The 72,089-nt window shown below is 35.9% G+C and overlaps 2 protein-coding genes across 4 annotated transcripts; one reads left to right on the top strand and one right to left on the bottom strand.

The window, feature by feature from the left end:
• The first annotated feature begins 8,187 nt into the window (after positions 1-8,187).
• LOC110098938 (protein BONZAI 1) lies at positions 8,188-33,001 on the top strand. Of its 3 annotated transcripts, XM_020825897.2 has the most exons (17): positions 8,469-8,607; positions 13,916-14,008; positions 14,369-14,416; positions 14,996-15,144; positions 15,270-15,318; positions 28,075-28,131; positions 28,423-28,602; positions 28,692-28,826; positions 28,908-28,969; positions 29,101-29,203; positions 29,280-29,394; positions 29,491-29,567; positions 29,670-29,807; positions 30,566-30,730; positions 30,796-30,909; positions 31,413-31,509; positions 32,589-33,001. In XM_020825897.2, the coding sequence occupies exons 4-17, from the start codon at positions 15,005-15,007 to the stop codon at positions 32,681-32,683; spliced, it is 1,527 nt and encodes a 508-aa protein (XP_020681556.1). In that variant the 5' UTR covers positions 8,469-8,607; positions 13,916-14,008; positions 14,369-14,416; positions 14,996-15,004; the 3' UTR covers positions 32,684-33,001. The 3 variants fall into 3 exon arrangements, 2 of the variants coding, with proteins under 2 accessions (XP_020681555.1, XP_020681556.1); XM_020825896.2 differs by lacking the exon at positions 13,916-14,008 and having other exon boundaries at positions 8,189-8,607; XR_002303403.2 differs by lacking the exons at positions 13,916-14,008; positions 32,589-33,001 and having other exon boundaries at positions 8,188-8,607; positions 30,812-30,909.
• Positions 33,002-35,256: 2,255 nt separating this feature from the next.
• LOC110098937 (N-alpha-acetyltransferase MAK3) lies at positions 35,257-64,822 on the bottom strand. Its single transcript, XM_020825894.2, has 5 exons — positions 64,631-64,822; positions 64,428-64,548; positions 48,812-48,867; positions 35,617-35,829; positions 35,257-35,501 (listed from the first exon to the last, which is right to left on the bottom strand). Exons 1-4 carry the CDS (start codon positions 64,805-64,807, stop codon positions 35,617-35,619), a joined length of 567 nt encoding a protein of 188 aa, XP_020681553.1. The 5' UTR covers positions 64,808-64,822; the 3' UTR covers positions 35,257-35,501.
• Between the last annotated feature and the right edge of the window lie 7,267 nt (positions 64,823-72,089).

The raw sequence follows: 72,089 nt of genomic DNA, 5'->3' as shown, positions 1-72,089 counted from the left end.
ACCAAATGCTGCCAATTTGCAGCATTGAATACACTGCAAGCTTTTTTGGCAATAAGTTTCGATAGTTTTCCTCAGAAAGTCCAAATGGGTTTTTGTTTTTTCTTAATCCTGTAAGCCTATGAATGCGTAAGTTAAATTATGAAGCATTAATTTACAAATTAGGCTTTGTTTCATATAGTTTTTTTAATACTTCTTAAAGCAGCTTTTAAGTACAAAAATTTTAACATATGGGCATATGATGTCTAGAAAATTGTCATTTGACAAAGGTGGTTAGATGATAATTATTGGGTGATGATAGACGAAGAATTGTAGTCAGTTGATAGCGGTCTAATGATCAAAATCAGATGGCAGTGGTTAGAAGACTACAGTCATGTGAAGGATTAGATGATATAATCTTCAGAACTTATTTTTAGGCTCAATTCTATACTTTTTTGGAGTCTTTAGGATTTTTTTGTTCATTTTTGAATTAATTTTGACATTTTTAGATCTACATGGAGCCTCTACAATCTATTTAGAGAAAATTTAAAAGTTTGGCGCATAAATTTCCAATATTTTTTTCACTCCAACTTCTTGAAATTCTGAAATTATAATTGGAGTATTTTAATTTGTTTACAACTATGAGGGAGGGTCCATGTTCATCCAAGAAGTAGTTGGACCTTGTTATTATTTGAAATTATAATTTTATGCCATAAAATTTATCGAAGAATTAACAAATATTTATGTATGACGTAGACTATAAAGTTAAAAAATAAGAGGGCAATTGGTATATGATTGGAAATCGACTTAAAGCAGGTACAAATCTAGATATACATTTGAATTGGAAACTATTAAAATCAAATTTAGGACCGTTGTAACTCTGATTTTAGTAAGCTTAAAGTCAAACTAAACTTTTTAAAGTGATGAACCTATTAACACCATGAGTGATCTGAGTCAACCCCAAATAAAAATATTTAAAGCATAATTGAGAACTTTGGGACATTAATTATGTGACCAAGTGATCTTTAATTCTCGCATGCCTATCGTCCAATCAAGCATTCGACGAAGCAAATCCAAAGAGGACAAGATCTCTTAAATTAGATATCATTAAGACACTTAAATTTTAAAGAATGTTATGTGATCAATAAAATTATTACATGGCATTCAATGGAGTGTTTCAGATTTCAACTATATTTATAGATCATGCCACACATAGAAGTTATGTTATAATTTATATCTCTATTTTTTAAACATTAGAACTAAGATGTTTAAACTCATCACACCTAGATTTTTTTTTTCTTCTAATAAAATTAAATGATAATTATTAAAATACGAAATCTTTATTCTATATGCCCTCTTATCGGCTTAGCATTCTGAGCATATGAGTCATTGATCCTTCATTTGTGATCATCCTTGCGTGCACTATCAATGCATGCATTTGATCTTATATATGTGCCTCTAATCACTCTCCTCACTCCTCAAATATTCATAAGTATTACAAAGCATAATTTGCCTTTCTATCATGCTTCTACCCATTCTCCCTACCCTTCGAGCATGTCAGATAACACCAATAGCCCTCTATATGTACCCTCACAATAGTCGCTCAAACTACCACTTGCTATTGTTGTACATTGATGTTCTATTAGTCATTCATCACTTATGCCTCTCCCTATTGGTATCTTTTTCGGTGCGACTCACCATCAATATTAGCAACACTTAACATTGGTGAACCCTATTTTATTTTCTTCATGATACCCCGTTCGATAGTTATTGCTTTGATCGCTACTAGTGAGGAGCCACCCCTTCCTATAGATATTTTGAGAGCCATTTTCTTCATCTCCTTCTTAATCCTTTTCTTTTTCAAGTTGTTTTCCACCCTTGACATTTGTGTAGTCAAAAATCATCTCCATTCAATGAAAAGAATGATATAGTGATCAAGAGAATAATAACCATGCTATCACCTTCAGTAGTAATAGATCTAATTTGGTCTCCAATCTAGTCCTACATATGTTATTTACCATTGTTTTAGATGATTTTGGCTTAAAAGATTCTTATTATTGGTGCTTTTAGATTACATCCATGCATGTTCTAATTTGAAAAACAAATGAAAATATCCCTTTTTTGGTGTTCATATTGTTATTTATATCATCATTCAATCAATAAATATTTCAAGCTCCTCCCTTAATTACTTTTACTTGAACGTTAAAAACATAAATCAAACTGCCAATATATAGTTATTTTTTGGGACTTTTGAACCAATTAAGACAAACTCACACATACATCATATATGCAAGCTCAGAATCCAAGACCTCTTGATTTATAGACAAAGCTCTCAACTAACAGATCAACATGAGCTACGTGACCAATATATCGAATTACAAATTATGAATTTTGCTGATGATGAGCCCATTACTAATAACTTTTTATAAATTCTATGCTCCAATCTTGAGGAGATTGTCTCAATAGTGGCATTAATGAAGTTATAATAAATAACAATTATGCAAAATCAGCTAGTATTGATGTTCATAATAGATTGGTTCAAAGCTCCAATCAAATCTCATATATTTGATAGGGTAGATGTTGATAGAGATGAGAATGTTGTTAATCCAGGTAATAATTTATGTTTCTTTAGTTAATGTTAGGATGGATCTCATTGCATCAAGAGTGCGAGCTAATAGACTCAAGGATGTTTCTATTGTTGAATATTTACATTGCAATTTGTTATTGCAATTCATATGCATTCTCCTCATCTCGCATAACTGAGTTCGAGACTTCAAATTCTTACTATTTCTACCAACATAACTTGGGTCTTGAAATTTCTACCAACATAACTTGAGACTTCTCTGGATGGTCCGTGTCTGACTTCGGAGTGGTTGGAAGTCTTTGTCGAATATTGAGCCCGGTGGGCTTTTATGTCTATCTATCTTCTTGGTCTCCCCTATTGTAATCTTTTCTTTGTATTCGGTCTTTATGCTTGTTGTACTTCCCCTTTTTTTGATGGAATAAATTTCTCTTTAAATTTTATATAAAAAAAAACTTGGGTCTTGAAAGTTAGGAAAAACGTTTGTTATAATAAAGATACTTTGTAGCTAGAACCCCTCTTTTAACAAGGAGAAATTATTACGTGCGGAGCTCAGATGTAATTTATGTTTTTTTAATGTTAGGATGGATCTCATTGCATCAAGAGTTCGGATCGTAATTTTACGTCCGGATTGTGAGTGCATGCAATGTGCACACACTGTGTACAAAAATATATAGTCTTTTTGTATACAGTGCATACGTATACTCACATGTCCGAACGTAACTCTATATCGGGACTCCTCATTGCATGTAATAATTTCTCTTTAACAAGAGCTTTCTACTCATTTATTTGTAACTATATATTTATAATGTTTTAATCTAAAAAATTATTAGACTACACAGATAGATCTTTTTAATTCATCCAACTAATACTAAAAAAAAGTCATTATCTTTAATACAAAGCATAATTCATCATTAAAATACTAGAATGGAAATTAAGTCATAATGAAGGAACTTTGATATGCCTAATTGAGATAAGCTTATTTAATTCTTATTGTGCTGGTGGTTGAACTCGAACTCGAGCTAGATGTGATTACTCAAGCTAGTAATCACATCGAGCTTGACTTGAGAAATAATTAAAATATTTAGTCTATATTTTATTAAATTATTCTAAAGTTAATTTTGAAATATATATAAATTTAAGGAGCAACTCGACAAGCATATCGAGCCCAATCATGGTTGAGCTTGAGATTGAGCTCATTATAATATAATATAGACACTTTAGTATAAAGGCTTGAGTTTGAATTCTTTGACTCAATAATTTGTCTCATGACGTTCATTAACCGATCCAAATTTGAGTCAGCTTGTGAGATCTCATGCTCACTTACACTATAAATGTGAATTAGTCAATAAGTTAGTATTTAAAAAAGTTAATTTTATTTGCAGCTTTAAACATGGAGATATAAATCATAAATGTGATATTAAGAATTAAATAGTATTCGTTCTCTTAGCTATTTACAAATTATGAAATAGTAAATTATTATAAACAAATGTATTTTTCTTAAAAGTTAGGGAGAATTATAATTATATATAATTTTTTAAAGTTAGATAAAATAATTTTAATAGTGTTATGAGATAATTGTTTAGCATATGGATTAATTGGTAGAGAAAATATATTTTTTTAATAAAATTTTGATAAATCAATAAAAATTTATAAGTAATTTTAAAAATAAAAATAATGATAAAAATAAATTGTCCTGAGCAGAATTGAGTTGGCGGTGGAATGAGAGTTCCATCCATTCCAATTTTTTTTCTGCTTGATAGGACTGTATTCATTTAATAATTACATAGTTTTTTATTTTTTAATTATATAATAGTGTATGCTTAATTTATTAAATGATCAGCATAGTATTTCTCGTCTTTGTCTTTGTTTGAATGACTAAATTTCTTTGGTGAGAACACTGCACAATGGGGGAAGATTTTTTTTTTTTTGATAGTTCATAAGAAAGATCTCTTTTTGAAACAAGGTGTCTTAAGGGCTCATTTTGTTGCTCATAGATAATAAAACTCTCATCAAATTTTTTTAATTGTTAGTTATATATTTTTTCACTTATTTATTTTAATTATTTTATTTATCAATAGAATTTTACTCTTCCTAAAATTCTTATGAAACTAACAATATTTATTCTTTCTTATTTTTGTGTGCTATTTACTTTACTTTTTTAATATAATGAATGATGAATCATAAATTTATATAGAATATAGACAAATATTGATCTATCAATCAGTGGATAGGAGTGTTTTGAGCTCAAGAGCTACCATCAAAGTATGATTCTTGGGCTCCATCACAACTCTGATTTTCTCCCTAGCCTTTCGCAACATTGATCATAACATTCTTTCCTTTCCTCTATTGATGTTTTATTCTTCCTTTCTACTTTGGCTTTTGTTGATGGGTTCTAATGACCTTCCGCTCTCCCCAACTGACCGCCATAGCCTGACACCACTCCATCACAAATCTTATCTTTCTCATAACATCCCTTTTTCTCCCTTGTCTATGGCCTCTTTACAACTAAATACTATTAACTTCACTGCTTTTGTAATTACCCAAAAATGTGAAATGAATTTATTTAGACAACATGAAGTTCCGAAGCATTGCGCTGTGATGCTAGATCACTAACATTAATTATTATTATTGTCTCACCTAACTGCCTCCTCACTTGTTTGCTTGGCCAAGAAGGAATTAAAGGAAGAGAAGAAGAGAAATGAGAGAGAAAGATTATTGAGTCGTATTTGTCCGTCATTTCTATTACGAATATTATTCAATTCGTTGTAAGTAACTATCTTCTTACTTCTATTTTCGATGATTTTGATTTTAATTATTTATTGACTTTTATGCTCATTTCGTGATTTTACATGATTTTAGGTAAACATTAGGATACTGTGATATGAGGCTCCATATAGCATGCATAATTTTTTCTACTTTTCACAAGAAATTGATAAGATCTAGTTAAATGGCTAAAAAGAAAGACAAAAACAATTCTTCCAATATAGATTTTGGGTCGTTGACAACTTTATCCCCTAGTATAGTATCTTCATCATCAATATCCGGACCTATAATTTCCTATTTAGCATCTACCTCATATACATAACCTATGAAGTAACGATCTATTTTGTTTGATTAAACCCCAACCAAAATAACTTTAATCTGTCATATATGGAAACCGCTATGGAGGTTATCTCATTCTCTAAGGAGGAAATTGATCAAAGAACTAAGGATTGGGATTGAACTTTGGTTGGCTATGTTCTTAAGTGGAGGCCTTTCTATGATATGTTGTTTCGCGATGATAGAACATCTATAATCATGTCATAAGCTCAATTTCTTGATCTATCATGGAGTTTTGAGGTTCTTCACACTCTCATTAGCAAAAATATAATTTATTGGAATGCTATTAATAACTTCTCTATGTTCTCCTCTTCAAATATAGTTCATTGAAGAAAAAAGTTAATTTCTTCTCAAACATGGTAGCCAAAAAGGCCTTTTTTGAAAGTACTAAAAAGTGGAATGCTTTGATTTTATATGGTTCAAGGGATAGTAATCATTAATTTGTTTCAAGCTCATGGTTTGCATATTTCTTCCAACCAAAAACTTTGTGATGATGATTGAAAAAGTCATAGTTATATTTTCTTTGTCATTGATGTTCTATTTGGTTGGTTAGAAATCTATTTCCTTTTGGTAATTTTTTTTTTCATGTATTAACTAAACCTATTTCAAGTACTCCATTCTATGAAAATATTATATTGTCTTATCACTTAAATTATGATATAGTCTATTTGACGGGACACGAATGATATAATACTTAATAATTGAAAAATAACTTTGAATGTACTTATGGTAAAAATAAAAAAAATGTGAATGCCTATCAAATCCAAATGTGCAATTTTAAGAATTTTTGGCCTTATGATATCAAGAACCTGATGAATTCAGGGCGAGTAAGTCAGATTTTGGGTCATTCGTTATTGCTTTCAATCTTTATGTTCATTGTGCTTGTACCATGATTTTTGTGGGATTACTCAAGTTTTCCAGCGCTCCATCCTAGTTTCGATTCTTGATACATTTCCCTACTCTTTTATTCTCTTAATATTTTTGTGGTGTTACTTGGTTGCTAGTGAAGATTTTGCTTCAACTAATTTTCTTCATCTGCAAAACAGAGTTAGCACAAGACAAGAAGCACAGAAGAAGGAACGAGAGGATGAACGAGAGAATGAACAGTGAAACGCATTTTTCCTTCTCTTCTTTTGCGTTGCTGTTACAAGCTATATAATCAAGAGCATGACAGCCCTTGAACGGAAGAGATGAGTCGGTTAAGCATTGATGGTGGAGATTTACAATCAGAGAAAAGTTCTCTGTTACCGTGGCAGAGTAGTGGAAGCATGAGGCGATATGTGGGCTTGCTTATCACATTGTTTATCAGCTAGGAGTTATCTTTGCTCCATGGAGGCTATTTTTGTTTGTAATTTACATGATTATGATAACTGTTTTGCTAGAAATCAATTTTCTCTTCATAGCTTCTATTTTTTTTATCATAGTTAATTTTATCTTTGCGGTTTTTCGCTCACATCTCTAATTTAACGATTTCTTTTCTAGAATATTCTTAGTTAACATACTCTAGGTTTGTCGATTACTCTTTGACTATGCTAGGGCAGCCTAGCAACCTCTTTTGATCTTGACTCCCTTTTCAACTTATAGAATGTCATCATTAGATCAATGATTATGATTGGACAGCTTAAACTAGATTATTGGGGGTTTTGTAACTTTTATTTTGTGAGATCTCTTGTTTGTTGATGCCTAAGAGTTCTCTTATGTTTTGTTTGTCAATTTTGTGAGTCTAAGGGCATCTCCAACCGAAAAACTCATTTTCCACTTCAAAATACAGTACAATTTTAAAATGCAGTCATTCATCTCCAATAGGGATGTCAATTCGGGTGAACGGGTCGAACCCGGAACTGTTCTGGTCAACCTAAAAACGGGTCGGGTTCCCGGACCAGAACCAGACCCGATTCGGGTCCGGGTCAACCTGACCCGACACGAATGACCCGAAGTAAAAAATCGGGTCAATTTTCGATTTCGGGTCAAAATCGGTTCAATCTCGGGTTTCCGAGTTAAATAGGAGTTTTCGTGTCAATTTCGGGTCATTTTCAGGTTGCTGGGTCAACCCGAACAGATTTTTAAAACGGGTTGATTTGTTGAACCTGAACCCGACCCGTTTCAGGTCCGGGATGACCCTAACCCGAATTTTTCCAGGTCGGGTTTGGGTCGTGTCAAAAATTGACACCCCTAATCTCCAATGAAACTCCATTTATTTCTTCTTTCGCGTGCTTCCTGTGAAGGTAACCATATTTGTCTTGTTTCTTACGTCTCTCTTCTTTCGCACGCTTCTTCTGTAAATTATATGGAGTGAATTTTTTGACATAAGTAAATAATCCGTTAAAAATATTGACGTCACATTATTTACCCTCACACCAATAACAATTTTTTTTTTTAACGTTTGGCTGAGACGAACCACGGACGGATCTAATTATAGTTTATTTGCAGCAGTTTATTTTGTGGGCACAACCGCACAATTATAACTACTGAAGACATTGGGCCCTCGTCATTTAAAAAAAAAACAAAAATTACAGCCGTTTTAAGCAATGTCCTCGATACCTTCCCTTTAAGCAATGGCCCGGTCCTTTCACGCGCTGAATCTCCACGCGCTTTCCCTCCTCTCTTTGCCCTGAGTCCCCTCTCCCTTTCTCTCTTTCTGAATCGTAAAAACTCGGTTACGACTCGCCGCCGTGTGCCCTACCGCACTGCTCTCCACTGAGATTAGACTCTCTGTTTCGTTTCTTCTTCTTCATCTACCTGCTCACCCCCGCGCCCCCTTTCTTCATATGGGCAATTGCTGCTCCGACAGCCCCGGTGGCGTGCAGGCCGTCGGAAGTGCCGGGGCCACTGTCGCCGGCGCAGCCTCCGCAGCTGGCGGTGTGGGATCAAATAGTACCGACAGCGCCGAAGCTGTCGAGTTCTTTCTGAAATCCCGCGGTCAGTTCGGCCTCGCTTCCCAGATCGAGGTCCGTCTTCGTTTTCTGTCATGTAAAGTGTCGGATGCAGCAAACAATCCGAGATCTATTTGCTATAATGGCTGCTAGGTTTTCCTTGATTTATAATCCAATTGAGCTTCTTATTTCTTCAAAGAGATTCGGAGAAATAGATGATGATATTTGGAAATCGTTTGCTGATTTGGGCTTACGCGGGTGATTACAGAAGTAGGTTCGCAGCATCTATGGAATTAGGATCTCACACTGTGATTTATGCTGCTTTATTTAATGTTAATTGTTGTTGCGGGCTAGAATATACGCGGCGATAGAGTTAGAAATTTTCGTCTAAACTTTGTAATGATATCCAACACACAAACATAAAATGAAAGAATACCTAGAATTTTACGTGGAAGATCCTGGAAAGGAAAAAACTACGGAGCCACGCTCAGTTGAAAAGATTCCACTAGGATTTGCATAGGTTACAAGTGGCTGACTCGTTCCTGAAATTTAGGACGGTCATATTACAATAATCTACAATCGGGTTGAAATTCTGTTACAAACGGAGGTCGGATATCCGACGATGATGGGTGGTAGGGTAGAAATCTGGCATCAGTTGGCTGTCGGGCAAAACTATGATGTCACTTGGAGGTTTGGTGGAACTCCGACGTCACTTGGAGGTTGGGCGGAACTCCGGCGTCACTTCGAGGTCGGATGGAACTCCGGCGTCACTTGAAGGTAGGGCGGAACTTCAATGTTGGTCGGCGGCTAGGCAGTTCTGTCTGGTGGTAGTCGAGGAGTATGGTGGCAAGAGAGCTTTCTTCCTTCCTTCTTCATTCTCCTCTTCTTGCTTCTCCCTCTAACTTTCTTACAGTTGAGACATTGCACTGTTTTTTATAAGTGTCTTTCTCTACTTAAATCAGTGCTCCTCTTCTTTTGAAGAAGTTAAATTTTTTGTAGCATTTTCTTTTCTTTCTCCCCCATTTTTTTCTTTCTCTAGAGGTCTTCCACTGTTTTTTATATGTGGCTTTCCTTATTTAAATTCAGTGTCAATCTTTAGTGTAGAAGCTTAAATGAGTGATCACTCCTCCACCAAAATCTCCCCAGTCAAAGGAGATCGCCCATATTGCCCAATTTGGGGGTCTAAAAAAAAAAACTCATTAGGCGGACAAGGCTGATGATGTCGTCACCACCATAACTGGCGATTCTTTGATTATTTTAAGTAAAAATTTTTATTTTCCCAATGATCTTGTGATGAAGGTGCTTACAAAGTTCGATTGTGTTTCTTTTTCTCATTCAGAATTTTTGACAGTGTATGAGTTTAATTGGCGAGCAAGACTATGATTTCCATCACCTTCGGAATTGATTGAAATTTTAACGACATGTGGAGTGAGTTTGCCTTAGCTTTCTTATAGAGTTATGTCGATCATAATGTAATTTTTAGAGATTGTGGAACAGTGTTGTCTCCAAAGTGTCTTTCTTGGATGGGTCATCTTCTTAGTGATACGCAGGGTCGTATCTCTTTTAGATTCAAGTGGCTAGATATTTGCACTCGGGATTCATTAAAAAGTTGAATTAATGATTTTTTTTTTGTGAAGAATGACTGGAATCTTTTGGAAAAATGGAAAAAGTTGAATGAGTTACCCATTCCCCTACATATTGGAGTATAGGATCTGTTGAAGATACTCAACCTTCCTGATGTCGACACCCTTCACTATGAGGTATGCTATTTGAGCAGATATGTAGATGAAGAATATTTGTTCAAGATAAGACTATCTACTCAGGCATGAAGATCACATGCATATATGCTAAAAAAGTTGATCAAAGTCCTAGAGACAGTTATTTAACTCTCAAAGGCTCCTCCTAAACGATCAAAGAATGAGGGTGATCTGCAGACATCCAAGAAGAAAAGGGTAAATGAGATTTTGATAGATACTAACAAAGGTCACCATATCTCTTCATCCAAATCACACATTCTAGCAATTGTTTTGAAATATCAATGTGTTGGCCATTGACATGCAGAGGAGTTGGTGAGTTCACATTTTTTTTTTGTTTTTTATTTTGCATTATTATAAGGATATGTTCTTTACAAAACTAGTCTTATTGCTTCAGTTGGTGCAATGCATGGATCTTGAGATTGAAATGACCAAGGCTTTAAATGACTGAAACAGTAAATTTGTGAATGCCAAATATCTTCAGGGAGGATACAAGAAGAAATATGATGACAAAATAAAAAAGATAAAGGCAGTGAAGGAGCGGCTAGCAGAGTGTAGAGCAGAGCTGGCTAATATGGTAACTTCAGCCTCCTTCTAGAGTCAACAGATGGATCATCTATATATTGAGTTAGTGGTGCAGAGACGACGATTACTTAGCATATGAAAGATCAGCAGATTCTTGAGGGAAAAATTATAGCTGTTGAAAATGAGAATAAAAAGCTCTAAAGTATATTGTTAGATAGATAAATCAAGTCTAAATCAGAACAACCACCTTTTAGAGTTATAGAATAATTCAAGAAGTCTGTCGCCTTCAAGATGATTGTCCATGATCAGATTCAGAAAGCTCACGTCCATGATCAGATTTTGGTAGACCCATAGATGGTCGCGAGCTTCCTGAATCTGATCATGGACAATTATCTTGAAGGGAACAAACTTCTTGAATTTTTTTATGACTCTGGACGGCGACTATTCTGATTTAGACTTGATTTTTCTCTCTGATAAAATATTATGGAGCCTCGTGTTCTTATTTTCAACAGCTACAATTTTTCTCCTAAGGATCTGTTGATCTTTCATATACTGATTGATTGTCGCCTGCACATTCACCAACTCAATATGTAGATGATCCATATGTTGACTTTGCAAGAAGGCCGAAGTTACCATATTAGCCAGCTCTGCTCTACACTCTGCTAGCTGTTCCTCCACTGCCTTCATCTCATTGGTTTTGCTATCATATTTTTTATTGCACTCTCCCTGAAAATATTTGACCTTCACAAATTAATTATTTCAGTCATTTAAGGCTTTAGTCATTTCAATCTCATGATCCATGTATTACACCAACTGAAGCAATAAGACAAGTTTCATAAGGGACTTATCCTTATGAGAATGCAAAAAGAAAAAGCAAAAAAGAAAAAGTGAACTCACCAACTCCTCAGCCCTTCGACGACCAACACATTGATGTTTCAAAACATCTTATGAAATATGTGATTTAGATGAAGAGATATGATAACCTTTTTTAGTATCTGCCAAAATCTCCTCCACCCTTTTTTTTCTTGGATGACTGTGGATCACTCCCATTCCCTGATCATTTAGGAGGAGCCTTTAAGAGTTGGATAACTGTATCTGAGACTTTGGTCGACTTCTTTAGCATATGTGCATGTGATCTTTCTGCCTGAGTAGATAGTCTCACCTTGAACAAATATTCTTCATCTATATATCTCCTCAAATAGTAAACCTCATATTAAAAGGTGTTGACATCAGAAAGGTTGAATATTTTCAAAAGATAATCTGCTTCAATATGTAGGGGATTGGGTAACTCCTTCAGTTTTTTCTATTTTTCAGGAGATTTCAGTCATTCTTCACAAAAAAAAGAAACCACTAATCCAACTTTGTGATGAATCCCGAGTACGAATATCCAGCCACTTTGATCTAAAAGAGATACGATCCTGCGTATCACTAATAAGACGACCCATCCAAAAAAGACACTCTGGAGACAACATCACTCCATGATCTCTAAAAAATATGATCAATTCTATTATGATCGACATTGCTCTATAAGAAAGCTGAGACAAACTTACTCCACATGTCGTTAAAATGTCAATCAACTCCAAAGGTGGTGGAAATCATAGTCCTGCTCGCAAACTGAACTCATATACTATCAAAAATCATGGACGAGAAGAACAAGCATGATCGAACTTTGTATGCACCTTCATCACAAGATCATTGGGAAATCTTAAATTTTTCCTAAAAATAGTCAATGAATTGCTAGTTATGGTGGTGACGACATCATCAACCTTGGTTGCCTTTTGAGTTTTTTTTAGACCCTCAGATTAGGCAATAGGGGCAATTTCCTTTGACTGGGGAGATTTTGGTGGAGGTATGATCACCCATTTAAGCTTCTATACTAAAGAGGAGTACTGAATTTAAGTAGGGAAAGTCACCTATAAAAAATAGTGGAAGACCTCTAGAGTAAAGAAAAAATGGGAGAGAAAGAAAAGGAAATGCTACAAAAATTTTAACTTCTGCACAAGGAGAGGGACACTGATTTAAGTAGGGAAAGTCACCTATAAAAAACAGTGGAATGCCTTAACCGTAAAAAAGTTACAGGGAAAAGCAAGAAGAGGAGAAGGAATAGAGCTCTCTTGCCACCAAACTCCTCGACCACCGCCGAACTTTCTCCTAGCCGCCGGCCGACATTGGAGTTTCGCCCTTCCTCGAAGTGACGCCGGAGTTCCGCCCAACCTCCAAGTGACGCCAGAGTTTCATCCGACCTCAAAGTAACTTTGGAGTTCCATCCAACCTCAAAGTGACGCCGGAGTTCCGCCCAACCTCCAAGTGACGTCAGAGTTCAGCCCGACCTCGAAGTGACGCCATAGTTCTGCCCGACAGCCGACTAACGCCAGATTTTTACTCGACTACCTAACGTTGCTGTATTTCTGACCTCATTTCAACCTGAGAGTTGATTATTATAATTTGATCGTCTTGAATTTCAAGGATGAGTTAGCCACTTGTAACCTAAGCAAACACTAGTTGAATCTTTTCAATTAGGCATGGCTCCGTGGTTTTTCCCTTTCCAGGATTTTCCACGTAAAAATCTCAATGTTCTTTCATTTTTTTTGTGTGCTGGATATTCGTACAACGTTGAGACGAAAATTTCTAACTCTATCGCCGCATATATTCTAGCCCGCAAAAATTATGCAACTATCTTTGCGCGCGTCATTGGAATATCTAGAATTTTCGACACCGCAATGAGATTAAACCATGCAGCCACTTACCCCAAAGTATAAAACGTTCAAATGGAAGGGAACTGCGTTGCAGGTTTTTGTTTGAGCAAGCTCATATCCGATATCAAGAGAAAATCAGTAAGTATTATTGAATTGTTGAAACCTAGACTGCCCTAGGGAAGGGTCTGATGTAGAATCAAATCTAGTGTTTAAGAATTTGGAGTTTGCTATGAGAATTTAGAAGTAGGCTGATTTCTTTGTTCACTGTACATCGTATGGCTTCCGATAACATACCCTGGAAGCTTACTTTGATGCATGTTATTTATGTATATGGTAAATTTTAAGGAAAGTTTGTGGTTTATGAAAATTCCAGTGCATTTGTATTATTCAATGCTCTACATATTGCAGTTGGAGATAATGCACGAAAAATAATTAAAATGTGGTGCACCTGTGGGGAAGTTTTTCTGCATCTGAGATGAGGACCGTTCCTTCATTTCTCAAGTAATGTGCAGTTCTGTAGTTGAATAATGTACTTAATACCCCTTTCAATTTTATGCAGTTTCAAAGAAACCGTTGAGAATAATCTTAAAATGCTGCCTTTTTTTCCCCATACAGTCTTTACTGAAGTCCATCCCTTTTGGCTTACTCAAGTTTGTTTATATTTTGTTTTATTTAATCCTAAACCAGTAGAAGTCTCGTTAGTTGTTGGAGAATTGTCTAGATCTTTGATTTTATATTTAGGATATCTCCCACATTTTTTTTTATAATTGAAGTTTGAACTTTAACATGAACCTTCAAGTGGTTTATGGTCATACCTGTAGGTTTTATGCTGACTTATCTTCTTACGTTGTTGTGCAATAGCTTTCACTGTCTGCTTCAAACTTGCTTGATCGCGACGTGCTTTCAAAGGTAAAGTTACCTACCTTACTGAAATTTGCAGCAATCTAGATTTACATTATAGTTTTTGAAATTGTAGACTTTTCAAACAATCATCCATGTTAATTTGTTGTCTATTTTCTAAATTTCAACATCTATCCAAATGTTTGGAGTTCTTGAAGTACTTGATTTTTTAATCTTTCAACATTGTGTTTATTTGTTTGTATCATCAATATGATTTCATTCCTTTGGGGCAATCAGTTATCACAGTATCCAAATTGCTATTTGAACCAAAAAAATTTTTTGCGCTCTATCTACATTTTTGCCCTTTTTAACCATTTCAATTCCTCCAACTATTCCATATGGACGTATAGAAGATTTTTTAAGCTTATAATGCACGATTTAAATATCCTGCCATAATGTAACAAAAAAGTTTAAAACCTAAATGTGTTTCTTTGAAAGAATGAAGTAAGTTCATAGAAAATGTTTGTATCATATCTAGTTCTTTAGTAATCATTTCATTAAGAATCACTATTCCTTTAACGAATTAATTATAACATGATAGCTGTACACACATTCTAACACGTGATTTATGAACAACTCTTTATTCAGAGTGATCCTATGGCTGTTGTTTATGCAAAGAGACGAGATGGAACTCTTGAAGAGATTGGTCGAACTGAAGTAGTATTGAATTCACTAAATCCTATATGGATTGCAAAGATTGAACTAACTTTCCATTTTGAGTTGTTGCAACCTTTGGTGTAAGCTTCTGTTATTTCATCAAATGTGATATGCATATGCTTACTTATGTTCATTTCATTTTGTGTGTAATTTTAAATCTAATTTGTTTGTTATTTAGTCTAAGTGATTACTCATTTGGCTGCAGGTTCCAGTTATATGATGTGGATTCTCAGTTCCATAATGTTCCTGAAAAGGTTTTTTTTTTTTTTTTTCATTATTTATCTTCAAAGCATTCAACTTTAAGGTATTCCTTCAACATTTTTTGCTTTAAGATAGTTGATTTGAAAGCTTCTTTGAAAGTCTTCTTTCAACTCAGTTTTTTGTCCTTGCATCCATCCAGTATTTTTTTTCTGGATCCAAATCCCTTAATGTGTGTCTATATTGCTATATTATGCAGGGTATGAATTATTTTTTTTTTTAGAAAATAGCAAGAGAACAGATTTCTTCTATCTGTGTATCCTACATGGAACAAAATCATTGTGACCTGCTAAAAGTTACTAATACAATGGTTCATGGTGTTTGATCCATTTTATGATCTCAACACATGCCTTGGTTTTGTTCTTATCAATTTATAGATATTGGTATCAACCTTTACTATGCTCTCATTTCTTTAGTTCCCTTTCACTGTAAATTTTCTTCTTGGTATGCCTACTAAAAATCTTTTCAAATAGAGGCTCAATAGTTTCAAAAGTATAAGGTCTCTGAAATCCAGATGACAAACTTACTGTCTGTTAAAAGTCAAAAGTTTATGTAGTGGAATACCTTTGTTCATAGGGCCTCAGTTCCGTGCCTTGATTTCTCTTATAACAATTTCTCTACGCAGGACCATATAAGCTGGAACATCTTATTTAAGTGCTAAGTAACTTTGGTGAGCCATGCATTGTCAAAGTAGGCCTGTATTAAAAAGTTGAGATGATCAGGAACCTACCTGGTGTCTGATTGATATACCTTCCTGCAATGCTTAAACTTTGCCTACATGTGATGTTTGGCAGAACTTTTTCCTTTGGACTTAGCTAATGCCCCATAAAATTTTCATCTTTGTTCCAGATATCGTTTCCTATGGACTCCAAGTTAAGCCCAATGACGTGTTAGACCACAATGTAGTTTAACACAAAGTTTAAGCAGCAACAATGACAACAACAATAAGTCTTTATCCCATTATATGGCATCGACAATATGAATCATTTTTTTCCATTGTGTCCTATTAATAGTCCTCATTTAAATATAATAAAATAGGTCATTTTTAATGCTTCCTAACCAAGTTTATTTAGGTCTATCTCTACCTTTCTTAATTTAGGATGGATCTACATCTACTTCCTAACAGAGTAACTATAAGGCCGACATTTTATGCGATCAAGCCATTTAAGAAGACATTCTAATCGTATTTTCCACCGGATCTACTTTAACATTTCCATGTATACACTCATTTTGCATTTTGTCTCTATGTGTAAAGACACTCATCCACCTAAGCATCCTCATCTCTATAATACTTAACCTAATTTTATACTTATCTTTTAATGGTCAGCATTCTGCGCCAAATAACATTGTAGGTCTCACCATCAACTTATAAAATTTTCCTTAAGTATGAGGGATACTTTTCTATCACACAACAGACCCATTGCATTCCTCTACTTCAACCTTCCAACTTGAATTCAACTAATAATATTCCCATCTATTTTACCATCGCTTTGAACAATTGACCAAAGATATCTAAAATGTGCACTTTTTATAATGACCTGATCACCCAATGCCACTATCCCACCACTAGATCTATTACTATTAAAATTACACTATATATATTCGATTTTAAATCTACTCAAATGAAAACCCTTAGACTTTAAGATTGACCTCTTTAATTCATATTTTTCATCAAATTAGCAAAAATTATACACCAAGATACATCCTCTTGCACATGTCTCGGAAGAATATCCATGGCTAAAGCAAATATATATGAGCTTAAAGCTTATCCTTAATGTTGTAATCCAACTTAGATAGGAAAATATTTGATCAAACCATCATGTTTTTAAACACAAGTAATAGCTGTGGGCTCCGAAAATTCGTGCCTTGGCCTCCACGTTGCTTTTCGGGGGAGTTTTAACGAAAGTTCCAGGGTAACTCTTGGAAAGGTAGATTAGGTTTGAAGATAAGACACTACCCAGAGATTGCACCCTTATTTTGTGAGAACTTTATGATTTGAGTTCTGGCCTGAGTGGCCTCTCCCGATCACAAGAGAGAACTTTCGATTAAGGCTAGTCGTCAATCAGATACATAGAAATACGTGCATATGACATATAGTAGTAGCATGGGCTTGGATATTTGAAAATTTGATATTTAAAATAGAAATTTCACCATCTTGCACTTAAAGCATATGGTGGAGGAATGGATGATGAACCTGATCATGATCTTATGGTTCCGTCATCCCGGGCCATCGTGGTCCCTCGTCTACTTAGTTAGAGGAGGTTTTCGACCTAACCTGCAGAAGGATCTTTGTCGGCAGCCATGAGTTGCTTCGTTCAATGATACATTGTAGATCTGGTGTGAGTATTTATCTAAGGGGATAAATTTGAATCCACCTTAGCTAATAGAGGGATTTATGCCATATCGACTATATCTTATTGATTCATATCTCAAGGATTTGTTGTCATTGGGGAGCATACAGGCTCTAGCCATAATCATAATTTTATGGTGCCATTTGGCGGCAAACCACCCGGTTCAGAGGGCCCCGGTCATAATCGTTTACCTGTGATATTTTTTGGCGGCAAAATCGTCTGTCAGAGGACATGTGCCACATCCTTACTGACAGGAGATGGTTTGAGAATGAAATATAGTGATATTCTCGACCAGACATTAGCTCTTTGTGAGCTGAAGTGTATTTTCAAATTTGTGCACCTCAGTAAACTGTTGCGGATGGTGGATGGATTTTGCTTTAAGTGGTTGATGGCTTATTTCAATTTTAAATATTTGGAGTTTTGGAATCTTTAGAAGTTTGAATGTTTGATGGGTATTTGGGTAGAAATTGAAATATTGGAATCAACCCCTCCGGTTGAGATCTTATTCAACACGACCATCATTGGGGTGTTTATGGATATTTGAGAATTTCATTGATTGGACCTTGTCGACTCTGTCTATTGGTTGACAAAGGATCGGGTCCATAGGCTTTATGTTTTTTGTTGATGGATTTCTTTTGTCATAGGCCTTGGAGGCCTAATATGAATGTATAAAACATATATTCTGGTTAACAACTTGACCGCATATCTGTTTGATAATTCGAGCCATGTCGACTCCTATCTATCCACATATAAGGATCAGGCTCGAAATTAGATTCATTTATTGATCCACATAGCATCCCTAGACGTCACGTGTGTACAGACAACACGCTCGCCGGGGTCCATGCGGGTTTATGATTGCTCATGCACTTTCTTGTGTTGTTTGTTTTTCTGCATACATATTGTAGTGCAAGTGTGGGGGTAAAATATTCTAGCATTGCTCAGTTGTGTGGACAATTGTTAATTGAATGCAACATTCTATTTGGAAGCTCATACACGCATTCTGTCCGCTTGTATGCATGTTGCAGATCCAGTGGCATGGCGTCGTACTATGGTTATTTGTCCATTTCATACATGTAGATTGTCGTGCACTTGTTGTTTCTTTTTTGTGTGTGGATTGTGCACTAACGAATCTCCTACTATGCATTTGTAGATACTTGCACGCATTGTAGTTCTTTCATATCTGCCCACGGATAAAATGTTAAATGTATAACGACTCTTTTAGTGGCCCGTAGGCATTTATATTTGCTGTAGTCATCTTGTATTTTACTTGTGTGCAGCCTATTGGGTGTACAACGGATCTTCTATAACAGCTCATAGAAGCTTTTATGGTTTTATCCCTTCGTTGCTTTTGTTGTGGTCTACAGTATTTCCACTAATGTTGACTGTTTGCAAATCATTATGCTCATTAACAATTTGATGTTGACTCTTGACTGTGCTATCCTCATCAACAATCTTCTTATACATTGATCAGCGAGTTACTGTATTCTTAGTGTTACCTTCGTGTTGAGAGTGTTGTTGTATGCATTGCTTCTCTTTATCGATGTATTTTTTTGCATTGAACCATTGCTGATGACATGAGTACTAGCGCATTTCTTTATATTCATTTGCCTTGCAACTCTATTGCTTGTACGTGTTATGGTGAGCATCACAAATCTTTCAGTGTCTTTGGGAATAAACTGCAACTAGCATGATGAATTTTCATCCTCAATATTCACTTGCAATGATCGCATACACCTTTCAGTTTTTCGTCATTTATAGGTTTCACTTGCTTGTTTGAACGATGATATCAACACTCATTTCACCTGTAATATGCCATTGTATCTGACACAATTATCTTAGATCAATCAATTGCTTGAGTCTTCATTATCACCTATGAATGGGTTATTTTGCACATTTAGTTTCAATGCTTGTCAGAACCTTTTCGAGCATTTATTTATAATTAGGTTGCACATTCTCGTTGATCTTTGTCGATTTTTGCATGTAAGGCTGAATGTACTTGCCTATATTCTGATGCCGTTTGCAAGGAGTTATTGCAAGCATCATTAACATTCTCATGTATATTGACCAGCGGGTCATTACATTTGTCACATATTAAATTTCAATACTTGTAGGGAATTGCGTATTGTCGTTCATTTGAATGATCTCAACAAATTTCTTTGTCCAAAGGTTTCATGCAATGACTTGTAAATAAGTTGTATCCTTCAGTAATTTCGTCATTGCTTGTAGACAAGTTATGGTTGCAATCTCCTTGTCTCCACATGTTGTTTGCAACATGCATAGTGATTCCACACAAGTCTTTCATTTGATTACGAGCAAATTATATTCATTGAGATTTTAACATAAATCTTTTGTTGTTTCATTGATCTCTTATTTACATGATCAAAACTTGTAATCAACATTTATGTTTATAAGGATGATCTTGCATTCATTTACTTGAATTTCGGTTCCTTGTGGTTCATTTGTTCAAGTTTGAATATTCAAAAGTCCACTTTTGTCCAATCTATATGTCCAGTTCACTGTCATTTTATTCAAGTTCTTCATTCCGCCGCTCAAGTTCAAGTCCCACTTAATTCAAATTTTGGACCACTGTTTATTTGTTGATTTGAGTTCAAGTTCTTTATAATATCGAGTTCGTTGTCATTTTTTTAAACTCAAAATTTGCACAAATTCATTTAAGTTAATTTCATTATTGTTTGCTTAAGTTCAGGTCCCCTGTTAATCGAAATTTTCGGCAGCCTCCTGGCATCTCCCTTGTTTAGGGGAAACTATGAGAAATGGGTCATCCTACCACGCTACAAGAGAGTATATGGTTGGTGTCGGGTGACACTATGTTCGTACATCTTCGATCCCATCACGTTACAAGAGCGTGTATATGGGCTTTAGATACCGTATGCGTCGCACCCGGTTTCCTCCTACCATGATACGAGAGTGTGTATAGGGGGTTTTCCAGCTCAACAAAAATGTCGAATGTGGGGTTTTGAGTTGGAATTTGTATACCTGTGTGGAGAGGGATTGGCGGTGGCGATTGTGTTGATGAAAATGCACAAATAACAACAATTTTTCTCTTTTTATTTTCTTTTTTTTTTAATCTCTTTCTTCTTTTCCTCTTTCTTCTTTATTTTTTCTTTTTTGTCTTCCTTTTTTGTATTTTATTTTCATCATATATATACACACACACACACATACACATACACACAATATACTAATTAATAAACAATAACTAATAATATACTTAAAATATAATTAGTAATATACTAAATACACTAAACACTAAACAAACTAAATATACTAATTATAATAACAATAAATAATAACTAAAATATAATTAAAAAAGATAAAACATATACCTAAGGTCCGGTATGGAGAAGATGTCTGCTATGCAGAGGTCAACAAAAGCTCATGTAAATGTATCTTTAATGACTTGAATATAAGCATTGTTAACTGCTTTCTTTTCTAGAACTCTCCACAACACTACTCTTGAAACTTTATCATATATTTTCTTTAAATTAATAAATATCATATGTACATACTCCTTACTCCCTCTATACTTCTCACATCAAACCTCTCAACAAATGTATATATTCCGTAGTAGGCCTACCCGACATGAATTCAAACTAATTTTGAGAAATATTACTATCACATTTTAACCTATGATCAGTTACTCTCTATCATAATTTTAATGTATGATACATTAATTTAATTTCTCTATAAGTTGTGCACTTTTGTGCATCACCTTTATTCTTAAAAATATAAATCAACACAATCATTCTTCACTTAGTTGACATCTTTTTAGTCTTCAAAATATTATAAATAAGGTTTAGTAAATCAAGAAATTTCTTGATCTCCTAAACATTTTCACGCTTCTATTGGAATATCATCAAGTCCTATTATTTTTTCATACTTCATTTAGGATGCTAAATTTATTAAAGTCAATCATATTCTCGCATCTTTCATTGAAAAGTTTATGTATGTTGAATATCCTCTTATAAGAAAAATATTTTTGATCTTCATTCTTAATGCATTTCACTTGAACTAAAGATTTACTTCCCGTATCTCTTTGTTTGGTAAGCTTATAAATACATCTTTCATCCTCCTTAGCATCTAATCTATTATATAAATCACTAAATGTTAAATTTTTTGCATCACATATGGCTTTCCTAGAATCCTTACAGATCGGCAGATCCCTTTGTTTTTTTCTCAATTTTTTTGCTTTTACTTCTAAATCAATTTTTATAATAAAGCTTATTATTTTTTTTATCTTTTCTTGCACATTTTGATTCCACCATCAACTACTTTTCTTTTTGATTCTCCAAGCACATACTTTACAATATTTTTAATATCACTAGCTACTTTTTTCTACATAAAATAAGGTGTTTCTATAATTCTAGTTTAAGATATTAGTCTAAAATCTTGAAGTAGCATGACAACACCTTTTTTTTAAAATTGTTTTTGAGTGGTTAATTTAGTCTTGGTATCATGCATTGTATGCAGTCAAATGCTTTACGTTGACTTTCTAACAATCTTGGTTCTGCCATGAATACAGCACGTGTAACTTTGGGGCCATAAGCTTGTAATTGTGATCTCATTTGATGTCTCAATAAAATCAGCCAGTCCTAAATTATCTAAAGAATAGATTAAAATGGTTATGATATTTATCATACTGATTTCAAATGTTATTGTTAACAAGAAAAAATTCAAATTTTTACAAGAACTGAAAAATATTTATTATCGGTACCTATAGATTTACTGATATGGTGGAATAACTAGTTTACCAGTTATAGAATACTAGTACATTACAAAGGATCTAGTATAACGAGCAGCTTAGACAATTTATACTTGTACTACAATTGAAGAAGAATTGACTATTTTCTTAAGTATTTTATCGTTGTTTTTATTTAAAGTGGGAAAATTAAATTGAAAATGATGCAAAATCTGCAAAACTATTGAAAAGTGAAATTTGGTGCTAACAAAATTATAAAAATATAACCCATGAAAGAAACATTGTTTCCATCCTCCTCTGTCATCTACTGACATCCTTATACTTTTTTTTTGGGAATTTTTGGGGCAAAGCCCGTATATTAATGAAGAGAGGTTACAAAAAGAACTAAACCTAAAGAAAGAGGTTTAGAAACCAAAAAATACATGTATAACCCGTGTAACCCAAAAAGGAAAGGGACTAAGGACTAAAACAAAATTAGACTCAGGCTTAAAGGAGCTAAACCCTTAAGCAGAAATGCTCAAACATAGGTCTAGAAGACCCAAAACACGAAACCACTCATCCCTGGTTGCCTGCAGCCACCCAGCAAACCCAGAAAAAAGAAGCAAATTGGTCCTCCACCTTTAAACCAAACGGCATCATAAATCTGTCAATGCCAGCAGAAAGAAGTGCCAGCTCGAAGAGAAAATGTGGCAGGAGCAGGCCGTCCAAGGGAAGAGACCATCCGAGCCCACAAGGTTTAGCTCCACTCATCATCGTCTGAATAGTCCATACAAGTCCCCAAAAACAGAATTGCTGAGCACGCAGAACAAAACCATCAAAAAGCTCAGCCAGCATTAAAACAGGAAGGAAATACCACAAGAAGCAAATCCAGCTTGTTCCAGTGTAAAGTCTTAAACCGAATAGCATATTTGATTTTCGTAATGATGCCTTTAAATGAATCATCTTTGCCAGCAAAACGCCTCTCATTCCTTGATCTCCAAATATGATATACAGCACAGGAAGTCACAAAGAAGGTGAAGTATTTCTCCACATCAGAGCAGGCCACCTGCTCGTCCAGGAACTCAAAAACTTGAATAAGGGTGGGCCTTAGCAGGAAATTCTGGAGAGAAGGGAGCAAGAAAGAGATCACCTTAAAACTAAATTCACATTGAAAAAAGAGGTGAGAAATGCTCTCTTCACTTGCTCTGCAAAAAGGGCACAAAATAGGGATAAAAATATTCCTCTTAGCTAAAACATCCGCAGTCTTAAGACCTCCCACCATGGCCAGCCAAACAAAGGATGAGAAACGTAAAGCATAGTTTCTGTGCCAGACAAAAAGTATACCAGGAAACCTTGTGAAGATCCTCATAAAAATGCTTAACAAAAGATTTAAAACAATGTTTGAAATTTCCCATCCACGAAATAGGAGCTGGAGGAGTATCAGTGATCGGGATGTCCTGAATATATCTGAAAATAGATTGATCTAAGTAACCAAGAATGAGCCAAGAACCATCGTGAATACATTCCCTAACCTCCAAACTAGAGGAAGTAGTAGGGGGGCTAAAAATTCCAACAGCAGTACCATTACACCATGGGTCCCAAAAGAAAGAAAACTTGCAATCATGAGATGCAATATGAAACCGAAAATTTCCTTGAGTTTTAGCAGCAGTGAGACTGATGGATTTCCAAAATTTAGAAGCCATGGCAGGGGCAGTCTTCCAAGGGCAAATAAATTTAGCCTTAAACCACGAAGCCAGAAGAGAGGGGGAGGTATAGAAGCGCCAGATAAAAGAGCAGTTAAAACCAAACCGAAGAGCATCAAAAGCAGGTAACCCAAGACCACCATAGCATTTGGGTAGACACGTGTTTTTCCAAGCAACCAGGTGTAATTTCTTGCCTTCCACAGAACCATGAAACAAGAATTTGGAACAAAGCTTATCAATGTACTTATAAACGCCTTTCGGTATAACTGCACCTCTTATCCAATAAGCAATGGTGTTTGCTATAGTGAATTTAATAAATTGTATTATACCTGCAAAAGACAAGAATTTAATTTTCCATCCAGCAAGTAGAGTAGAAAGCCTACTCGATAGTGGATGGAAGTGAGAAGTTTTGAGCTTCCTAGGAGAAATAGGAAGACCAAGGTAGGTGAGAACATCCTTAGCATTGAAGAAGCCCAGCAAGGAAGTAATATGAGTGGCCAAAGGGGTATTCTTGGATTAGAGAATGGAACATTTAGCATTATTGATACACAGGCCAGTGTGCACAGCAAATTTAGATAACAGAGATTTAAGGCTGTTAGCATTGGAAAGAGAGGCTTTTCCAATGACCAGAATATCATCAGCGTATAATAGGTGCTTAACCGAGATATTACCAGAAAGAATGCCCTCAAAATTACTATCATTAATCTCACAGGAGAAAGAGTCCATAACAACCGAGAAGAGCAAAGGAGAGAGGGGACATCCTTGTCTCAATCCAGAGGTAGAGGGAAAGAAACCTTCTAAAGCACCATTCACATTCACAGAAAAGTGGACATCACTGATACAACCTTTAATCCAGCTGACAAAGATATCAGGGAAACCTTTCAAAGTGAGTCTATGTAAAAGAAAGTCCCTAGAGACAGTGTCAAAAGCTTTTCGTAAATCAAGCTTGGCACAAAAGTACTTCTTGTTGGGATTTCCATTAAATTCACTCAGAATCTCAGAGGCCAGAACAATGTTATCAGTGGAGATTCTGTCCTTAACGAAGCCCGTTTGACTATTATGGATAATGAAAGGTAAAACCTCTTTCATACGATTGGCCAAAATTTTAGCAATGATCTTATAAAAGACATTGCACAGAGAAATAGGCCTATAGTCAGATAAAGAGGAGGCATGCTTACCCTTGGGGATAAGGGCAATAGCAGTGGCCTTGGCACATTTGGGAAGAGACCCCTTTGAAAAGAAATGTTTTACAACTCTGCAGACATGACCCCCAATAATATCCCAAGAAGCTTTGTAGAACTCAAAAGGGAACCCATCAGGTCCCGGGGTGGAGTTAGAAGGTCCAGCAAAAACCATATCCCTAATTTCCAAATCAGTCACCATGGTGGTAAGTGAGGCAAAAAGGGGTGTGGGAATAGTAGGACCCACAGGGAAGTGAGAAGCAGACGGGTCAGCAGGACTAGGGGTGTTATACAAATTCTGAAAATAATTAACAGCGGCCAAGGCAATGTCCTCATGAGCAGTTAGAATGCCATCCTCAGTATGAAGTTCACTGATCCGATTAGAATTAATCCTGGAATTAATTCTAGCATAAAGGAAGCCCAAATCATCCTCCCCCTTAGTAAGCCAGTTGGCCTTAGCCCTTTGGATAACCCACATACTCCAAGACTTCTGGAGAGAAGCAAGAGAGGAATTTATATTTGTCATTGTAACATTCTGGTTGGGATCCAGAGGAGTCAGTTGTAGCTGTGAAATACATCTATGTTGCAACTCTTGGAGCTCTTTAATACTCTTAGAAATATAGGAAGAGTTAGACCAATTCTTCCTCTTGATAAAACCTTTCAAGTCTCTCAACATAGAGTAGAAAGCAGAAATAGGGTTCCCTTGGTGGTGAGAAGCAAACACATAAATCAAATCGTTCCAAAAACTCCTTTAACCAAATAGTTTTTAAACTGAAACCTGGCCTTGGGTTTAAAAGAAGAGCCCGGAAGAAGGACTAAAGGCGAGTGGTCCGAGCAATTAGGGTCCTCAATTCTATAAAAAGAAGCCGGGAAGTGATCAAGCCAGGCAGGATTGACAAGAATCCTATCAAGTTTGATATGGATCGGGTCCGCAGCCCTTTGATTGAACCAAGTGAAAAACAATCCAGTAGAGGGGAGCTCAGTGACCCCAGAACTGAAAACCCAGCCATTAAATTCTTCAAGGCGATTGTGTTGCAAGGGTCTCCCACCAGATTTATCCTCAACCCTTCTGCAACAGTTAAAATCCCCAAAAATGGCCCAAGGGGAGGTAATCGAGTCTGCCAGATTATGTAAGTGTTGCCATAAGGGAGCTCTGTCAGCAATGGTATTAGCAGCATAAACGACGGAAACCAAAAAAGGAGCCATAGTTCCATAGGAGATGACTCCATGAATGAGTTGTGGGGTAATAATCAAAGGAGAAAAAGAGATCCGCTGAGGATTCCATTTTATCCAAATTCTGCCAGGGGTAGAACAGTTGAAGTTGTCGCAAGAATTCTCAATGGGAAAAACTTTGTGAGAGTTGATAAACCACGGGTCAGCCATCGAATCAACAGAGACTTTAGCTTCAAGGGACATCCTTATACTCTCTATCCTCTTATTCTTGTTCTGTAGCATGTTCTTTGAGCCAGGTCATACCCGCTTATTTCATTTGTGTAATGTCTTACTTTGAACTATTGATGGATGGGTAGTGTCAATCCAACCTTCATCAGATTAGGTTAGAACCTAACTTGGTTCCTTTGGATTTGGGGTCAGCGTACTACTTTATACTAAAGTAAGAGCTGCAGAATATTCTCAAAATCTTCTGCATTGTCCTTTGAAGTTGCAGGTTTTATGGTCATCACTCTGATTTTATGAAGACACTGCTATCGTTATTCTAGAGAAAACCCTCTCAATCATGTACCGTTGTGGCTTTATTTCCAGCACTGACTTCGAACATTGACAGTTAGGTTGAAATACTAAAGCAGAAAACCAATTTCATGTACCTACAGTGAAGACAATAGATAGTGCTATAAATATTGTTGGATAAATGGGGACCGATTATGCAAAGATTTGATACTTATAGACAAACGGGCTCTCTGAAAATGCAAGTGTGAGGTTGCACCTAAGACTGATTAAGCGGGGGCTTCATGTATATAAGGTAAGCTCGTTTTTATAGACAAATGGGCTATAGACAAACTATTATAGGTAGAAAAGGCTTGGAGTCCTGGCTGCTCCCGTTGTTATTAGCACATAGGGAGACCAACTTATTTATCCACCATTTCTTTTTTACCAAGATCATCCAACTCCAATAACTTTGCTGTCTTTAAAAAATATGCTGGATTTTCTCTAGAATTTTTTTTTGTTAAATTATTATTTTTAATGTACAACACTTTTGCTATATTTCTTGAGCAAGTGTTCTTTTCAATTGTAAATTTTTTCTTTTAAATTCTCCTTGAGATTTTTGTGCAATCTATTTTACATTATGAACCACGATTCACCTTGAACATAAATTGTAATTGTCGAAGTAGTTAGAATTTCCATGTAGCAACTCTTTGTTCATTAGTTCAAACTAGCTATGGCACTTAAAAGTTGCAATGTTATTGATGCTCTGAGTATTGCAAGGTGCATGTCATTCCTTAAATTAATTGCACAATCCGTCCGTTCCCTATAAATGGATATCTATCTTCTAGTGTGAAAGTTTAGCTCAGCTTAAAGTTCCATTATGGATTCTAGTTGTTTGTTGTTTCTTTGGAGTCCTAATGCATATATCAAGTAATTGCTTCTTGACTGAAATATATAATGAAATACTTTGGTATGAAGTACTTCCTATTATATGTTTTCAAAATCAATACCAGTGAAATTCTATTGTAAAAGTTGAATTAAATGTTTTTTCAATGTCATTGGCTTGCTGTATTTTGTCTTTCAATATTTACTTGATTTGATATTGTAGATATTTTTTTTTATGTTATTAGATACTTATAATATTTAATCATTCCAGACACTGAAGTTGGATGAGCAGCAATTTCTGGGTCAAGCTAGCTGTTTTCTTTCAGAGGTTTGCCTTTTGATGAATCTTGGTTATTAATTTTGAGAATGGAATCTTAGTTTAAACTTGTTCTTCTGATTTGTTACTATCTTTAGTGTTTCTAAATCTCATTGAATGACCAAAACATTTTTATTTCCTTGCCATCATCTATGCTAAAAAACTGTTCTTGATTTTTGCATGAATTTGTAGAGAATTTTCTGCACTTCAAGTCTTTTTTGACATAACTTTTTGAAAGCCACGAAAATGTTGTATGCTTCTCTTGACAGGTTGCTGGATGTTTTTTTGTTCCTTGATTCGCAGGTTGCCACTAAACTTAATAGATCCTTGATCCTTAAACTAGACCATAAAGAATATGGAAAAGGGTCTCAAAAGCTAGGGGAGCTTACTGTTCGTGCTGAAGAGTGTTTTAGCTCAAAAATGATGTTTGAGATGATATTTCACTGTGCAAATTTGGATAATAAGGATTTCTTCTCAAAAAGTGTAGGCTGCTCCTTTAAATTTTTAACAAGAGTTATATGGTGTTCTATTGCTAAATTGATTTTTTTTTTCTTTTTTTCTGATGTTTGTAGGATCCTTTCTTAGTGATTTCTAGAACAACAGAGGCTGGCCCTCCTATTCCAGTTTACAAGACAGAAGTTATAAAGAATGATCTCAACCCCACTTGGAAGCCAGTAATTATAAATCTTCAACAAGTTGGAAGCAAGGCACGAGTTTTTCTTATTTAAACTGCTGTCAGACATCTTTTTAAGTCATATCAAATTCTGATCAGGTTGAACGTTGTGCAGGATTCACCTTTGAATATCGAATGCTACAACTTCAATAGCAATGGAAAGCATGACCTCATTGGGTGAGAACTCTCTTAATTATTGCTTACTCTGCCACTTCCTCTCTCTCCTGTTTACTTGCATATATTTCCTTATATCTTGTTTATGACTTGGATTATATAGCTAAATTTATCCTGCTTCATTGATTGGACAGCAAAGTTGTGAAATCGCTGGCAGACTTGGAAAAGCTTCACCAGCATCAGCATGGGGAAAATCTTTTCCTACGTAGTATTGCTGGCCAAAATCATCCCAATAAGGTTAAAATAAGCAGTTTTACAATGATTTCAGAAGAGACATTTTCTTCTAGAAAATAAGTCTTACTTTTTTGTTCAGATATTGAAGGGTCAATTATTTGTGCAAAAGTTTTCTGAGAATAAGAGACATACTTTCCTAGACTATATTTCTGCTGGTTGTGAAATGAATTTCATGGTAGCAGTAGACTTCACAGGTATGTATACGTTACTCTATTCTTTTTATTGGACCCTAAGATGCCTATATTTTTCTTAACTACGGCTTCTTTATATTCACACTTTTTGTTTGGCAGCTTCAAATGGAAATCCTCGGCTTTCAGATTCTTTGCATTACATTGATCCCTCAGGTCGACCAAATGCTTATCAAAGAGTGAGGAGTTTTTATGCATGCAATTTACCGTTATTTGAATTGTTTTTTTATTTTTTTCAACTTTTGAAGCAAACATGCTAATTTCTTTTATCTAACTTTCAGGCAATATTAGATGTTGCAGAAATTCTGCAGTTCTATGACACAGATAAGCGCTTTCTAGCTTGGGGCTTTGGAGCAAGGCCTATTGATGGGCCTGTCTCTCATTGCTTTAATTTAAACGGAAGCACACACCACCCTGAAGTAAGTGGTCATTTCAATAGAAAAGCTCCTCATCTTAAGGGTTATACTTGTTCCGAACGTATCATTTGTACATGGAAGAATTCTACACCTGTTTATAATTTTGTCACTAGTTCTAGGTGTTTTTCCTTTTATTCTTTATCATAGTTGTTGCCCCATTATTGTTTTATTTTGAGGATGCTGATAGGAAATACTTGAGTTCGGAAGTAACCCTAAAGGGAAATACTTGAGTTCGCAAGCAAACCTATCAATAATTGGTGAAAACACCGAGAAATATGCTGATTTCAGAGAGAATTCAACAAAACGATGCAGGAATTTCAGAAGATTGAAGAAAAAACATAGGGAAAACTTCTATTTAATCCACAAACAATAAAAATAATACAAGATACAAGTTTCTTCAATTCGAGAGGAAGAAACTACTCTCCAATTCTCTAGTGAAGCCTAGAGCCCAAAAGAAAAACCCTAGATTTCAATTCTCTCCTCAAATCCAGATGAAACCCTAATCCTCTCCAAAGGAACTAATTCAAACAACGAGGACAAATACAAAATCCCTAAACAGCCCCCTAATTCAAAATTTCACTCCCAAAGCAAGTTTAATTAAGTCGTGGGCCCCATCACTCCAACCGGCCTCTCTTCCTCCCTCCCTTGGTTCCGCTCCCTCATTTTGTAGCAAATAACCGGTCCAACCTAGACTGGTTCAGCTGGCCCTAGGGACGGCCTAACAGATGCTAACCGTCCTAACTGCTGAATACTATTTTCAGGTTGATGGTGTTCAAGGAATAATGGCAGCTTATGCTAGTGCTCTTCATAATGTATCCTTGGCTGGACCTACCCTTTTCGGACCTGTTATTAACACTGCTGCAGCATTAGCTGGCCGATCACTTGCCAACAACCAGCAGAAGTATTTTGTCTTGTTGATAATCACGGTAATAAACAAATTACTATCTTCATGTTTGGCAACTATATCTAAGCTGAATTTACCCTTCATTAGGATGGGGTGATAACAGATCTTCAAGAAACTAAAGATGCATTGGTGAGAGCATCGGATCTGCCTCTTTCAATCCTTATTGTCGGAGTTGGTGGCGCTGACTTCAAAGAAATGGAGGTACTCACTTCTATCACTGTCTATTTAAACGTTTTACAAACAAACTTGTTAAAGTAAATTCTCTTTGGTCATTCAAATTTCATTTTTAGTTTGGGAGATTGACATACATAATAATGAATTCTTATGCATTTGTAAGCGTGACTTCTAAATTTTTATATTAGTTTATATAATGCATTAGTTCCTGGTTGACACCAAAATATTAACAATGTTAATTTTTCTAAAATGAAATACTAGTTTTCATGAACTTATTTAGATTTGGTTTAGATAATAATGTTACATAAAAATAAATATAAAGATATAAGTGTTAAATATATAAATATATAAAAATAATATGATATGCACATAAATTCAGCTTTCAGGTTTTTACTTTTGAATGTATTTCAAGGGTCAAACAATTGTCATCATTCTAGGATTTTTTTTTTAATCTCTATGGATCAGAACCAAATACAAGTGCTAGAATAGCTTTTCTACTCTGTTACTAAGTTGTTGGAAATGCCATGTAGATCTTGGATGCAGACAAAGGAGAGAGACTTGTCAGTACAACCGGACAAGTGGCAACGCGAGATATTGTACAGTTCGTTCCAATGAGGGATGTTCAGAGTATGTGGATCTTTCTCATTAATTTATTGCTTTTGCATCTTGAATAATATTTAAAGCTCCTTCACCTTGCCCTCTCCAAATCCCTTTGATTACTAAACAATCCCATATTGTATGATTATAATTCAAGCATAAATAAATTCTGTCAATGAATGGTCAGACGAAACAATATTGAGAGAGTACTAACCATTCTTCCCCTGGGAGGGGAAATCGGCCATTTAGAGTTTCTCCTCCTTTGAGGAGAATGACTATAGGTTCTAAGTAATATCAACAAATGTATCTAATCCATGTCATGCGAAAGATCCCACACTAAAATTCACAAGCATGCTCTTATGCTATCAAAAACCATACAAAGATTATTGTCATAGACTTCAAAAATAAAATTACAACATTAATAATGTAATGACTCTTATTTTGATATCAAACATAAAAAAAATACAATATGTTTTAGTAACTTATAATAAAGAGAAATATAAATGATTTAAATTTCATTAAAAATTTACTAAATAGCATGCTAAATCGGTTAGATACGACTCTCTGGTGCCCTTTTCATATACCACACATGCTAAGTTTTATTGTTTTTACGAATATTAAGCAAAAAATCTGTAAAAATATGACTTCAAATATATGCCCTTTCAAAAGGAGATTATTCTGTGCAGACGCCGAACGCCGTCCAGAGACCAATCATAATGCGTCATGTCAGCCCCTGGTACCGCTGCTCGGTATTGCTGACGTGGTGCATTCTGGTTGGTCTTTGGATGGTAAACTGCATTTGGCGTCCGCACAAAATAACTTCTCTTTCAATGTAGAGCAAATTCCTGATCACCCTAGAAATCTGGTGGCATACCCTTGTAGTTTTTTTGGATTTTTTATTTCAAGTTCTTCCATGTGGAATTAGTGTAGTGTCTGTACTACTGGGTGCTGCATACCTTTAAATTTTTTTCAGTGGATGCTGCCTTCTAATCCGACGCCAGTGAAGCCATAGCCTTCATTTTTTTTTTGTTAAATTTTGCCTTTAAATCCAATATTACTGAATCCTTTTGTTTCACTCAGTTTTCTAATCCGTAACAAATTGCTTGCAGGTGGTGAATTGTCAGTTGTGCATGCTCTGCTTGCTGAATTACCTGGACAGTTCTTGGCTTTTATGCAGTCCAGAGATATCAAACCATTGAACTAATTAACTCATTGACTAATTGTTAATTTGTTCATAATTGCATCAAAAACTTGATTTCCTGTTTAGATTTCAGAGGATTTTCTCCCTTTTTGTTTTGTTTTTTTTTTTAAATATTTCTTCTGCTGCTCCATTCATTAAGAAGCAAAAGCTGCCATACTTATTGTTGGGCAGATGCAATAGGATAGTTTCATTGCAAAGAAATATTTGTGCCTTTGTGGTTTAATGCTCAGTCTGTGTTGGGCCAGTTGGAATATTTTTGTTAAACACACTAACCCATTAAATGTGAATAGTTCAGCTTACTAAATGTTTCCCCCTTCTCTATCGTTAGATGTTTTGTTGCACAATTGTGCAATTGGATTTTTGCATGCTCTGCTGGTTTATGGATTTGCTTGTGAAAAACCATTTTGACTGTCAGAAAAGAAAAGGGATTAATTATTTTGTGCGGATTACGGATACCGAACATCGTCTGGAGACTAACTAAAATGTACCACGTCACTCCTTCGCTCGGTACCGTGGTTCGGTACTGCGGCTCGGTACTCTTGACGTGGGCATTCTGATTGATCTTCGGATGGCATTTTGCGTCCAGCTTTCGCATAGAATAATCCCTCTAGAAAAGGGGTTATGATTGCAGGACTAATACAAATAGTCCTATGTAATTTTGATCTGTTAGTTGGAAGTTTTGGATATCAATAAAGAAATTTTGGATTCGAAGCTTATATTATGATATGTATGAGCTTGCTTTAATTGACTCTAAAGTTCCAAAAAAAAAGAAGTCCTGTTACTATTTGGATTTATAAATACGTTGTTATAAATAATTTAATGATTAATAATTTTTTGATTTCTTTTGTGGTATTTTTCTCTCATGCACTTAGGAGTGTAATTTTGTCATTATTTAAAGTTTTTTTTATAACTCAGCTTACCTTATAATTAATTTGTTTAAATCAATTGAATGGATAATCCAATGAGCTAATAAACAAGATTAAGGCTACGGTTGAGATGGCTTTTTTATTGCTTTTTAAAGTAAATTTTTAATAAATTTTTTTTTTATTTTTGTGTTAAAAAATTATTTTAAGAAATAGTAAAAAAGTCATTCCAAACAAAGCCTAAATATCAAATGCTTTTCATGTTAAAAAATGATTATGTAAATTTAAATAAGCAAGTAAATTAATAAATATGAGATTAATATCTAATTATTTAATTTTAATCAAACATGAATCAATTAAATGAGATAATAAATTTTCTTAGGATCATATAACAAAGTAGTGCTAAAAAGTTATACCTCAAAATAAATAAATAAGGAATTGTATTAAATTAACATGAATATTCACTAATTTGAAGATTAATTAGTTTAAATTTTTTCAAAAATGTTGGGTGGTTGGAAAGATTAAGAGGTTGAAGTGAAAAATATGATATGAGAGTTAACATATACCAATAAATAAATAAATAAATAAATAAATACTATATTGCTAATTAGTTAGTAGTTAACCAAATTATATTTAAATAAATTTTAATCAATTATTAATTGAGCTTAATATTATATTCATAAAAGTTATTTGCTAAATAACAATAAATTTATTTGTGAATGTAAATAAATGAGTTAGATTTTATTCTAATTTAGTTCATTAAGCACTTTTGAGTTTTTTTTAAAAACTAAAATTATTTGTTTACTAACTTAAATGACTGTTAATGTATATTAGTGGATTTAAATTTGAGTTTTTCATCAAGAATTATTCACTTAAAAGCTCTTTTAATCAGAAATTCACATTTCAAATAAAAATTATTCTTTTGATCATCTTGTTGTTTCTCATCCAAAATTATCTTATTATTTATCTGGAATTTTATATACAACAAATTAAACAACACATGAATTTTCAATATTTTATCTATGTAATAATCAAAGAGTAAATGCAATTTTTTAAAAGATTCATGTAATGAATATTTAGAAATGATCATTTTTTATTAGATTTAAATGAGAATTTGACTTTTAACAGAACATAATGAAGATAAAAAGATTCATATAGCCGAGGTGAACAAAGACTTAATGTTGATGTTGCTGTTGTTGTTGTAATAATCAATGAGTATTGTTCTATGTTTGAAGTATTGATGACGGAATGTTCTTAACGTTCTCTTCTTCATTCCATTAAAAAAAAAAGAAAAAAAAAATCATTCCACATACTATGAAAGATTAAAGGTGTTAATAAATGATCAAACCTATCAACCCACCTTAGGAAATCAAAAATTGAGTTGACCCATTTAATAAATAGATCCAAATCGAGTTAGCTTTTCTCACCTGTTTATTAAACTTGAACATGTTAGATTTAGATTTACCCACCAACCCATTTTGGACCAAAAAATATCGTTTAATACTTTTCTTTAAAAAAGTTTACTTATTGTTATAATATTCTTTTTTAATCAATTTCATAAACTTTATATTTGGGTCGGATCAATTTCTGATTGGACCGAAATTCAATTCATTAACCAGTTTTAACAATGAAAAGTATATTCACCAAAAATCAAATTGCTTCCTCTTTAGGGCATCTCCAACCGGAAAACTCAATTTTCACTCCAAAATACAGTAATACATCAAAATGCAGAAACTCGTCTCCAATTGAATTTCATTTTCAAACATAAAAAAAAAGAATATTCATAGTATATTCTTTCACATAAATTATTTTATATATTTTTAATCATATATTTATATTAAAAAAAATAGTGGGTGAACAGTACGATGCCACCTGCAAGCAAATAGCGAAAAGTTTAGCGTTCGGCTTGAGTAACCGAACGGCGCCATACACATATTTGACGTTCCGCTGGAGAAGGCCTTAATAAACAAAATCGAATACACCATCAGAGTAGAAGCAGAATTGAAAGACATCTAAAAGCTCTTCCTTCATAGAAAGTAAATGACAAATATAAAGTAATCAATGTTTTCTTACCTAGCAATAAGCAAACTGGCTTTCAGCAAGATGGTCACTGGTTTCACTTTGGCTTACCAAAAAGGGGGTTTCTGAACGAGGGAACAGAAGCTTCAGGCGGAAGGCATCGACTCCATTGAGGTAGTAACGGAACAGCCTCTTCGCCCTGATAAATCCTAGACGGCCATACAGAGCCAAAGCTCCCTTGTTTGTAACTTCTGCTTCCAATGTCACCTGCCAAAAGATTTCAATACATGGTGAGTTCGACTGCATTGCTGCAGGAGCAAATGAGCTTTATGCCTCATCAAATATATTTGGATTCAGTCAAGTTTGGTTTAAATTATTTCATCATTTCCTTATAAACTACTAATTATTATAAATTGCGCATCTTAGCTGGTGGTTGTAGGATAGAACACATTTATGAAGCTTGTATAAGCTTACAGTAGATGTGTGGGGAAAGAGGTAATTGAACAAAGGAAAATGGTATAGAACAGATTCATTAAAGCTCTGGATGTTACACATGAATTGAAAAAAAAAAAGGAAATGGAAATGCTATGAAGTAAGAATATTTAGAGAAGAGAAGGCCTTATGCGTCGGCCTCAGGCATATTTTGGACATGAACAAGGCTCATACACGCCTGACGTAGAGCTACGTACTCCCAGAGCTAAAATCGCACTAAAAACGAGATCCAAAGCATATACCGAGCAAACAATACAATAACGAGGATATTCATCATCGTGAACGACAATCCGAGTTATACCGAGCTATTACCGAGCATACAAAAAAATAACCGTTTTTTCCTAGGAAAAACTCTGGTATTTTTGACTCGGAAGCTCGTATATAACTTAGGTATTGGTCTTCACATGATGATATTCGCTCATTATTACAAATAAACCTAGCATACCGAAGCAAAACCGAGTTTTTTGGCGGTGGGAGGACGTAAGCTCTACTCAGGTGGAGTAGACTTATATAATTTTTCCGTACGTAAGAGGGCACACCGGAACAGCATCCTATTGAGAAAAAGCAAGAAGAAAGTAGCTCGATTGGGAAACACTCCACCAATCTTCGTATTTTCAAAGTATAACAATTTTGTTCTTTGCTTGCTAAAGTACCACAATCGAAAAAAAGAGATTTTAATGATTCTCTCTGAAAACTTGTGTCTATTGATGCAGACAACGGACACGACACAGACACGGACACGGGACACTGCAATTTTTAAAATATAGGACATGGGGATAGGCGTGGAAGACACGATAATATTGTTTTTAATATAATATTATAATAATTTTTAAAAATATAAACAACGAACACGGCTTAAGACAGATGGCTCTTGTTGAACCTTCACTAATCCCACCCCCCATGCCAGAGCAGAAGCTCATTTTGCTAACAAACCAATCATACATATGAGTAACACAAATCAAATATGATATGAAGTGAAATCAAATATCCCAATAATAGACAACATGAATACCAACTAATATACAGTCTGCGAGCCTAAGGGGCTGCCCCGACGGCGCAAGGTTTATCGTGAACACCTTGCCAATGAATCGCGAGTATATATATTACAAGGTTTGTGCGGAGATACTAATAGAGGGGCATCGTCCTCGTTTGTTAGATGAGGGTTTCCGGGGGAGCAATATAGAGCGCCCCAGTAACTATAAATTATGATATTGTTATAGAAGTAATATTTGATATGTATCTGAGCTTTGTGATTTTTAAAGTTCGTAAGTTGTTTGTATGGGAAGATACCGAGTGGTACTGAGCATGTACCTAGCAGTACCGAGCATATACGTAGCAATACCGAGCATGTAACTAGCAGTACTAAGCGGTACTGAGCATGTACCCAGCAGTACCGAGCATATACCCAGCAATACCAAGCATGTAACTAGCGGTACTGAGCGGTACCGAGCATGTACCTAGCAGTACCGAGCATGTACCAAGCGGTACCGAGCATGTACTGAGCGGTACCGAGCATGTACTGAGCAAAACTGAGCATGTACTGAGCGGTACCGAGCATGTACTGAGCGGTACCGAGCATGTACTGAGCGGTACCGAGCATGTACTGAGCAATACCGAGCAATATCGAGCATGTACTGAGCGGTACTGAGCATGTACTGAGCGGTACCGAGCATATATTGAGCAATACCGAGCATGTACTGAGCAATACCGAGCATGTACTAAGCGGTACCGAGTATGTACTGAGCGGTACCGAGCATGTACTTAGCAGTACCGAGCATGTACCTAACGATACCTCATTTAATAACCGGACATGCGTGTCCGATTTTAATTTTATTTTTTTTAATTGCGACACTCCAATGCCGTGTCGGACACGTGTCCATGCCGTGTCCGACACTGCATACCCTCTCTAAGTGTCGTGTCGGTGCATCATAGGCTGTGCTTCTTTCAATCAAGTTCGAGAAGTAGTATGTCAGGGTCATTTCAGATGGAAAGACACTTAAATATGGGCATGGATTGGAAAAATAAGGCATATAACAGGCCAAGACACACATAGTTATATTTGGTTTGATTATTTTGATGAGGGTATTGGCATTTAAGTCTTTTGGATTTTTTGATATTTTATATACAATATTGATATTAGCAAATTATGTGACAATTGAAAAGTTTAATGAATGCTAATGTTAGATTGCTATTAACAAAAATTAAATATCACATGTGATAAATATTTCTATTAGTTATTAATAGTGTTTGTTTTTCTTTTATCATTGTTAACTTTCTTTTGTGATTATTACAAATTATGTGAACATGTGAGCCACAACAAAAACCAAACAAATTTTTTTCAAGGATTAGGTAGGATATTAATTTAACAATGCATTTGCTCACATTTCTTAAATGTAGTTACTCATTAATTATATTGGAACAAAATACCAATCATGAAACTTTTAAATTAAATGAATTTCATTCCATCCATTTCCATCAAATCATACCTATGAGACCAGTATGGGCAATGAGTAGGAAAATGACATTCAAAAGGAAATAGATGTAGCCAGAGGAAAAATTTCATAGTTCGAAAGCAAGCAGACAGAAGCATATGAAGCACATATACTTCATAGGATCTAATACTGATGTATTATACATATCATATACAAATAAAACATATGCCAACCATATGAAATACCAAAAACAGCATTTCTTCCTATTTAATAAAATAAACCACATATAAAAAGGGAATATTATAAGGATTCACTACGTTAACACACCTCGTATAGACCCACAAAATTCTTGGTTGCTTAAAGGGGCCGGCACAAAATTATTTAGGAACCTAGGGAAGATCAATAGTCCATTTTCGAGAATATTACCACAAAGGTTTCCAACTCTAGTCCTAGTTATCTGATAACATTACCGCAGCCAAGTTGTTATTACTTTTCTTTGAGGAAGATGAGCACTTCTTGAGCTTCTTTGCAAAGAGAGAGAGAAAGAGGAAGGAGAGGGAGGGGGAGTGAGCAAGCTAACAGGAATTTAAAATTCCTTTATTCAATCATCATGGAGCTTACAAGGGGTCCCACTTGCAACAACCTACAATGTTTATATATAAGCATTTAAATTTGGTAGATGTCTTACGGATCAACCAAATCTAAAACCAGACCAATACACAATAATCTCCACCTTGGTCTGATTTCACGATCAAAGAATTACATGTGCGTTTGTTGCGATCTGACCGGTTCCCTGCACTACACGAGCAAATATGCTGAACAGAGCCCAATCTCGTTCAAGTTCAGCCTCCACAGTGCGTTCCAATACACAGCTCTAGCTCATGCTCCCGTTCGTTCGAAACCACACGCGACTACGTCCCTCATTGTTCCTCCCATGATCCACACGCTCATGCCTTGTGCAGCTTCAGATCCGCTTGGCACATCCGCGCTCCAACATTGTGCATACTCTGGGTAGCCAGTCTCCTCCGGGCACCAGTGCGCGATCCAACATGCGACTTCGCACGAGCCACCCGTCCAATCTCGAGACCGCAACCAACATGTCGCCCCGAGGTTCTTGATCTTGCCGCTTTTAAACCACTGCTCCGACACACCAAATTTGATCGAAATTGCTCACAACTATGCCTGAATTTTAACTTGGAGACTCCACCTCAAAATATCTAAAAAAAATCTTTATCAAGAAAAGGATCCGTGCCTCCAAGGTCTGCTAGCACGGCATCTGCTTGCCCGCGCCACCAGGCCACTTCTAATGGCCTCTCCCGCTCCTTAATCTCGCATGAAACCACACGCGTCACCCATGCAAAATCGTGCTCCGGCCTTATCCTGCGCTTACGCAACCCACTTCCACGCACACTGCTTCCACCTGTGTCATGCATGTACGCGCGCCTGGCTCACGCGCTCTGCACTGCAGCCTGCGCCCCGCATGCTCGAATTGCATGCGAGCACAGCTCGCGACCCACTGCTGATACCATCCTGCACGTGGTGTGCGACTGTGCCCACGCTTGTCCCGGCTTTGCGGGCATTTGGACCGAGCTCCACTACCCTGCGAGCCAATAAGCATCCCGAACTATTGCTTCGACCCGCCTGCGCAACACCCGCACGATCTCCCGTGTGTTTGTGCTTCTAGGCCTGTATACCTCCAATCCAGCCTGCTTGCCTCCGCCGATCCCGGTACCAGACCTGTCCGCCTCACGCAAACAAACTAGCATGAGCATGCTCGTCGACGGCACCGGTAGTCTCCCTCCTATCTTTCTTGGACGCGAATCTTCCTCCACCTCGATCACCTCAATGAGGCTCTGATACCTGAGGAACATGAGCTCTTCTTGAGCTTCTTGGAAGAGAGAGAGAGAGAGAGCAGGGAGGAGAGGGAGGGGTGGTGAGCGAGTTGACAGGAATTTCAATTCCTTTATTCAACTATCTTGGAGATTACCAGGGATCCCACTTACAACAACCAACAATGCTTATATATAGGCATTTATATTTGGTGATATGTCTTACGGATTAACCTAATCTAAAACCGGACTAATACACAACAATACATAACAAAAGTTCCCAATTCTAGTTTTAGTTATCTGATAACATCATCGCAGCCGAGTATTGCCATAATATTATTGGCCAAAAAATCACACTATATCTTCATTTGAGTGTCGACGATGTTTTGAGAGCAACGACAAAATCCGTTCTACGATCGGATGTCGTTTGGGCAATATCACGTCGGTTTTGGATGTCGGTCGTCCCTTTGGACCGATCTTGTCCGATTTGACTGCGAGGGATCCCCACTTAGGGGAACTCGATGTTTTGATTGCAACAACATCGTCCGTTTGGTAATTGGAGGTTGTTTAACACATCAAGTAACATGTCACGTCGACGTGTCTGTTGCTTGATTCGTCGGTTTTGCTCCCTTTGTGCGTGGTTTGATGTATAAGGGTCAACAAAGTCGACCTGGAGCAATAGCAAGGTATTTGTGTCTCTAGCACACATCACAACTTGTCACCAAGTCCTCTACATCCTTCTGCATGCCTACCCAGTATAGCTCCACTGTTAGTCTATGATATGTCTTCTATACTCCTGAATGTCACTCAATAGCTGTGCCATGAAATTTTTGCAACAAGAGAGGGATGAGCGATGATGTCCTCGCGAGCAAAAACCATCCTCGGTATAGTAGCTTTTGACCCATCAAAGAGTAACCATGATGGTTATCTTTGTCTTGCAGTAAGTCTCCCATGAGCTTATTCAACTCTTCATTTTGCTCGCTCTCATGCTTTAAGGCCTCCCAATCCACCACCATGGGAACAGATAGAGCCATAACCTGAGGGTCTTCGCAACACCTGGAAAGAGCATCTGCAGACTGCAACTTTATTTTCCATCCCGGGCTTGTACTGAATCTCGAAGTTATAACTCAACAACTTGGAAAGCCACTGCTGATGCTCCTCTATCACCATTCTCTACTGTAACAGAAACTTCAAACTCCTTTGGTCGGTCCTGACTATAAATTAACGTCCCAACAGGTAAGGTTGCTACTTCTGTATTGCCAACACTATCATCATCAGCACCCTTTCATACACTAATTTCAACCTAGTCCTGGCAGTCAACACTTGGTTGAAATAGGTTATGGGTCTCTGACCTGCATAAGAACTAATCTCAAACCATAGCTTGATGCATCAGTCTCTACTACAAATGGCTGGCTAAAATTTGATAGTGCTAACACAAGGATACTTGTCATGGCTTTCTTTGCTCAAACGCCTAGGTGGCTGCCTCCCCCCATTTGAAACAATCCTCTTCAATTGCTCTGTCAATTGCCATGCTATAGAGCTATATCCCCTCAAAAACTTCTTGTGGTACTCTGTGAGTCCCAAGAACCCCCTCAACTCCTTCAGGGTTTTAGGTAAGATCCACTTTAGCATAGCCTCTATCTTGGAAAAATCTACAGACTCCTCATTTGGACACCACATGTCCCAAACACTCCACCCTCTATTATGCAAAAGAACACTTCTTCAAATTGACATACAGTTGACACTCCTTTAATGTTGCTAACACGACCCTCAAGTACTCCACATGCTCTGTCTTAGACTAACTATACAATAAAATGTCATCGAAGAAAATTAATACAAACTTGCAGAAGTAGAGCCGAAATATCTTATTCATAAGTGACTGGAAGGTAGTTGAGGCGTTGATAAGCCCAAAAGGCATCATTTAAAACTCGTAGTGACTTTATGAGTCCTGAAAACAGTATTGTGGATGTCGGCGAGTCGCATTTTGATATGATGGTATCTTGATTTCAGATCAATCTTGAAAAATATCATCATCCTATATAACGCATCCAAAAACTCATCAATAACTGGTATAGGAAACTTATCCAACATTATTTCCTTATTTAGAGCCCGATAATCTACACAAAATCTCCAACTACTATCCTTTTCACCAGCAACACAGGATTAAAGAAGGGACTAACACTGAGATGAATGATCTGGGCCTCCAACATCTCGTTGATTAGTCTGATAGTCTCTCAATTTTATCCTTTTGAACATATGAGTATCGATAGAGTCAAATACCGATGGGAATACCCCCTCCAAGATGATGGCATGCTCATGCTTTTATGGGGGAGGTAGGCCCTGAGGCAGCTGGACCACATCACTAAATTATTGCAAGGATGGTTAGATTATCTCTGAAACTTCCCCCTCTCTCTCCATGCTTCCTCCTCCCTCAAGGCTTTGGAGCTCCACAAAGAATCCAATCCTGCTCCCTCGATTTCCCTCACGATGGTCTTACTTTGGAAAAACTAAAATCCCCCATGATCCTCACCTTCCTCACTCCCATCATGAATTCCATAGTCAATGCTTTCAAGTCCATCTTGAATTTCCCCTAATGTTTGCAACTACTTCAAGCCCAAAATATCATATGAGCTCCCTAACTACAAGGGAAAAAAAATCTCCTTCAACTAGATATCCTGCAGTGTCACCATCAACCCTGGGCAAATGCCTCTACTCTTATCAATCTTCCATGTTCCCATCATCACCCCAAAACAGCATGCGTCGACTAACTTCAGCCCCAATCGGTCCACACCTAGTTGTAGATGAAGTTGTGGGTCGCCCCACTGTCCACTTGAACTACCACTTATTCTCCTCATATATGTCCCCTCACTTTCATGGTGTAATTTGAGGTAAAACCCACACTTGAGTTCAGGGAGACATTCACCACATCTAGGTACACATGCTCTTCCTCAACTGCCTCCTCCTTTAGATTCTCCTCCTCCACATCACAGAATGTAAGTACCTGCAGTGAACGATCCTTGTAATGGTGGCTCGGTGCAAACTTCTCATCATAACAGAAACACATCCCCTAGCCCACTTCTTCTGAACCTCTCTGCCTTAGTCAGCCGCTTGAAATTTCCCCTTAGATGTGCTCCCAATTCCCTATCCTTGGGTACTTCTCTTTGAATGGGCATAGGTCATAACTTTGGTGCTAAAAAGTAGTCGTCATCCGGTATGAAGCTCCCAAACTACTACTTTTGTTGCTTCTCTCAAGTGAGTTTTTGTCCTCCACCAAGTAGGCTAGCTCCATAGCCTCGCTCAACCCTCGTTGCCTCAATAACCTAACAACAACCCTGATCTCTGGCTTGAGTCCCTTCTTGAAATTTCCCTCCAACACTGTCTTAGGGCTCGTTTGGGACGGCGGCACTCTTGCTTTACTTTATAAAAAGTTATAAAATTGTTGTTTGGGGCGTCGCTCTCTTCTGATAACCCATCACTATCCCTTCCTGAACTAGAGCAAAGGACTACTTGTAGAAATCTCCTTCCTGACTATTTCAGAAACATTTTAATAAACCATCTTTGAGCTCCCTCCACAATCGGATTGGATCTCTTATGTCTCTCCACTCATACCAATACAAGGCCTTCCCCTCCAAGCATAAAGTCGTCGTCGTGAATCTCTCCTCCTGTGTCAGCTCATTCACTGCAAAGTATCTCTCCACCCTATAGATCCACCCATGAGCATCTCCTCCCTAAAAAATGAGCATCTTCAGCTTTCGCACTCTCGGATCCCCTCCACCCCAACTTCCTCTTCCACCTCTAGCTCCTCCTATATATCGTTGTTGTGATCTCTCCATTGTTCTCTCCCACCCCTCCTTTCATAAATATCCTCTTCCTCAAAATCAGCCCTCCTTATTTCTTCCTCCCAATTTCTCCTCATGTTATATCATTCACCCATTTTTCCCACCTAGTTATCGATTCAAGAGGTGGCATATTTTCCCTGTTGCCTAATATTTCTACCTCTCGATCATCCCTCATTGTGCCGATATTAGGGTTTCCCCCACTTCCTTGGCTACCCATCAGTGCCCTTGCCTCTAATGTTGTCGGTTGGGTGTGATGCTCCAATATTTTTTCATTATATCCTCTAGGTTAGAAAATCTTCCTTCCATTGATGAAATCCTTTCCTCAACTTCAAATTTGAATAGACCAATTTCTCCTTCTAGTTTCTCTTCCAAAACATCCACTTTCTTTGGCGCCTTAGGTCCTGAATCATGCTATGATACTAATTTGATAGGATTTGATAATCAAAACAACACAACAATATAAAAAATATAACATTTACTCCAAATAGATCCAGAAATAGCACCAAGGGTGGGCTGTAATTACTAATCTCCAAGCAAAGAAAGACAAGATACAAGTTGATTTACTATTCAAGTTGTGAATCATCTCTCCCACAATTCCTAGCAGCCACTAGAAATCCAATAACTTCCACAAAAAACTATTGAAGCAAATAAATTCCAAACATAAACCCTAACCCCCACAATCTCCCCCAACAACCCAAAATCCTCTAATAAATGTCTATTACATCTTTCCCAAAGAGTTTCCCCCAAAGCCTCTTCTCCTATAGGTGATAAAGGAGGTCATGGGCCCACCTAGGCACTTGGGTTGCTACCCACCTTGGCGGTCGTGCTGCCAGCTATTGCATCAGTTTCTTAATTGTGTTTATATTGTTTAGTAATATTTTAATTATTTAGAAATGTTTATTAATTGTATTTATGCTGTTTAGGAAAGTTCCAATTGTGTTTATTATGTATGAGGGCTATTGAAGGCAGAGTTTTGTCTAGGGTTATCATTATATATTTGCTGAATTTATTTTCTAGGATTTGGTGTGAGTTTCCTAGAAGCAAATAGGATTTGTGGGAGAGTTGATCTACCTCTCGAATAGTACATCAATTGTATCTTTCGTTAGGTATTCTTGCATTGTTCTTATATCTATTTTGTTGTTTTTACTTCCAAGACGCATCAGACTCTTATGAGAGTATATTGTAACAATAATCATTCCTCCATACTTGATGCCATCTAAATATCTACTAAGAGGCTATAACATTACGTTTGAAATTTATGTTTCATATGAAGTTGAGAAAAAATATTAGGAATGACCTTTTTTATAATATTACGTTTGAAATTTATGTTTCCTCAAGTAGGTTTGGATATGAGTTCTAAATTAAATTTTTGGAATGACTTAGAAGAATTAATACAAAATATAGCTCTTGAAGAAAGAGTTTTTATTGGAGGAGATTTAAATGGACATCTTGGTAGAGAGGTAGATGATTTTAAAAGCATTCATGGTGGCCATGGATTTGGAACGACGAATGAAGGTGGCAAGACCATATTGGATTTTTGTTTAGCTTATGATTTTTCAATTGCTAATACTTTATTTAAGAAAATGAATGAGCATCTCATTACTTATAAAAATGGATATAGTACAACCCAGATTGACTATTTTATTATTAGAAAATTAAATCGTTTAGATTGCAAAGATTGTAAAGTTATTCCGAGTGAAAGTTTATGTAACCAACATCGATTATTAGTTTTGAACTTTAAGATAAAAGGGCATAAAATAAAAAATAAAGTAAAACAATTTTCTAGAATTAGATGGGGGCATTTAAAGAATATTAACAAAAATATTTTTGGAAATAGGATTTTAGATCGTAAGATTTTGTCTGTGCATGAGGATGCTAATATTATGTGGGAAAAAGTGGCTAGTGATATTAAGAATATTGCAAAAGATGTCCTTGGAGTATCAAAGGGAAAAGCTCCAAATAGTAAAAATAGTTGGTGGTGGAATCCTAATGTGCAAGAAAAGATTAAAAATAAGAAGCTTTGTTATAAAAATTGGTTTAATTTTAAAAATTCTGATAATTGGGAAATATATAAAGTGGCTCGTAAGGATACTAAGAAAGCAATATGCGATGCAAAGAGATTAGCTTTTAGTGATTTATATAATAGATTAAATACTAAGGAGGGAGAAAGATATATGTATAAGTTAACCAAACAAAGAGATAGGAGTAGTAAGGATTTAGTTCAAGTGAAGTGTATTAAAGATGAAGATCAAAAAATACTTTTCTTAGAAGATGATATTCAACAAAGATGGATGAGATATTTTGCTAAACTTTTTAATGAAGATTGTGAAAATAAGATTGACTGTAGTGACCTTAGCACCCTAAATGAAAATAAAGATTTCTATTTTTATCGGCGTATTAGTAAAACTGAAGTTAGAGAGGCTTTAAAGAAAATGAAGGGTGGAAAAGCTGTTGGACCTGATGATATTCCAATACAGGTGTGGAAATGCTTAGGAGATGAAGGAATTTCATGGCTTACTAAACTTTTTAATACTATTTTGAAGACTAAAAAGATGCCAGATGAGTGGAGAATGAGTGTGTTAATTCCTATTTTTAAGAATAAAGGTGATGCACAAGATTGTGCGAATTATAGAGGTATTAAGTTAATGTGTCATACTTTAAAACTATGGGAGCGAGTTATGGAGCATAGGTTGCGGCGTGATACTAATGTTTCTCAAAATCAATTTGGATTCATGCCGGGTAGGTCGACTATGGAAGCCATACATTTATTAAGAGGTTTGATGGAGAAATATAGAGAAAATAAGGAGGATCTACATATGATATTTATTGATTTAGAAAAAGCATATGATAAAGTTCCAAGAGAAGTGCTATGGAGAGTTCTTGAAAAGAAAGGAGTCAATAATGCTTATATTCAAATCATTAAAGATATGTATGCAGGAGCTATTACTTGTGTTCAAACACAAGGTGGATTGACCAAGTATTTCCCTATTTCGGTTGGGTTACATCAAGGATCAGCCTTAAGCCCATATCTTTTTACTTTAGTCATGGATGTTCTCACTAGACATTTGCAAGAGGATGTACCTTGGTGTATGCTTTTTGCTGATGATATTCTTCTTGTTGATAAGACTAGAGAGGGAGTTGAAGGTAAACTTGAATTATGGAGGTCAACCTTAGAGTCTAAAGGTTTTCGCTTGAGTAGATCTAAAACAGAATATATGGAGTGTAATTTTAGTAGTAATAGACCTACTGAAGGGATTGTGACTTTGGGCGATCAAGTCATTAATAAGAGTACACGTTTTAGATATCTTGGATCAATTGTTCAAAGTGATGGTGAAATAGATGGGGATATTATCAGCAGAATTCAAATTGGATGGTTGAAGTGGAGGAATGCATCGGGCTTGTTATGTGATAGAAATGTACCCCTCAAACTTAAGGGAAAATTCTATAAGATGGTAGTGAGGCCTGCAATGCTTTATGGTGCCGAATGTTGGCCATTAAAAGAGAAGCATAATACTAAGTTAAGTGTGACAGAGATGAGGATGCTCAGGTGGATGAGTGGCTTTACCCTTAGAGATAAGATACGAAATGAGCATATACGTGAAAAGGTTGGAGTAGCTCCAATAGAAGATAAGATTAGAGAGAGTCGCCTTAGATGGTTTGGCCACATAAAACGACGGCCTTTCGATGACCCGGTTAGGAGAGTAGAGGTATTAGATTTGACTTATATTAAGAAAGGTAGGGGTAGACCTAAAAAGACTTGGTTAGAAAATATTAGGAATGACCTTTCTTTATTAGATTTAAACAAGAATTTGACTTTTAATAGAACACAATGGAGAAAAAGGATTCATGTAGCCGACCCCACATAGTGGGATAAAGACTTGATGCTGTTGTTGTTGTTGTTGTTGCTGCTTATGATGCAAAAATAACTATTATTATAGAGTTTAATGATTTAAATGTTTATTCAATTAACAATCTTTTTGGATCACTAATTACTTACGAGCAATGAGTGACTCAAAGGCATATTGATGAAGGTGAGAAGCAAAAGGAGAATAACATAGCATTGAAAGTGTTGAATCTAGATTTTTTTTTTTTAAAGTTAAACCCACGGAAGGGCCTACGCGTCGATTAAAGAGCCATAATCTGAGGGTCTTCGCAACACCTGGAGAGAGCATCTGCAGACTGCAGCTTTATTTTCCATCCCGGGCTTATACTGAATCTCGAAGTTATAACTCAACAACTTGAAAAGCCACTGCTGATGCTCCTCTATCACCATTCTCTATTGTAACAAAAACTTCAAACTCCTTTGGTCGGTCCTGACTATGAATTACACGTGTTCTAAAAGCTGCACTAATTGGAGAAACAACCAAAGCACCTAAAAATATTTGTATGCCGTCTCTTTCTGTACCCAAATCCAACGCCGTATCTTTCTGTACCCAAATCCAATTTATAGACAAATCATTCATGATATGATCAATTTGAATATTTAAGTTATTCAAGATAGAATCTACACTGATTTAACATCCAAACTCCAAATTAGAAAAAAAATATGCATTCAGGCATTAGTAACATTTTCCCACAAGAAAAAATGAAATCAATTTACATCATTTAAAAAATAGGATGACTTGATCCAATAAACAAGCTTGCACTTCAAGGTTACCTCTTCACAGCCAGATTCCATCATCACACGTATGGCCCTCGTAACAAGTTCAGTTGCTGCAATCTCAGCACAATGAAAAAAAATATTAGAAAGTTCTAACACTCATAAGCGTGCAAAGTAATAGGTTATAACATAATGAATTAATAAGTCATCTAGCATAAAATATATCTCAATCACAAATCAGGAAACAAGCATTCAATGAGTATGATTCAGTTGTATAAAAAGGTATGGCATTTGTCAGTGGCATATGTAACAACTTGAAATTGGAAAAATATTTTAAAATGAAAAATATGATATTTCTATTTTTGCACAGATTCATGATCATATTAGTTGTTACTATTATGAACTGAATGATTACATGCATCATACTATTTTTTTTTCCATTTTTTGAGTTAAGTAGTAGGGGGTTAGTGATCTACTGGACCTTTTAAGCTCAATATATGTGATTTAATGATTTTTGGTCAAAGAAGAGGAACGAGAGTGTGAGACTAATAAGACGCAGGATTCTTCGGGTTTTTCTGTTATGTGTTTTATTTATTTATTTATTTTGTGCTCAAGAGTGAGAAGATAGTATATTGTATTTGAATGAAAACTAGCTTTTGTACATGATTTTTGGAGCAATGAATACATATATATTGATGTTTTGAATAATAGATGTGTTTCTACTGGAATTTAAATTATTAAAAGAAAATTAAATAATTTTGATTGTAATTATTAAAATATAAAAGATATAATTCTATTCGATTTAGATTCTGGGGTCTCACAACATATGCCTTACCAACCTAGGACGAGGAAGTAACGCAGAAAAAATGAAGTGTCTACGCATAAAAAGCGGGTATAAGCATATAACTTGCACTTAATTTTTTCAATCAAAAGAAAAATATGTTTAAAACTATGCATACTCATTATTTGTGGGATTGGACAAATTAAATCATCATTTAACTTGGAAAATGCAGATAAAATGTTTTCTTAAGAAATGAGGCCATATAGAGCCTACAAAAATCTTACAAAGTTTGTGTTTAAGAATGACATATACATGATTTATAAGTCATGCAGAGTATTAAGGGGCTATTTTGTTGCAAATATGTGTTGATCCCATGAGCTTTAACTCATAGCATATATTATGATGATCACAAATATAATTTAGTTTAATTAATAATGTATTATTTTTTGGACTAAGATACTTGTTGCAGGAATTAGAATTGACAAGTGCATGTATACACAATGACTAAATTCAACTAGAGTGTGTGAACCTGAAATCAAGATAACTTAAGCAAGGATATAGATCAAAAATCTGAGGATAAGGTCAAGAAGTCGAGATCAAAGCATCAAGCCATGCATGCGTGCAGCTTCTGCCCAGGCGAAACCAGTCGCCTGTTTCGCGACTCGGCCGGTCCCGCGCGGACCGACTGGACCGGTCCAATGGACCAGTCTAACATATAGATCAAGAATCTGAGGATAAGGTCAAGAAGTCGAGATCAAAGCATCAAGCCTGGTGTCGAGGGTGATCCAAATTACAAGGCACGAAAATTGAGTAAAAAATTGCACTTTTTTCATTTTTTATTACTGATGTTTCAAGTGAAAAAACTAGTGAAAAAAACTAGCACACACACTAGAGTGAGCTAAAAAACTAATTTTAAAATGTCTTATATAAATGATAAAAAATATTGGTTGATACATACTAAATTGTACTATATGATCATGATCATATTCTACGATATACCTAATGTGTAGAATATGATGTTAAGGTATTAGATGACTAAATAGAGTTTGTTTTTTATGATTTTGTTATTTGAACCCATCGTACTATACGATGACCAAATCATACTGCACGATCTTCCTACATTTTCTAACAAAGCCTAATTTAAGGTTTTATTCTTAGGTGCTTGGTATATAAACCTTTCCAAAAACCCTAAAATGTATTGGAGACTGAAAAATTTTATAGAAGAAAAATGCTTTGATAGAGAATACTTCATATTTTTCATTTGAAAACTCCGAGTGAGAAAAATCTCTTGAGATTATGCGCATCTATTGTTTTTTCCACTTTTCTTCTACCTCAAATCCTCCGATGTTTTTGTAGCTATTTGTGAGAGTTATTGCTTCATCAAATTTTGTAAGAGATCAGAGAGATCTTGTGGGCTCCGAAAATTCGGCCCTGGCCTCCGCTCGCTTTTCTTTTATTCGGCGATGAAGTTTTAACGAACTAAATTCCGGGGTAATTTTTGGAAGGCAGATGGGTTTGTAGATAAGACACTACCCAGAGATTTGGCCCTCATTTTGCGAGGACTTTATGATATGAGTTCTGATTTCCTATAGGCGCAAGCCCCTATAGTTAATTACCCCTCTCGATCACGAGAGAGAACTTTCGATTAAGGCTAGTCGTCAATCAGATACGTATAGAATACGTGTTATCTGGCATATAGTGGTAGCATGGGTTTGGGATTTGGAAAGTTGGGTTTGGATTTGGGTATTTGGAAAGATTTAATATTTAAAATAGAAATTTCACCATCTTTCACCTAAAGCGGATGGTGGGGGAATGGATGATGGACCCGATTAAGATCCCATGGTTCCGTCGTCCCGAGCCATCGTGGTCCCTGGTCTATTTAGTCGGAGGAGGTAGTCGACCCAACCTGACAGAAGGATGATTGTCGGCAGCCATGGGTTGGATGTTTGTCTAAGGGATCAAATTTAAATTAACCTTAGCTTACAGAGGGCTTTGTGCCCTATTGATCATATCCTATTGATTCATATATCAAGGATTTGATGTCAATAAGGAACGTAACGGCGCTGACCATAACCGGTATTTCATGGTGCCATTTGGCGGCAAAACCACTCGGTTCAGAGGGCCCCGGGTCATAACAGTTTACCTGCAGTGCCATTTGGCGGCAAAACTGCCGGTTAGAGGACACGTACCACGCCCTTACTGGCAGGAGACTGTTTTGAGAATGGATCCTAGTGATATTTTCGACTAGGCATTTGGCTCTTTATGAGCTGAAGTAAATTTGAATTTGTCCACCCCGGCAAACTGTTGCGGAGGGTGGATGGATTTTGCTTTAAGTGTTGATGGATAGATTTCAGATTTTAAATATTTTTGGAATTTTGGGATCTGGAATTTTGGATTTTGTGGATTTTTGGATTTTCGTGGATATTTGGGTGGAGCTTTGAATTATTTGAATGAACATTAGGTATTCGGGAGACATTTGAAAATATTTGGGAACCCCTCCGGTTGAGATCTGCGTTCAACACGGCCATCATTGGGGTGTTCGGGGTCATTTCTCTTTGTTGATTGAATCTTGTCAACTCTGTCGAACTATCGATAGAGGATCGAATTTCGTATTTTTTATGCCCTTTTTAGTGAATTCGTATTGTTATAGACCTTTGAAGGCCTAATATGAATGTATTAAAACAAATATACTGGTCACCATCACCGTATACTTGTTTGATTGTTCGAACCCTGTCGACTTCTATTGACCCATATAGAAGCATTGGGTTCGAACTTGAATTCACTTATCGACCCGTGTAGCTTCCCTAAACGTCACGTGTGTACCAATAACACACTCGTCGGGGTCCATGCGGGTGATTTTTATATACCCCTTTAGTGTACCTATGTGTATACAATTTATGGTGTACGTGCAGGGGTATTTTGAAGGTATTTGTAGACGCCTTCTGTCCCCTAGTACGAGTGTTGCAGATTCGGTGGCGTTACGTAACAGCTTCTGAATAGACTTGTTCGCTGCTTTGTACAGGTAGACTGTCGTGCATTATTTGTTGCTTTTCCCAGGTCGATCGTAGTGCACTAACTAATCTCCTGCTTTGGGTCATAGGAGCTTGCACTTGTTGTAGTACTTCAATATTTGCACACAACAATATGTTGGATGCACGACTACTGTTCATCAAGAAATTTGCAAGCCTCTATAATCTGATCCAACTAAATGTTCATAACTTAGTTGAATTAAGATTAACTCAATCTTGATTTGATCTGACTTTCTCTTTCCAAAACTCGTATAGAAATCAATAAGTGCTTTACCAATTATGTCGTCTTCCTTGTTTTCTGTTATTGGCTTGAAGAACCCACCACTTCTACCTGGGATGATTATATCCTTACTAATTCCTTACACTTCGAAATCAGTGACCAGTATCTTGAATCAATAACTTGTCTTTTTCACTACATTACTGATTCTGACATATGGAATGTGGAATGGATCTTTGGTATCAACTTATGATCATTAGCACCTAATGTGTTATCATCAACTTTGATTTGCACATATGTTACTGTGTCTATATCACAGAATAATCCATTATAGCTCTTTTGTATTTATCCGTAGATAGCACGTCATACGTATGACAAGTCTTCCTTTATAATTCGTAGGCATTTACTACTATATTTATTTGTAAGCTAGCTCCATATCCATAGAAGACCGTTGTATGCATCTATAAGCAAGTGTAGTCCTTTGATTATTTGTGGGACACTATGTTTCTTGTATATGGCCTCTTGGTGTCATTGAGAGTTTGTATGTCAGCTTGTGTTGGTTGTAGGAGAGCAATCTTCAAACATTTCTTCTTTGCACCACCACTCTCTTTCCATATGCATATAGGAGATATTCTCATTTACATATGATTGATCAAACATTGTGACTTGCCATTGAATTGCATTTGGAATGATAGTTCCATTCACATCTTGTTCATTCTTCCAATAGAATCCACTGTTGCTCTTCTATTAGTGTTCATTTGAATATATGACAAATCACATGATATCTTGAATTTGACTAACTCAAGGCCCCAAGTTCAAATTGAGTTCAATTCATGTTTATTTCTTCAAGTCCAAAGCTTGTAAAGTTCAAGCATGAGTCCCTCTTGAGCTTATGCCCATGACACTTGGTTCATTTGTTTCTTTGTTTTTATCATTTGATTTTAAATCAAATGCAAGTTCAAGTCATTTGCAATGTCCAAATCAAGTTCACAAGTTTGCTGCCAACTTGTTCAAGTCCTTGTTCAAATTTGATTGAAGTTCAAGCCTCTTTTTTTTGTGGTTAATTTAAGTTATTCAATATGATTTGGTCCAAGCTTAAGCTTCATTTTAGGTCCACAATGCAAGTTAATTTGAGTACAAGTTAGTGTCCAAACAATGTTCAAAATCCTTGGATTTTCAATCCAAATTTCGGTAACCTCCCGGCGTCTCCCCCGTTTAGGGGAAAAATCAAGAGGCAACCTTCCCCTTGATGCTACGTGAGCGCTTCAGGTAGGTGTTAAAAATGACACCGCGGTCGCAAATGTGTTTTTTTTTTATCCCTGCCCGCTACGTGAGCGTTTAAGGGTGTTTTTTTTTTTGTTTTTTTATAAGAAGAAAACATGTAGAAATAAGTATGAATTTCCCCCCTTGCACCACGTGGGCGTTTTGGGGTACTTATATAAAAATAAAGTAAAATAAAAACACATTTTTTATCCCCTTCGCCACAAGCGCCGCACCGATTTCCCGTCCTACAACGCTACTTGAGCGCCTTGGGGGTTTGCCGGCTCATTGCTAGCATTGAAGAGGGATCCTTAAATCGTCGCAAGCATCGCACCGGTTTCCCACCCTACAACGCTACGTGAGCTCCTCGGGGGTTTGCCGGTTCGTTGCAAGCATCAAGAAAAGAATCAATTTTTTAGTTAGTTTTTTTAAAGATTAATTATATATAAATTTATAATTAATTCATAATGAATTGTAGATCCTCCTTATTTCCTCTATATTTTTCCATCAAACCTCTGAATAAATGTATGGCTTCCATAGTCGACCTACCCGGCATGAATCCAAATTGATTTTGAGAAACATTAGTATCACGCCGCAACCTATGCTCTATAACTCGCTCCCATAATTTTAAAGTATGACACATTAACTTAATACCTCTATAATTCGTGCAATCCTGTGCATCGCCTTTATTCTTAAAAATAGGAATTAATACACTCATTCTCCACTCATCTGGCATCTTTTTAGTCTTCAAAATAGTATTAAAAAGTTTAGTAAGCCAAGAAATCCCTTCATCTCCTAAGCATTTCCACACCTCTATTGGAATATCATCAGGTCCAACAGCTTTTCCACCCTTCATTTTCTTTAAAGCCTCTCTAACTTCAGTTTTACTAATACGCCGATAAAAACAGAAATCTTTACTTTCATTTAGGGTGCTAAGGTCACTATAGTCAATCTTATTTTCACACTCTTCATTAAAAAGTTTAGCAAAATATCTCATCCATCTTTGTTGAATATCATCTTCTAAGAAAAGTATTTTTTGATCTTCATCCTTAATACACTTCACTTGAACTAAATCCTTACTACTCCTATCTCTTTGTTTGGCTAACTTATACATATATCTTTCTCCCTCCTTAGTATTTAATCTATTATATAAATCGCTAAAAGCTAATGTCTTTGCATCGCATATTGCTTTCTTAGAATCCTTACGAGCCACTTTATATAATTCCCAATTATCAGAATTTTTAAAATTAAACCAATTTTTATAACAAATCTTCTTATTTTTAATCTTTTCTTGCACAATTGGATTCCACCACCAACTATTTTTACTATTAGGAGCTTTTCCCTTAGATACTCCAAGCACATCTTTTGCAATATTCTTAATATCACTAGCCACTTTTTCCCACATAATATTAGCATCCTCATGCACAGACAAAATCTTAAGATCTAAAATCTTACTCACAAAAATATTTTGGTTAATATTCTTTAAATGCCCCCATCTAATCCTCGAAAAACGTTTTACTTTATTTTTTATTTTATGCCCCTTTATCTTAAAGTCCAAAACTAATAATCGATGTTGGGTACATAAACTTTCACTCGGAATAACTTTACAATCTTTGCAATTTAAACGATTTAATTTTCTAATAAGAAAATAGTCAATCTGGGTTGTACTATATCCATTTTTATAAGTGATGAGATGCTCATTCCTTTTCTTAAATAAGGTATTAGCAATTGAAAAATCATAAGCTAAACAAAAATCTAATATGGTCTTGCCACCTTCATTCGTCGTTCCAAATCCATGGCCTCCATGAATGCTTTTAAAATCATCTACCTCTTTACCAACATGTCCATTTAAATCTCCTCCAATAAAAGCTCTTTCTTCAAGAGGTATATTTTGTATTAATTCTTCTAAGTCATTCCAAAAATTTAATTTAGAGCTCATATCCAAACCTACTTGAGGAGCATAAGCACTTATAATATTAACAATCTTATCCTCAACAACAATCTTTAAAGATATAATTCTATCACCAATCTTATTAATTTTTATAACATTATCCTTTAAACTCTTATCTATAATGACACCTACACCATTTCTAGTACGACTCCTACCCGAATACCAAAGTTTAAATCCTAAACTATCGATTTCCTTGGCCTTCTCTCCAACCCACTTAGTTTCCTGAATGCATAAAATATTTAATTCAAAATTATATTAATGTAAAAACAAGTTTATTTCATGACAGACACATAATGCCACAAAATAAATTAAAATAGCTTTACATTTTGAGTAAATTTTTTTTTTAAAAAATACCCTCATCATGGGTTTAAATGAGTCGAGTCGAGCTTGTGAATGCATAAAATATTTAATTTCCTATGAATCATAATATCTATTAACTCTATTAATTTACTTGTAAGGGAACCTATATTCCAAGTTCCTATCCTAATTTTAGTATCATGGACTAGCTTCTTTGCCCACATCCGTCCTTGATGCGGGAACCCTTGCCTATTTAACACTGCACCCGGGCGCCGGTGCAGCGGCCCTTGCACACTTGTCACTGTATTCAGGCCATACAGCGCGTCGCTTCCAGGGGACGCCCTAGCATTAACACAATTTCTTAAAGGATTCATGTCATTTTTGTTCGACAAGTTTTACGCTGGCTGTCGACTACCTAACGCAACCCTCCACTTTTCTCATCCAGGACTTGGGACCTGGCAACGGCAGTGTTAATGATTAATCAATCATTAATTAACAAAATTAATAGGATGGAATTACAGTAGTTTTACCTACTGTATTGAGTTGAGACCGGGTTAGGGAGTGAATGAGTTGGGGCTTTAGGTTGAGTTGGATTTTGAGTGGACTGAGTTGGCTGAGTCGGGGTGAGTGGACTGGGTCTTAGGTGGAGTTAGGGTTGAGTGGCTGAGTTGAGGTGAGTTAGGGCTGAGTTGGGTTATGTTTTAAGTGGAGTTAGGGCTCGGGTAAGAGAGTTTTAGGCGGGTATGAAGAGGGAGTGGAGTTCGGCTACAACAGAGGCGGGAGCGGCTTGAAGGGGCTTACGGGATTGAGAAATTTGGGCGCTGGAGAGGCGGAAGGAGTCGGTGCAGGGAGATGGAGTCAAGGGATCTCTCGGTTAGGTCAGATATGGCTTCCTCTCTCTTTCTCTCTCTCTCTCTAGGCTTCTCTGGATCGGACAAAGAAGAGGACGGGGCTCAGGTAGGGGTTCGGCTGGTCTTCGGGATGGAGAGCTGGAGTTCGTGAGAGAAGAGGGAGCTTTGGCTGACGAGTCGGACAGAGAACAAGAGGGAGTTCGGGCGTGGAAGCAGCAGCAAAGGAATTCCTCTCGGTTGGCTTTTAAAGGCGTAAAAAACCAGCGATCAAGGCCGTCGTCGCGGGATTTGCGGGGAAGCGACGCGAACGGCGCCGAATCGGCGAGATTTCGGCATGATTTTGAGGATCCGACGGGTTAGAGGTGTGTACACAGGATTTTCAGTTTGCTTTCTCCTCTCTTCTTTTCCTTTGGGTATAGTATGAGGGTCAACAGATCTCAAGCTTCTTATTATAAGAAGTTGTGAATTAGCTGGTGAGTTAGAGTGTCGGTCTTCTCGCTTGAAGTAGATGAAGAGAGTGTAGAATTTCTCTGCTATCCATTAAGGAATGAGTTTCTCTGCCTAGTGGTTGCCAAAAGGGAGAGCAATGAATCATTGAGGTTGATATCTCAAGGCATGGATGTAGGCTTTAGTACCAAACCATGTAAAAACTAGGTTGTGCTTTCTTTTCTTTTGTTTATTTCCTACCACTAAATACATATTTTACTTAAATCTCTTGCAACATGAAAAATATGATTGATGATGATATTATTTCCTTCTTCTCATAAAATATGTGCTTGCTTATCTCTTTTAAAATTTTGATTTTAATATTAAAATTTAAGACAATGGAAATTTAAAATTAACACAACCATTACGCTCATAATACATTAAAACAAACACTTCCTAAGAGATGATTCTTGCCATCCATATACAACATTGTTTAAGATATCGTGTATGTGTAAAATATATAATTATGCATGTTAGGAAAGAAAAAAAAAAGATCAGTAGGAGAGAGAAGTAAAAAAAGAGTAAAACATAACGAGTAGAGGTAACAATAAAAAAAGATCAAATAGATGGACTGACCTATAGGTAGATTGAAGGATGCAAGGATGTATGATTATAAGGAAGAAAGGTTGAATGGATAGATGAGACGATGGGTATGCTGATGGATGGGGAGGTGAGGAGAATTGGATGCATTTAATCTTTTTCTTTAAAATGCATTAAATATGCTTGAAATTAATAAAACCAAATAGAACACAGAAAAAAGAGAAAGCTATTAAAATTTACTTCAAACATATAGGAGTATTAACATGCAAGGTTAACAAAGGGAGATGGAGAGGGGGAGTTATTTTGATAGAGAGAAGAAAAATGGAATCTAATGATGTATAGAATAGGATGCTGGATGGATAAAAGGATGGTTTGATGACTAGAGAAAACCAACAATTTGATGGATAATATGTCCTGTTAGCTTGAGGGAGTTCTGTAAACTATCTGAGCAGATAACACACAGATCAAATTGAGTAAGATAATATGACATCTAAAATGTCATTGTTTGTCATTATCATCATCACCAGTTTTATCCCAGTTATAGGCGTCCAACCCAATAAAAAAAGCTTGAGATTAAAGCTTTATCTCGCTCAAATTGAATAAAATAAACCAATAAAGTTCTTAAAAATTAACCCAATTCTATGTCTCTTTCTTTCTAGTGTGGTGTCTACTCGATAACATGATTGCATCTCTAATTAATAACTCAGACTGGTTAGAGATGTCAATCAAGTTAGAACTTCAAGCACTAGAAAGAAATAGACATAACATTGGGTTAAATTTTAAGAGCTTTATAGCAGAAAAGAATACAACCAAAAACTTCAAACATGCCCATGCACAGAAACTATATTTTGGATCCATTTGCTCATGCTCCATAAGATATATCAAGCCTCTCTCTTTTTGAGCATGGAAGCCTGAATCACTTAACTTTCCTTTCAGAAATTCCTATGTAGTATTATACAAAATTGATGCATTGAACCTAGTAAAAAAAATAAATCGTAAACATAGTCATCATTAGTTGTCTCCCAACTATTTGAGGTCAGATTTATTAGGAGCTAAATCTAATTTGAACTTTTTTCTAGTTAACACAACAACAACATCAAGCCTTTATCCCACTAAGTGGGGTTAGCTACATGAATCCTTTTTCTCCATTATGTCCTATTAAAAGTCAAATTCTCGTTTAATTCTAATAAAGAAAGATCATTCCTAATATTTTCTAACCAAGTCTTTTTAGGTCTGTCTCTACCTTTATTAACATAAGTCAAATCTAATACCTCTACTCTCCTAACCGGGTCATTGGAAGGCCGCCGTTTTATGTGACCAAACCATCTAAGGCGACTCTTTCTAATCTTATCTTCTACTGGAGCTACTCTAACCTTTTCACGAATATGCTCATTTCGCATCCTATCTCTAAGGGTAAAGCCACTCATCCACATGAGCATCCTCATCTCTGCCACACTTAACTTGGTATTATGCTTCTCTTTTAATGACCAACATTCAACACCATAAAGCATTGCAGGCCTCACTACCATCTTATAGAATTTTCTCTTAAGTTTGAGGGGTACTTTTCTATCACACAACAAGCCCCATTCCTCCACTTCAACCATCCAACTTGAATTCTGCTGATAATATCCCCATCAATTTCACCATCACTCTGAACAATAGATTCAAGATACCTAAAACGTATACTCTTATTAATGACTTGATCGCCCAAAGTCACAATCCCCTCACTAGGTCTATTACTACTAAAATTAAACTCCATATATTCCTTTTTAGATCTACTCAATAATAATTATAAAAAGTAAAAAATTTAGACCAGTTCATTGCCAAAACATGGGAACATCAAGAAAGTAAATACTTACAAAATACAAATAAAGTACCACTTCATATATTTAGATAGAATCTGAGGAAAACCTACTGCGGTATAAGTTTTATTGTGATTTCTCCTGAACTGGAAAGTGTCCGTGCTGCAGACTGCTACAGAAATCAGTGCTTGCCCAAATGGAAATCATGTAGCGAGATTCCACATTACTCGGTTCTCTTTTAGGAAGGAAATCTGGCTGGCGGCTAGCAACGGATGGTTTTCTCTAGATCGAAAGATGGCTGGTGGGTGGTTGCTACTTATGGACCGTAGCCTCCAAGTTTGAAAGGATTTCAAAGGGGAGTAAGTTGTTGTATTCTCTCTGCACCGCTTCTAGCTTTTTTTCAATATATATAACCTGTATTTCCTAGCATAGAAATTCAGATTTTTTACTAGAGAACAAGTTATTTCCTCTCTAATCTGTTATTAAAATGAAATGACGATTGTATTATGCTTGTTTCTCTTCTGTCCATTTACTTCTACTTTTTAACATGGTATCAAAGCCTTAACTGGGTCAAGCAACGATGGCTGACTGCTACAAGAGGACCCTAATTGGGTCGAGCAAAGTTGGGGTGAAGATTGGTTCTTCCTCTTCCTTACCAAGCCATACCCTCAATCTAAATGTCTCCTCTACAAATTACATTTTACAAGCTACTGGGAAGAACTACCAATGATCTTGCTCTGTTGAAATTGTGATAATGGGAAGGGAAAACATTAAGTATTAGAATGTCATCATTGAACAAACATAAAGCAGGTGATCCTTTCTTCCCAACGTGGAAAAAAATAGGGCTCTAGTGGTATCCTGACTTATCAAATTGGATCCATATACCTTGTTCACAACATCATAAAATTAATTCAGGAGAAAGATAATATAGTGTACTTTAATCTTTGTTTAAAATTATACAAAATGAGGCACACCATAGCACTTTTTTGAAAATTTTACCATGAGTCTCAGGCCTCATGCCTATTCATGTGAAGCGTGTGCAATTTAGAGTAGTTTTTATAGCAAATATATATAAATTTAATTAATAAAACATTCTATTAACTCATCCTATCCCTTACGCCTCACTCCTCAAAATCTCTCAATATCATGATATACCCGAACCGGAGCTTGGCTCCTCTCATACGCACTCTCTTCTCCGGTCCTTCTCATGCAAGCCACAGCCTCCTTCTTAGCTATTGCCACCTTAGCTATCTTCCTCCACAAGGAAATCCTATTCCTCCACATCTCTTCGGAGAGTGATGGGGATTTTTGATTTTATTACAATTATGGTGCAAATTACTAGTTATATTCTTAATTTGAAGAAGAGTAATATGAGTGGGAGCGATAAATTTATTGTGTTAAACTCATTTTAAATTCTACATAATTTATTACTTCTTACTATGTTAGGATGTTGAAGTATTACTTTTTAATATGTTAATAAGTTATGATGTTAATATATTATTTTTCAATTCACACTTTATGCACCTCATAGACAAACAATACCTCATTACCTAATTACACAATCTTAAGCCTTTATGTGAACTATGAGTTCAGGCACGTGACCTCAAGAGAGCATGCATGTCACTTAAAATTTGACCACAATAACAAAAAGTTGGCAGGAATGAACATATTTGAGCCAAATGATTATTTTGAGTGTGTGGCGAAGAATATCAAACTTGTGTAAAAAACAAAACCTACAATTTCTTTGTCGGTATCTCAATAAAAGATCTTGATAATGTTCAAACAAGGATTCTTAGGAATTGACTACTACAAAATAATGAAGTAGTATTTGTTGAAGTTCAAAAGAAAGAAAACTGAGAGAGATTATGCTTGCTATTACCAAAATTCCTCTCCAAAATGAAATGTAAGCCCTTGCCATCAAAAGTTTGGAGTAAAATCAAAGAAATGACTCAATGCATGGAAGCATAGGCAATCTATATGGTGTAATGTCTTTAAAAAGACCAATTACACAAGATTTTTTCTTTTTTTTTTAATGAAACTTTATAGCAAAGCTTGCTCATTGGAATAATATATCTAATCCTAGAAATCAATACAAAGACACTTATGCCTAGCAAACAAAAATTTAGGGTTGGAAAGTGAAATCCGGTGATAGCATGGGTTTCATTTCTCTGAACAAAGAGCAACTGGACCTCCTATATAAATTACTCATGAAAAAAAAAAATTCAACTCCTCTCTAAAGCCTAAAAAGGTACCTGTATGAAAGAAGGTCACGAATCCTTGATCATTAACTCAAATGCTTGATATCATATGGCATTTTGTGTGTATCTATTCTCATCTTACACCCCCTCATCTGAAAATCTCAATGCCAAAATTGTTGATGAGTCTCTACCTTCTATTGTTGGAATTATAACCATTGGAATTAACCTCCTAAAATTTGCCTTACATTTCCTAATATTTCACTTGTAAGAAAATCTCTAAAGATTGTGATTGCAAAATGCTTTCTCACAAAAACACATGAATTTCAAGATTAAAGATGGGGTAAGAGGATCAAAAGTGTTAGCAAAGTTGGAGAACTATACTACTTTGATGAGGAATTCAAAAAAAGTTGCCCAATTATAAACTAGAATCTCATCCTCCTTTCATAAAAGATCAAATAATGTTGTGTCGTTATAGGTTTAGGCCATTCTAGTTATTCTTATCTTAAGAAATTGCTCTGTTCTTTGTTAAAGAGTAAAGATTTCTTTTATTGTGAAGTTTTCCAACTAGCCAAACACCAAAACACTTTTTAAACATGAACCTTACAAAGCTATCAACCTTTCTCTGAAGATTTCACCTTTTTCGAAAACCACTTCCAAAAAACAATCCCATCAAGGAAAGATTGGTACATTTTATTTTTTTGTTTCTTGGAGTTTCTCAATCCTATACATACCAATAAGGATTATAATCTTCCTTGAGTCAACAATTTGGAAATTGATGAAGTTCCCAACTCTCAAACTCTAGAAGAAACTTAAAGAAGTCTTATTTATGTACCCTACCAAAATGCTCAACAATCTTTCCCATAACATTCTGATTAACGTAAGAATGTACGAAGAGTAGAAACCCCCGCAACCTCTTGAAACACGTCGCAAATCTCTCTCGAACTCTAGTACTATCAAAATATTTTTCAATCGGATATTACTAAAGAACTACCAATTTCTTTAAGGAAGGGAGCATGCTCCTATACTCAACATCCTATAACAAATATTGTAAGATATGATCACATGTCCTTCCTAAAAAAAACTCTACTTTCCAATTTAGCACAAACTAAAATCCCAAAGGCTATAGATGAGAATCATGATCAAATAAAGAGGAAGGCAATGGAAGATGAAATGAAGACCTTTGAAAAATATGTGATATGGAATGTTGTTTAGAAACCCAATATTGATATTCCAATTTGATGTTAATGAAAAATCACAGTCAAATATCAATTAGATAAAACCATTGAAAGATATAAGGCATAGTTTGTGTTTAAAGGATTCAACAAAATTTATGAGGTTCTTAGAAACCTTTGCTTCAGCAGCAAAACATAGACAATTTGGGTTCTCTTCTCAATGGAAACAAACCTTAGATGGCCTCTTCAACAACTTCATGTCAAGAAAGCTTTTTAGATGAAGACTTAAATGAAGAAATCTACATAGATCTACCTCAAGGAGCCATGCGCTCTAAGAACTTAGGTCAAGTATGAAAATTAAAGAAATTTATTCATGAACTCAAGTAATCACCTAATAGGCTAATAGTCCTAAAGGCTCACCAAAATTGTGTGCGAACAAGATTTTAAACAAGCTCATTTAGATCACACATTATCCTACAAACACAAGAATTGTAAGTCAAGCATACTAATTGTACATCATGATAATATCATCGTAATTGGAGATTATAATTCTCAAATAAGCATATTGAAAAAAAAAAACTAGTTAAAGAGTTTGAAATTAAAAATCTTGATGATTTGGATATTTCCTTAGCATTGAGATTGCTAGAAATAAATTGGATATTATCATTTCCCAAAAGATATATGTACTTGACCTCTTAAAAGAAATAGATTTGATGGGGAACAAAACAATTGATGCTCCGGTAGATTCCATCATAAATTGAATGAACAGAGCACCAATACCCCGATCAATAAGGGAAGGTTTCAAGATTAGAGGGAAAACACAGATGTTTAAACTCTTTAACTAGTTTATAGTTACATTGATAAACAAAACGATTCTAGATAATATAGTAAAAGAAATGAGAAAAAAGTAGCAGAAATTTTCCAAAGTACAGTATTTGGCATCATTTTATAACGTCCTACTCCATACCTCTACCAAGTACAGAAAACTGAGAAAAAAATGCTCTTTTCAATCAGAACAAAACCAAAGAGGTTTACAAACTTCAACAGAACAGATTGGTAAATAGCCTTACAGATTTATTTACTGCTTACCAATGCCTTTTCCTCTGTAAGGTTTGATAACGACTAGCATCGCGATGTAGCCTCTGAAAGTACTGCGGTGTTCCCCCATCTTGCACACCACAGTGCCCACGCACTTGCCCCTGTGAAAAGCCTGGTAAGGCCAAAAGGATGGGCATAAGTGCAAGGGTCAGGGAAACCAGAAGAGAGAAGCGATGGAAGGAGTAGAAGCGTACGAGGTAGGTGAGATTGGGCCATAGATACACGAAATAGCGGTATGTGAAAATGGAATAGGGCTCGCTGAGCTCTTCGTCGACGAGGCTCATTATGAGAGGGAGATGGTGCTCGCCGCCGTAGCTCAGGTACTCAATCTCCGACGGCTCCGGTTCTGGGTCGCCGATGGGAGCTTCCATGCCTATTTGGCTCCTCTACAACCGCGGCTGAGCCAATGGATGTTAGGCTCACACCGTAACGATGCAAGTGAAATGCAAATTCATCAAAATTGGTGCTGCATTAATTTTAACAGTAATTTGTATGGGAAATAATACGCAAATATTCCAAGTATAGATATTAATTATATATCAGGATTTATATATAATTTTAAATATAACCAATTTTTTTCTAATTTATAAAAGTAATATTATTTTAAAATAAACTATTATATTTCTATGTGTTAAGATCAAATTATTGTGAATTTGACAAATTATCCAAATTTATTATATTTAAAATATTTTATAATATTTTGTTAGTCATAAAATAAATTAAGGAGATTATTTCTTTGTATTTAGATTGCTATAAAATAAAAAAATTTTACTTGTTTCTGAATAAACTTTTTTTGAGGACATCGATGAGTTCTACGACAATTGATGGGTGATAATCATAGGTGGCGGCAAGCAGTAGGTTACAGGTAGTGACCAACGAGGAAGACAATAATCAATGATAGATAGAGAATGTCATGCAGTGTATTTGAAGATCACTTGGAATATACCATAAATGAGTAGTGGGATGAATTTCAAGTACATCAACAATTGATTTGCATTTTATTTTATTCTAACCAAACAACCAAAAGTTCAAAATCCTTGGATTTATCTTGCACTACTCTCGAGTCAATATTGATGCATCTCTAGAAAAAACTATAAGTTGTTATTTTTTATAGATATATCGTGAAAAAATTCACTTAATCAACACTAATCTCAATGCAACATATTTGAATTGAAACCTTGTGGAATTAAATTCAAGATCATTCGTACTCAAATTTTAGCAAACTTATATTCAATTGAATGCCTGGAAGAGAAGAATCCATCAACCCCACACATGATCTAATTCAGATCCAAATGAGCCCAAAACAAGCATTTGAAATATATTTAAAAAATTATTACATATTAATTAAATGACCAAATAATCTTCAAATATATGCTTATAATTAAATTGAGCAATTCAACAAGATAAATCGAATGAGCCCAAGATCATTTGACCCTTATATAATTAAGATACTCAAATGATAAATAAATGATTTATGATTAAAGGGACTAATATATACCTTTTGATAAAATGTTTTAATTCTAGCTTAATTTGTCAAAATGACCCTCCTAAATGTTGTATGCAGGGCCTTGTTTTCTATATAATGAGGTATAAAAGCTGAGAAAGCTAAAAGAACTCTATTACATTTTCTAGCGATTACTATCAATGTTATAATCAACAATTGTTGTCTCCATTATTTGAATATATCATTCGACTATTATTGCTTGGCTATCAACAACCTATCATATTATTGTGACTTGTGTAAGCCTGACAATGGGAATTAGAGTATATTATTATACTTATATTTATATAGTGCATTATTGTGATCATGTGAGGCCCCATATTTTTTCTACTTCTTTGACTTTCTACATAAAAATTTCTAATTGTTGCGAACTGGAACCTTCGAGGTGATATAGAGATAAATAGATTAATGTCTTAGCTTTGAACAAAGATCTAGTGCACATACAAATTAATAAAGAGAGAGGTTTGCAGTATTCATAAGAGACACTAAAGTTTTTACGTGAAAACCACTGAAGGGGGGGGGGGGGCCCGCCTTGCCTAGTTGTAAAATTCACTAGTATTTGAGGTTCATTACAAATGATGTTCTTCCTTGGGGGAAGGCATTGGCTCAGTGTAAAAAATATACATCATATAAAGCACAATACATAATTTGAGTTGGAAGAATATGGTAATGTGAGAGTTGTTCTTAAGAGAGTGTTTGGACTGTTAGTTTTGTTAGTAGAACCATAGTCGAGTGATGGTGGTAAGAGAGACTATATTTGGAGGTCAAAGGGATCGTAGTCGACATGATACTGAGGTCGAAAGGACTGTAGTCAATGTGTGAAAGATGTTGGAGTGGACTGTTGTTGGTGAGCGACGCTGGTCAGAGATGTTGTAGTAGGCAAGTGATGGAGGTCGGAGTGGACTGTAGTCGATATGTGACGATGGTCAAAGTGAATGTAGTTAACAAATAATGGAGATCAAAGGGTCCATAGTCGGCCTACGATGAAGGTAGGAGACAGTGTAGTTGGCTAGCGATGGAGGTCAAATGGATCATAGTAGGTGAACGACAGCGCTAGGGATGGACCGTAGTTGGCAGGTGATGGTGGTCGGAGCAACTGGAGTCGGCGGGTGACAGAGATCCTAGTGGACCGTAATCGGTAGGTAATGGTGGTCAAAGGGACCATAATCGATAAGCGAAGGAGGTCGAAGGGACCATAGTTGGTGGGCTATGGAGGTCAGCAGGCAATGAAGGTCAGAGATACCATAGTTGGGGTGCAATGATAGTTGAAGGGACCTGGGTCAGGGAGCGATGAAGGTCATAGGGACCGTAGTTGGTAGGCAACGGTGGTTGGAGGGACCATATATAGTCGAAGGGAAACGGATGTTTGAGGGACTGTAGTTAGCTGGCGACTAAGGTCAAAGGGATCGTATTCGACAAACAACAAGGGTCAGATATACCATAGTCGGTGGGCGATGGTTGTTGGAGAGATCATAGTCGATGAGCGATAGACCAGCTTGAAGGGACCGTAGTTAGTGGGCGATAGAGGTCAAAGTGGACAATAGTTGGTGAGCGATGGTGGTCGAAGGGATCATAGTCGGCAGGCAATGGTGGTTGATGGTCGAACAGTGGTTTGAAGATGGTCGGGTAGAAGTCTAGAATGGTAGGGCGGGGGTTCTTCGGTGTTGGTGCCGGGGTGAAGCTCCAGGATGCTTCAAGTCTCAGAGCTCTCTTGAGTATCTAGCTCATGATTTAATCCATCAAAAGTCCAAGCCCCTTTTATGTGGGGAGAGGGGGTCTATTTCTATATTTAAAGAGTGGCATACCTCATAAATAAGAAAAAGATTAAGGGTTGATTCGGAGTGTTCCATCAGATGGCCCATGTTGATTCCTTCGATCATAGAGAATTTTGTTAAGTATTTAAGTCTCATAATGATATCGGAATAAGCGAACTTGGTCTTGTTGGATTTGTCACGTCAAGCCACTCGATTTGACTATAAACACATCAAATTTAGATATCACTCGGTCATCCAATTAATACTTTGGAGCTTTTAAATATGCTTTAAGCCCTTGATTTGAGCTCATTTGGGCTCGGATTGGACCGATTTTGATGTAGTTGGGTTCATTACCTTGATACTTATAATTTGACTATAAGCTGAAATTGGAGTTTGGATGGTCCTCAATTTAATTTTTGAAGTTGTAATCTCAAATATGCCTCAAGATTCATGCTCGATCAAGTCGATTTTTGATGATGTATCAATTATATATCACTGCTTTTGAATATGCTTCATAACATCTCTTATGCCATAATCATCTCCTTCTATATTTATGCTGTAATTTTATTCACATGTCAATCACCCCCCTTCATATCTATATTACAGCCAACTCCTTCTAAATACCTCCCTAAACCTTGCTTATATAATGCTATATCCATTTTATATAAATTAACTTGCATCATAACCTTACTTTTGTTGCAGTAATTGTTGCTTTAGATTTGTGTTTAGGGTTGCTTGCATTACAACTGTCCCATCCAAGAGCTACATTTTAGCTCTACTTATGACTTAGCAATTATCATAACAAAATGTGTTATGACCTCACTTCTGCTACAACAATCTCCTTCAAGGCCTGTCCATAGCCAAATTTCCAGATTCATCAAATACAACATGTGTGGTTTTTTCAATGCCAAAGTTCTTTTGTTGAATACCTATAAAATTTTCCACACTTGAATATCCAACAAAATTTCCTTCATCTGATTTTGGATCAAATTTTCCTAAGTGCATAATTTTCCATTATTGTGAATGAACACCTTACAACCAAAACATGCAAATAAGACAAATTAGTGTTCAACCTTTTAGCAACTCATAGGGTTATTTTATTTAAATTTGATCTCACATTCACCTACTCAGAACATAGCATGCGTTGCTAACCGCCTCAGCCCAAAAATATCTAGGAAGTGAGTAATCTGAAAACAATTGCTCGGACGGCTTTATTAATGTTCTGTTTTTCCTCTAAACTATCCCATTTTGTTAGGGGGTTCTAGGTGCAGAAAAATTTATGATCATTCCCTTTTTCTTTATAAAATTTTAAATCTTTCATTTCAAATTCTTCTTCCATGATCACTTTGTATAGAAATTATTTCACTCCCTAGTTTTCTTTGAATCCACATTGAAAAATTTTTAAATTCCTCAACGATTCACTCTTATGAAAAAGAAATCTAACCCAAGTGAATCTTGAGAAATCATTCACTATAACAAATCCGTATATCTTCTCTCATAGACTTACAGTTCCTACTGGTCCAAAAAGATCCATGTGAAGAATTTCCAATAGTTTACTGGTCCTAAGATCCTTATTGGACTTAAAAGAGGACTTCACTTGTTTTCCTAATTGACATGCATCACAAAGGTGGTCCTTAGTAAAGTCTAGTTTTGGTATACCTCTCACTAAGTTATTTTGGGTAATTCTCCTAAGGTTTTTCATACTAGAATGATAAAGTCTCCTATGCCAAAGCCATGATTCATCAGAAATAGTTTTCAACACAAAAGTAAGTAGAAGATGAATACATTTTAAATCTAGCATGTAAATATTATTTACCCTTTTTCTAATTTAAAACATTTTTTCCCATTTAGGCTTATAATGCAGCTAGTAGGTAAAATTTTACATTATAGCCCTTTATCACATAGCTGACTTATACTTAACAAATTATGCTTTAAGCCTTCAACCAATAACACATTGTCTATGAAAAAGTTTTCAAATTTCCAATCATACCTGATCCACCACTTTCTTTGTGGTATTATCTCCAAGTGTAACCTTGCCTCCACTCCTGGCTTCCAGCATTATGAATTGGGCAGTATCTCCAGTCATATGCTTTGAACATCCGCTGTCCAGGTACTATATGCTCTCACGAGGTCTTGTGTGAGAGCAACCTGCAAAAATATCAAATGTTAGACCTGGAACCAAACAAGTTTGGGTCACCCTTAAGAAATTTATAATCAGATGCATGTATGATATGTCTAGGTTTATGCATCTTAGGTCTCCACACCAAATTAGATTTCATCTTCAAAGTACAGGTGTGAGATATATGTCCCAAAAATCCATAATTATTGCATTTAACATTAGGAAAAGTATTCCTAAGTTTTCTTCCATTTGATTGTCTTCTAAGGGATTTCATGTATTTAGGATAATATTTAGGATTTATAAATCTTCAAGTTTAGGGGGTTTTCTATTATCCTCAAGAGCTCTTATTGTCAGTTTATAAAATGAATTCATATCTTCCAAGATTCAATTTGTATAATTGATTCGATATGTTTTGCTCTCAGATTCATCCTTAAAATTTTTTAAATTCTTTTCTCAAAGATCAGCATAGGATGATTTTAAATTCTCAAAATTTTATTCAAGTCCATCAATAATTTGTCAAGTAGTTTTCATGTGGTTGTTATCTATTAATGCATGATCTTTCCTAAGGATTTCATGTTCCTTCTTAAGCTCTTCCAATTAAATCTAACACTAGTATGCATCTTTTTCATTTCCTATATGCATCATGCATGTGTTCAGAAACTCAACAATTCATCATAGGTTAAGTCACATACCTCTTCTGATCTGATTGATCAACATTATCTGCCATCAAGCAAAGGTTGGTGACTTCTTTTTCTTTTTCAGTCTCAGATGAGTCTGAAGCTGAGTCCGCCCAAAAAGCTCTTTGAAACTTCTTCTTGCCCTTCTTTATATTTGGTTTCTCCTCTACATTCTCCTTGCTATGAGTGACTTTGAGTTTTGGGCAATCAGTTTTGATATGACCTGGTTTCCTGCTTCATAGGCAAATCACTTCATTAGAAACCTTGTCATTTCTGTTAACTTACCTCTATTCCATTGCTGGCACTTCTTCTGCTTTCTCTTTAAAAAGCATATGAATTGTCTAGTCATCAATGCAATTATCGTCTTCATCCTCAGGTTGTGAGTGTTCACTCTCTGACTTCTTTCCACTTTCAGTGCAATATTCTTCTCTTTCGTGGTTCACCTGATCAATCTTTCTTTGACTACCTTGCTCATAAGCAATGAGTGAACCAAGAAGATTGTCAAAAAGAATAAATGTTAGATCTTTGTACTCTGTAATTGTAGTAATTTTAGCATCATAAAGCAGTAGGTAACAACGACGAATCTTATTAACCATTTCAGCATTTAGTTAATCCCTACCAAGTGCATGCAAAGAAGATGACAATTGGTGAATCTTGTGTACATGTCAGAAATAGATTCATTTGGTTTATGAAAAACAATTTATAGTCGTAACAAGATATTGAGTCTTGATTGCTTAACCTCATTAGTCCCTTCATAAGTTATACAAAGTATATCTCATATGTCCTTTCCACTTTTACAAGTGGAAACCCGCAGTGTCTTCATATTTAAAGCATAAAGAAGCTTTTAAACATTTGGCATTTTAGTTGTGCTAAAGTCACGTTCTTCTATAGTCCAATCTACAAAAAGGTTGTTTCTACCCTAACTCCATCAACTAATCTAGTTGGTTTTGTGTAACCTTCCTGGACTAGGATCCACATACGATAATCAAGTGACTGTAAGAAAGTAGACATGCATGTTTTCCAAAAATCAAAAGGTATATTGTCAACAGTGGAGGTCTAGTTATAAGTAACCCTCAAGGTGTGTTTTTGATTTCTGATGTAGCGATCTACGTTAATCAAAAGTAGTTTAAACTTAATGATTTTGAAACATAGCTCTAACCACTTGTTGAGTCTAGTAATAGGTTGTTAGACCTATGTTAATGTCCAAGGCTACCAAAAGGGGGGGGGGGTGAATTGGTAGTTTAAAAATTTAAAACCTCTTTGAAAAAGTGTTGAACAGAAATTAAAAAAAAAAATTATTAAGTTTTTTATGAAAATTGTTTTTCAACCACAGAGTTTTTAAAACAAAAATAAAATGTGGAAAAATAAAAATAGTAAAGTAAATGACACCAGATTTATAGTGGTTCGGTCTAAACCAGAGCTACATCCACTCCCCAGAGGCACCCTCTGAGTATTGCACTAATACCAATAGTGACTCTCCTTTTGCACCCACAGCAAGGCGGAGAAGCCTTTATAAAATACTTTTTTCACCACTACCCAGTGCGGCATAGAACCGTCATCCTTTTACACAATCCCTAGTGTTGGCAGAGAACCGTCCGTCCT

Source organism: Dendrobium catenatum, unplaced genomic scaffold (assembly GCF_001605985.2).
Source record: "Dendrobium catenatum unplaced genomic scaffold, ASM160598v2 fragScaff_scaffold_382, whole genome shotgun sequence".
In the NCBI taxonomy this organism is placed as follows: domain Eukaryota; kingdom Viridiplantae; phylum Streptophyta; class Magnoliopsida; order Asparagales; family Orchidaceae; genus Dendrobium; species Dendrobium catenatum.
Note: the sequence above shows the minus strand (reverse complement) of the source record. Positions and strands in the feature narration are given on the sequence as shown.

What these genes read in the sequence shown, in the direction of transcription:
- LOC110098938 (XM_020825896.2), top strand. Translation starts at nt 8,428, where the DNA reads ATGGGCAATTGCTGCTCCGACAGCCCCGGTGGCGTGCAGGCCGTCGGA. An exon ending in GCCTCGCTTCCCAGATCGAG is followed by an intron (nt 8,608 to 14,368) that starts GTCCGTCTTCGT and finishes GTTGTGCAATAG; the next exon opens with CTTTCACTGTCTGCTTCAAA. An exon ending in TTCAACAAGTTGGAAGCAAG is followed by an intron (nt 28,827 to 28,907) that starts GCACGAGTTTTT and finishes AACGTTGTGCAG; the next exon opens with GATTCACCTTTGAATATCGA.
- LOC110098937 (XM_020825894.2), bottom strand. Translation starts at nt 64,807, where the DNA reads ATGGAAGCTCCCATCGGCGACCCAGAACCGGAGCCGTCGGAGATTGAG. An exon ending in GGCCCAATCTCACCTACCTC is followed by an intron (nt 64,549 to 64,630) that starts GTACGCTTCTAC and finishes TGGCCTTACCAG; the next exon opens with GCTTTTCACAGGGGCAAGTG. An exon ending in TTACAGAGGAAAAGGCATTG is followed by an intron (nt 48,868 to 64,427) that starts GTAAGCAGTAAA and finishes CTGAGATTGCAG; the next exon opens with CAACTGAACTTGTTACGAGG.